The sequence below is a fragment of the Rhinoderma darwinii genome, chromosome 1 (assembly GCF_050947455.1).
Source record: "Rhinoderma darwinii isolate aRhiDar2 chromosome 1, aRhiDar2.hap1, whole genome shotgun sequence".
Taxonomy (NCBI): domain Eukaryota; kingdom Metazoa; phylum Chordata; class Amphibia; order Anura; family Rhinodermatidae; genus Rhinoderma; species Rhinoderma darwinii.
In genome coordinates, this window is record NC_134687.1 from 339,398,258 (window position 1) to 339,470,346 (window position 72,089).

The 72,089-nt window shown below is 43.9% G+C and overlaps 2 protein-coding genes across 2 annotated transcripts; both read right to left on the minus strand.

The window, feature by feature from the left end:
* Nucleotides 1-35,660: 35,660 nt before the first annotated feature.
* On the minus strand, nucleotides 35,661-38,340 carry LOC142750974 (perilipin-2-like). The gene is made up of 3 exons (XM_075859975.1): nucleotides 38,062-38,340; nucleotides 37,462-37,646; nucleotides 35,661-35,840 (listed from the first exon to the last, which is right to left on the minus strand). Exons 1-3 carry the CDS (start codon nucleotides 38,204-38,206, stop codon nucleotides 35,661-35,663), a joined length of 510 nt encoding a protein of 169 aa, XP_075716090.1. The 5' UTR covers nucleotides 38,207-38,340.
* A 26-nt stretch (nucleotides 38,341-38,366) lies between these two features.
* LOC142751062 (perilipin-2-like) lies at nucleotides 38,367-40,747 on the minus strand. Its single transcript, XM_075860070.1, has 4 exons — nucleotides 40,522-40,747; nucleotides 39,616-39,811; nucleotides 38,803-38,885; nucleotides 38,367-38,405 (listed from the first exon to the last, which is right to left on the minus strand). Exons 1-4 carry the CDS (start codon nucleotides 40,549-40,551, stop codon nucleotides 38,367-38,369), a joined length of 348 nt encoding a protein of 115 aa, XP_075716185.1. The 5' UTR covers nucleotides 40,552-40,747.
* Between the last annotated feature and the right edge of the window lie 31,342 nt (nucleotides 40,748-72,089).

A 72,089-nucleotide genomic window follows, 5' to 3' on the forward strand; every position in this document is an offset into this window, starting at 1 on the left:
ACACCCAACTTCAGCGACACAATAATTTTGTTCTGTCATTATTACGTTTTTTACTCACTCATAATTTTTTCACTTTTGATGCCAAATATTATCATCAGATAAAAGGCACAGCTATGGGCACTGTTTGTGCACCTACTTACGCCAACCTATTCCTTGGTTGGTGGGAAGACACTATCGTTTTTTCTGACGACCTTCTTTCTTTCACGTCACATATCTCCTTCTGGGGAAGATATATTGACGACATTCTCATCCTGTGGGATGGGGATGTCAACACCTTTACTGACTTCATGTCTATGCTCAACAACAATTCTATCGGCATGAAATTCACCTACGATATAAATGACCGGGTGATTGATTTTCTCGACCTTAAAGGCAATGTGTTGCCAGAAAAACATGTTGTTTTTTTTTAAATTAAACATTTAGTGTGTGGGTGATTAAACATTGTTCAAATTTTTTTTATTTTTTTCACGAGTCAGGAAATATTATAAATTAATTCTAATTTATAAAATTTCCCATTTCTGGTCACTAGATGGAGCTATTCCCAAAATTGCAGCATTGCAAAATTGGGTAAAAAGCCCTCGCTCTAGTGAGCTCTCAGCATCCCCCCCTCCTTTATCCTGGCTAGTGCCGGGATAAACGAGGGGTTTGAACGGTCTAACCTCCTACACTGTGTGTCGCCATTTTTTGAGCTAACACACAGTGTAGTAGGTTTACATACAGTAGTAAACACACACAAACACGAACATACATTGAAATCTCTTACCTGCTCCTGCCGCCGCGGCTCCCTCCGGCCCGTCCGCTCCGTCTGCTGCCGCTGGTCCAAGTGCACAAGTCCGGAAGCCGCGACCGGAAGTAGTAATATTACTGTCCGGCCGCGACTTCCGGTCCACAGGAAAATGGCGCCGGACGGCGCCAATTTCAAATTGGACTGTGTGGGAGCGGCGCATGCGCAGTTCCCACACAGACGCCGTACACACAAGTGAATGGGACGGGAGCCGTTCGCAGTCCCTATGGGACTGTGGCTGCCGTATTTCATGTCTGTATGTGTCGTTAATCGACACATACAGAAATGGAACAAAAAATGGCAGCCCCCATAGGGAAGAAAAAGTGTAAAAATAAGAAAAAGTAAAACACAAACACACAAATAAATATAAACGTTTTTAATAAAGCACTAACATCTTTAACATATAAAAAAATAATTTGTGATGACACTGTTCCTTTAAGATCTCTTTGGACCCTGGTGGGGGTGTCCAAACTGATATATTCCGTAAAGCCACAGCTACTAATAGCTTCCTGCACTGGGATAGCCATCACCCTCCTGCCCTTAAAAGAGGGATACCTATTGGTCAATACCTGCGTGCCAAGCGTAATTGCTCTGATGAGCTATCCTTTCAGAGAGAGTGCGACGGACTCTATCAAAAATTTCAGGCACGAGGGTATCCAAAAAAATCGTTACATAGGGCTTATGCTAGAGCTAGGGCGTCTCATAGATCTGACTTACTCTCTGACAGAGGTGCCAAATCTGCATTGCCCACATCGTCTACTGCCATCCGTTGCATTGGCACTTTTGATGTGTGTTCCTCCCAGGTGGTTGGGGTTTTGAAAAGACACTGGTCCATCCTTACTGCTGACCCTGATTTAAAAGATGTCATTCCTGCCAACCCTGCTATCACCTACCGTAGAGGGAAGAATCTACGTGACCTTCTGGTACATAGCCATTATTCGTCAACCTCTTCCAATACTTCATCCACCTGGTTGAAATCACCTGTCACGGGTTTTCATCCCTGTGGTAGGTGCTCTTTTTGCCCCTTGATGCCCAGGGTAAAGAGCTTCACTAATCCTGTGGATGGGAGGTCGTATGACATTAAGCAGTTTCTTAACTGTCAAAGTACTGGCGTTGTGTATCTAGCCAGATGTTCTTGCCCGAAGCTATATGTGGGCAAGACTCTGCAGGAATTAAGGAGGAGAGTGTCTAGACACCTGAGTACCATAAATCTTAAGGAGGATACCACCCTCTCTAGACACATGCATAGGTTTCATCCCGATAGCCCCAAGTCGCTCCAATTCTGGGCCATTGTACAGCTAAGGTTGGGACCTAGGGCTGGTAACCTAGATCGGAGGCTCCTACAGGAGGAAGCACGATGGATCCACCGTCTTGGCTCTATGACTCCTCAAGGACTTAACGAGGGATTCACATATAGTGCTTTTTTGTGACTTTGCTGTCCCCTTTCCCTGCATTCCGTATGGACGTCTCTATCTTCTATTTCTATTTCTTACCTCAACAATGTATGATGTGTTGGTTTCTGGCATTTTTTAACTGCTTTATACATACCCATCTGGCCTCTCCTAATGGAGCGGGTGTGTCCTGATATATTGGTTATTTGAATTACTGTCCTAATATTTGACCATGTATACTCCCTTAATATGGCGGCTTTTATTATTTATTTAGTATTATTTTTTATTATTTGTTGTATTGTAATAGATTTCCTTTATAGTGTTGTACTGGTGAAAATGGGGTTTTTTTCTGTGTGCGGCCTTATATCTGGGCCATGTATGCAGGCATTTACTGCCTTACCAGAGTGGGGGGCAGATGTTGTGCTTCATGTGCTGGTTGAAAGAAAGGAGGGACACCAACGATGTTTGCGCATATTTGACATTTTCCCTGCGGTCTGGGTTTAATCCTGTCCTCATGGCTCAGGTGCTTTATTCTCAACAACTACCGTGAGACTAGTTGTGCGTCCGCTGTCACACATTGACGGGTGGATGCACATCAATCCCTGCACTGAGTCCAGGGGGACGCCTACGGCGCTTGCGCCGAGTGCCTGTGATCTCCCTGTACTCGGTGTACTCTCTAAGTTCTTATCTTGCCCTACTGCGCAGATGCAGTCACTTTGCCCTGAATCGATGTTGATGTCAGGTTTGACATCACCTTATGCGCTAAGTCCAGATGGACATCTATTGCGCCTGCGCTGATCTGTCATTTTTTCTCCCGACTCGGCATTGCTCTAAGTTCTTTCCCTGCGCTACTGCGCAGGCGCCTACATTCTCTGCATTCTTTCTCCCTACTTGGCACTGCTCTGAGTTCCTTTCTTGCGTTACTGCGCAGGCGCCCACATTCTGACAGTCTCTGCAGTTTCGGATGTGCGCCTGCGCCGCCTTGACATCTACTATCGGCTCCTTGATACATAGCCGATCATTGGCTGTGGCCTCCTCTCCGGCGCCTGTTGTGTCCTGCTTTCCCCCATTGGTTGTCTGCTCTCACACCCACCTCCCATACACGTCACTTCACACTCCTTTAAGAGGAGTAGTTTCTTGCCGCGCCGCCATTAGCCCCGTGTACCCCTGAGGACGCTACAAGTTAGCGAAACATGTCAGGGGGGCTCTAAGTGTTTTTTAATTCCTGCCTAACCGAATTTATTGCCCTACTTTAAGTGTGGCTCGCTGCCTCCTGACTGACTGTCAGCCGGCATTCATTCTTGGCTGTCTAATACCTTGCTGGCTCCTCCAGCTGGTTGCCTTCACTATAACTTCGGTCCTTGGCAGTGATAATTTTAAACTGTTATATGTGGTCTGTTTTGTGCTATACGTAGCTTAATAAAATTTGATAATAATAAAATTTACTCTCTATTAACTTTTGGGTGGTCAGGAAAATGGTTCTGTCTGCCTGCAGGCATTCCTTCTATTGACTTTATGTAAATGTACCTGCTGACTACCCAGGGTCAAAATCTGTCTTTTTGTCATTTTGAAACCTACACCCGTTAAGGAATTTTTCTAGGGGTATAGTTAGCATTTTGACCCCACAGGTTTTTTGTAGAATTTAGTGGAATTGGGCCATGAAAATTAACCCCTTAATGACCGTCGATAAGCCTTTTCACGGCGGTCATTAATGGCCTTTATTCTAGGCCGCCGCCTTTTCACGGTGGCCTAATCAACGTCCTGCACGGGTCTCCCGTGCAGGCTGGAGCCGGGGCTCGGCTGTCTGTCAGCCGGGCTCCTGCTCCAACGGTAGCGATCGAAGTTTACTTTGATCACGGCCGTTTAACCCTTCAAATGTCGCAGTCATTAGCGACCACTGTATTTGAGTTGTTTACAGAGGAAGTGAGCTCCCTCTGTCACCCATCGGCGGCCCGCAAATGCAATTGCGGGCATCCGATGGGGTGCCATGGCAGCCGGGGGCCTAGCAAAGGCCCCCAGGTCTGCCCTGGCTATATACCTATTAGGACGTGCCCGAGGTATGTCCTAATAGATGCCTGTCCGTTCTTTACTGACAGGCAATAATGCTCTGGTATATGAAGTATACCAAAGCATTATAGCAGTGATTTGAGGATCGCATAGTGAAGTCTCCTAGTGGGACTGAAAAAATAATTAATGTGAAATAAAAATTAATTAGGTACACATTAAAAAAAATCAAACAATTTTTCTTGCCATAAAAACAATGGTTTTTATTTAGTAAAAGTGTAAAAATAAAATAAAAACTACACATATATGGTATCCCCGCAATCGTAATGACCCAAAAAATAAAGTTATCATATTATTTAAACCGCAAGGTGAGCCCCGTAAAAAAAACGCAAAAAACAACGGCAAAATTGCTATTTTATTCCCATTTTCCCCCAAAATAATAATAATAATAATAGAAGATTAATCAATAAGTCCCATGTACCCCAAAATGGTAGCAATGAAGTCCCGCAAAAAACCCTCATATGGCGACATTGACAGAAAAATAAAACCGTTATGGCTCTTGGAAAGCAGCGATGCAAAGTAAAAATATTTTAGTACAGAAGTGTTTTTATTCTGCAAAAGTAGTAAAACATAAAAAAAAAGATCCATCTTTGGTATTGTCGTAATCATAGAATAAAGGTAGCATGTTATTTACGCCGCACAGTAATTGCCGTAAATGGAAAGCGCATAGAACAATGGCTAAATTGCTGTTTTTTTAATATTCCCCCCCCCCCCAAAAAAAGTTAATAAAAGTTAATTTAAAAATTCTACATACCCCAAAACGGTGCCATTAAAAAATACAACTCATCCCGCAAAAAACAAGTTCTCATACAGCCATGTCAACGTGAAAATAAAAAAGTTATAACTCTTCGAATGTGACGATGGAAAAACTATAAAAATTGCTTGGTCATTAGGGCCCAGAATGCAAGCAGGGGGAAGGGGGAAGGGGTTAATATCAACATATAATGTACATAATGTATTGGAAACTGAAAAAAATTCTTGGTGGGCTGAAATTACAAAAAACTGTGATTCCTCCATTGTTTTTTGGGTTTTGTTTTTACGTCTTTCACCGTGCGGTAAAAATGACAACTTAACTTTATTCTGCGTATCAATACAATTACGGTGATACCAAATTTATATCGTTTTTTTTATATTTTACTACTTTTACAATGAAAAGGTTATTTGTTAAAAAGAAAAAAAACATTTTGTATCACCGCATTCTGAGAGCCATAACTTTTTTATTTTTTGGTCGATTGAGCGATGTGAGGGCTTATGTTTGACGGGGCGAGCTGTACATTTTATTGGTACCATTTTATGGTACATACAACTTCTTGATCACTTTTTGTTAAATTTTTTGTAGAGCTAAGGTGACCAAAAAACAGCGATTTTGGCGGTTTAAATTATTAATTTCTTACGGCGTTGTCTGTGCGCAATAAATTACGTTTTACTTCTGCAAGTTGGTACGATTACGGCAATACCATATGTATATAGTTTTTTTTATGTTTTGCAGCGTTTACACAATAAAATATAATTTTTATAAAATTTATTTTTTGTATTGCCATATTCTGAGAGCCATTTTCTTTATTTTTCAGTCAAAAAAGCTGTGTAAGGGCTTGTTTTTTGTGTGACGGGTGCCAGTTTTTATTGGTACTATTTTGGGGTACATGCGAGTTTTTGATCACTTTTTATTCTATATCTTGGGAGGGGTGTTGACGAAAAAATAGCGATGCTGGCATAGTTTTTTGTTTTTGTTTTTTTTGCGGTCTTCACCATGCGGGAAAAATAAAATTATAGATTAGGAAGAAGGAAAAAACGGCTGCCACTGCTGAACCAGAATCGCTTATATAAACGGAGTATATAAAATGGTTTTCTTATCTTTGCTGATTGTAGCAGCCAAGTTGCCCGGAGGTGCTCATCAATCAGTACAGCACAATGTAGCTTGAATGAAACAAGTAGAAATTATCGAGGCACTCACCGGATATTCAACAAACTTCTTTATTTCTGGATCTCGGTCAGGATGTGTAATTCCACATCCTGACCGAGATCCAGAAATAAAGAAGTTTGTTGAATATCCGGTGAGTGCCTCGATAATTTCTACTTGTTTCAAAATAAAATTATAGTTTGGGTCGTTACGGACGTGGTGATACCAAATATGTGTACTTTTTTTAACGTTTTAATTTTTTTCCTATAATAAAAGACTTATTTTATGAAAAAAAAAACTTTTATTTTTACACTTTTATAAAACATTTTTATTAACATATTTTTTTATACTTTTTACAGTTTCTTTTTTTACCTGCAGTACTGATCGCTGCTACAATATATTGCACTACCTAGTAGTGTAATGTATTCCAACTGTCAGTGTGACATTAGTCACTCTGACAGCCAGAGGCTGGTCCTCATAGGCTTCCATACATGGCAGACCCGGAGGCCGTTGTCTGGCGATTGCATGGGGGCTGCCTATGTGCTACAAACCCCCTAAATGCGGTGATTGCAATCAATTTCTGCATTTAAGGGGTTAATTGTCTAAATTAGCAGTGATGAGCTACTGATCGGCAACACTGGAGTGTCAGCTGTCGGGGACAGCTGACCTCTCGGTTCCCAATGCACACTGCATCGGTAACAACACAGTGACTTCCTGTCACTGACAGGAAACCTATCAGGACCAGCCGGAGCTCTACACATACGAGCACATTGTCATACACATCTACCTCAGCTAGTTGTATGTTCTGCAGTCGCTGGAACGGGTAATCTAGCCAGGGTGCACTTTTCACAGGTACCTTTTCTTTTTTACCTATGTCATGCCGTGCACATTCATGCAGGCTACTACAAACCTAGTGTTGGCATTATTGAATCCAGGGTCAAGCCAATTTGCTGATACCTGGCTGCACATACTCTCCTTGCCAGGTGTGCCATCTCTTGCTCTCTCAATTGGCTTACCCGATGATCCAAATGCAAACTCTAGTCTGTGGGGAATCCGTGACAACGGGTCCCGCACGGGTCCACCTCGGACATGGAAAACGGCTGACCGCGCGCATTTAATGTCAGGAGCTGGGCGATGGCTGTATTACACAGAAACCTCTGACCTCCGCCGCTATTCCCCTGAATGCTGCGATCAAAACTGACTGCAGCATTCAGGGGAAAATTAGAAGGGGGAATGCCCCTTGGATCGCATTTCACAGGAATCCCTGTAACGCGATTGAGGGACATACAATATAATACATTTTAATAAAATACACGTACACCTTTTTTACAATACACATTAAAATAAGTCTCAATACATAAAACATACACATATTCGGTATTGGCGCGACCGTAATAACCTGCACAACAATTTTTTTGCATTATTTATGATGTGAACGCTGTAAAAAAATAAAAATAAACTTCTTTCTTTCACTTAATAATGTAAGGCACAAGTGTCTGACATTAATAGTAACTAACCCCATCATGTACCTTACACATTAACCCATTATGACTGAGAAACATGATGGGGTTAATTACTATTAATGTGAGGCACATTCAAAATTCATCACACCTCGTGCCTCACATCAGAAAATGGAAGAATTGTATTTTTTTTATTACTGTTGGCAAGGTATCGTTTTGGTATCGAAATCGCAATACTACACAAAGTATCGGTATCGAAGTCCAAATTCTGGTATCGTGACATCCCTAATTGTAACCCCCCTTTCTTCAGACCCATGCTGTGCTGGACTTTACACAGTTAACTGTAATTATTTAACCCTACACACAAGGCACACCAAAAAAACAGAAGCATTTACACCTTGAACTTAATTTTAATACACAACTTTACACAGTACTGCTGTTAAGAATTAGCGCATACAATATAAATCTAAAATCAATACTACAGTGAAGGAAATAAGTATTTGATCCCTTGCTGATTTTGTAAGTTTGCCCACTGTCAAAGACATGAACAGTCTAGAATTTTTAGGCTAGGTTAATTTTACCAGTGAGAGATAGATTATAAAAAAAAAAAAGAAAATCACATTGTCAAAATTATATGTATTTATTTGCATTGTGCACAGAGAAATAAGTATTTGATCCCTTTGGCAAACAAGACTAAATACTTGGTGGCAAAACCCTTGTTGGCAAGCACAGCAGTCAGACGTTTTTTGTAGTTGATGATGAGGTTTGCACACATATTAGATGGAATTTTGGCCCACTCCTCTTTGCAGATCATCTGTAAATCATTAAGATTTCGAGGCTGTCGCTTGGCAACTCGGATCTTCAGCTCCCTCCATAAGTTTTCGATGGGATTAAGGTCTGGAGACTGGCTAGGCCACTCCATGACCTTAATGTGCTTCTTTTTGAGCCACTCCTTTGTTGCCTTGGCTGTATGTTTCGGGTCATTGTCGTGCTGGAAGACACAGCCACGAGCCATTTTTAATGTCCTGGTGGAGGGAAGGAGGTTGTCACTCAGGATTTGACGGTACATGGCTCCATCCATTCTCCCATTGATGTGGTGAAGTAGTCCTGTGCCCTTAGCAGAGAAACACCCCCAAAAAATAATGTTTCCACCTCCATGCTTTACAGTGGGGACGGTGTTCTTTGGGTCATAGGCAGCATTTCTCTTCCTCCAAACATGGCGAGTTGAGTTAATGCCAAAGAGCTCAATTTTAGTCTCATCTGACCACAGCACCTTCTCCCAATCACTCTCAGAATCATCCAGATGTTCATTTGCAAACTTCAGACGGGCCTGTACATGCGCCTTCTTGAGCAGGGGAACCTTGCGGGCACTGCAGGATTTTAATCCATTACGGCGTAATGTGTTACCAATGGTTTTCTTGGTGACTGTGGTCCCAGCTGCCTTGAGATCATTAACAAGTTCCCCCCGTGTAGTTTTCGGCTGAGCTCTCACCTTCCTCAGGATCAAGGATACCCCACAAGGTGAGATTTAGCATGGAGCCCCAGATCGATGTCGATTGACAGTCATTTTGTATGTCTTCCATTTTCTTACTATTGCACCAACAGTTGTCTCCTTCTCACCCAGCGTCTTACTTATGGTTTTGGAGCCCATTCCAGCCTTGTGCAGGTCTATGATCTTGTCCCTGACATCCTTAGAAAGCTCTTTGGTCTTGCTCATGTTGTAGAGGTTAGAGTCAGACTGATTAATTGAGTCTGTGGACAGGAGTCTTTTATACAGGTGACCATTTAAGACAGCTGTCTTTAATGCAGGCACCAAGTTGATTTGGAGCGTGTAACTGGTCTGGAGGAGGCTGAACTCTTAATGGTTGGTAGGGGATCAAATACTTATTTCTCTGTGCACAATGCAAATAAATATATATAATTTTGACAATGTGATTTTCTTTTTTTATATATAATCTATCGCTCACTGGTAAAATTAACCTAGCCTAAAAATTCTAGACTGTTCATGTCTTTGACAGTGGGCAAACTTACAAAATCAGCAAGGGATCAAATACTTATTTCCTTCACTGTATATTGTAGCCACTGGTCTCATCAAACTTCACACTGCACACATATTACATCAGACCCCTCCCCCTCCTCATCACAATCTACATTAGTCATCATCATCAATTCCTTACACGCAGCATTCCGGATTCATTTACTCTGTCTCTGTCTATTCACAAACAGCCATTGATTAACATCCACACAGCCTATATTTTTGAATATACAAATTATTCTTGATCACATATCTCATCCTCCCCGCACAACCATTCATTCTATGTGTTGTAGTCTAGGGGTTTGCTATGTATTTTGGTGATGATTTTCCTTAGGGGCCCTGGGAGCGAGCCAATACCAATCTCCTTCACTGTAATTTGTGTAGGTAGTTATACTACTACGACACAGGTGGGTCATTCATTGAACACCGGTTGTTATTTTACAACCATATTCAGTTCCGGACGGTCTGATGTTAAACTACTCCTAACTTGGTGGTTATACTACAACAAAGTCTATATGACTGATTATCAAATGCGCGCTAGAAATCAGTCTGTACTGATTCCTACCTTATGCCTGTCTGACAAAGCACATAACTGACGGTTTTAAAGGACCCTTAAAGAGGCTCTGTCACCACATTATAAGTACCCTATCTCCTACATAATGTGATCCGCGCTGTAATGTAGATAACAACAGTGTGTTTTATTTTGAAAAATTATCATTTTTAACCAAGTTATGAGCAATTTTAGATTTATTCTAATTACTTTCTTAATTCCCAACTGGGCATTTTTTAAACTTTTGACCAAGTGGGCGTTGTGAAGAGAAGTGTATGATGCTGACAAATCAGCGTCATACACTTCTCTCCATTCATGTCCATTTGTACTCAGCCCAGCGTGATTTTGCGATATCATGCTGTGCTGTCACATACACCCACATTAACTTTACTGAAGTGTCTCGAGAGTGAATAGACATCACCTCCAGTGTCTATTCACACTCCCGACACTTCGGTAAAATTCGCTGTCATTCACAGCGTGATCTCGCGAGATCACGCTGTACAGAAATTAAGTCCCACACAAACTTTAACGAAGTGTGAATAGACATCGCGTCCTGGCTGGAGGTGATGTCTATTCACTCGCAAGAGACTTCAGTAAAGTTAATGTGGGTGTATGTGACAGCACAGCATGATCTCGCTAGATCACGCAGGGCTGAGTACAAATGGACATGAATGGAGAGAAGTGTATGACGCTGATTGGTCAGCGCCATACACTTCTCTTCAATACGCCCACTTGGTCAAAAGTTAAAAAACGCCCAGTTGGGCATTAAGAAAGTAATTAGCATAAATCTAAAATTGCTCATAACTTGTGTGAAAAATTTTCGTTTTTCAAAATAAGAAACACAGTTTTTATCTACATTACAGCGCCAATCGCATTATGTAGGAGATAGTGGTGACAGAGCCTCTTTAAACACAATTTTACAAGCTGGCAGTGTGCTAGGAACGTATAAATGGTTACTCAATAAAACATTCAACGTTTTCCCTATTGCACTGGGTAATGGTACATACACATTTATCACACTTGTCACATGCACTCCCATATATATCCATATGATAATTACAATCCTGACAAAGGACGTGATTATTACAGGACCCCTTTGTAGTTGTTATAGTATCTTTCTTACCCTGTATGTCACAATTTCTTTTGGCAGTATAACACAGGGTTCTGTTCCCCCGTCGCTCTGCTCTCTGAATTCTCCATTATCAGGACTTAACTGCAGAAGTCCTTGACTTTACTACAAGTACTACAGGATAATACCTACGAATATCCAACCTCTGTCACCTACGGAGTTTTTATCGCTGCTGGATTAGTGGTCTGTAACTCTGGTCAGTGTTCTGTGACTCTCATTACCGGGCCCCAGCGTATTTTTGCGAAGCAATAGTCATAAGTCCTGCCAGGGGAGAAGCTTGTGCTGCCTACGGATCCAGGAAAAAAAAATTTTGGTGAGTACATTTTCGTTTTCCTGATCTTCACCTTGAGGATGAGGGAAGAGAACTGGCAATAATATCTCTTGATTTATATTCCTAAAGGAAGGAACTGTAGGCAAGAACCCAGGCATGGTACGTAGTAGAAGACAATCTCCCAGGTCCCTCAAATATGGTTCTTTGAAGGAAAAGGCCTGCAGCTCACTTATGCGCCTGGCCGACGTGATAGCCACCAGGAAGAAGGTCTTGAAGGAGAGAAATCTGATGGATGACTCTTGCATGGGTTCAAACGGTGGCTTTGTTGGAGCCGACACCACAATTGAAAGGTCCCAGGAAGGAGAGGGTACCTGAGAGACTGTGCTAAGGTTTCTTAAAACCTTGAAGAAGGTCTTCACCAACTGCTGGTTGGAGAAATGATTTTGCAATTGGGCATTAATTGCCGTGAACTGCACCTTAAGGGTGTTTAGCTTCAAACCTTTATTGAAGCCATCCTGAGGAAATTGTAGGATAGTATTAAGAGAGAGTACGTTTGCAGAATTTTTAGAGCACCAGGAGGTAAACAGGGTCCAAACTCTGTTGTATACTTTGACGATTGAAGGTCGTCTAGCTGACAGCAAGGTGTTAATAACTTCTGATGAAAGTCCCATTTCTGTCAGGTTCTCCCGGTCAGTCTCCAGGTCGTCAAATGTAGACTGTGAGGGTTCAGGTGATACATCCCTTTCTGGGACAGGAGATCCGGTCATACTGGTAGTTTCAGGAACCTGCCCTTCGAGAGAGACAATGCTAGGGAGAACCAGGCCCTGCGGGGCCAAAATGGCAGGATTGCAATAGCTTCCGCTTTCTTGTCCCGAACTTTTTTCAATACTCTGGGTATTAAGGGGAGGGGAGGAAAAATGTAAATTAATTTTCCTCCCCAACTGACAGACAGGCCAAGTAATGCTACTGCATGGCGGATGTGGTACAGAGAACAGAAGCTGAGGACTTTGTTGTTCTCTTCTGATGCCATCACATCCACATCTGGCATTTCCCATGTGGCAGCTAAGCTGCTGAAAACCTGAGGGTTGAAGCTCCACTCCCCTGGATGGAGGATATTGCGGCTGAGGAAGTCTGCAGTGTGGTTCAAGGAGCCCTTGATGTGAACTGCTGAAATTCCCAATGAATGTTGTTCTGCCCAACTCATAAGTCGTCTGCACTCGGTTGTCATTGAGGCACTCCTCGTTCCTCCCTGTTTGTTTACATAGAACACAGTTGCAAGTTTGTCTGACTGGATCAGGATTTGGGTATTTCTCAGATGGGATTGAAAGGATATTAGCGACAATCTCACTGCTCTGAGTTCCTTCATGTTGGAGGACAGTGACACATGCCTCTGACTCCATCTGTTCTGAACCCATAGGTGATCTACATGGGCACCCCAGCCCCAGGAGGAGGCATCCTTTGTGAGAACTTTCTGTGGTGGGGAAACCAGATACTTGCCTGATCGGAGAGTGTCCGGGATAACCACCAGCTGAGGTCTTGAAGGGTGAAGTTGGAGACTTTGAAGAGGGCATCCAGATTTCTGACATTTTTGTCCCAGGCTCTGAGGATGTCGAGCTGTAATGATCTCAAGAGGCTTTGGCCCAGGGGACCGCATCTATGGATGAGGTCATTAGACCTAGGATATTCATAGCTCCTCGAACCGATATATTCAGATGGCAAATAAGGTGTTCTATTGAACCCCGGATTGCAGCAATCCTCTCTGGAGACAACTTGACTGTCATCGACTGGGAATTCACCATGAACCCTAAAAATGTCAGATTCTGTGATGGTTAGAGCTGTGACTTTCTGAAGTTCACCAGGAACCCGTAAAAGTCAAGAAACTCCAATGTGGTTTGGAGATGTTCTTGTAGAAGGGACTCTGATGATGCTTTTATTAGCCAGTCGTCCAAGTAGGGGACCACACATATCCCTTTCAGCCTCAGTGCTGCTGTTAGGACCACCACGATTTTTGTGAACACACGGGGGGCCGACGAAATCCCGAAGGGTAGGCAGGTAAATTGGAAGTGTTGTACTTCGCCTTGCGTCTGGACCGCCAATCGGAGGAACCTTTTGTGCGCGGCCAGAATCGGGACATGCAAGTATGCGTCCGTGAGGTCGATTGTTGCCAGCACGTCGTTCCTTTCCAGAAGTTTCATCACTGACCAGATAGTCTCCATCTTGAAGGTTTTCCTCACCGGATATTGATTGAGGAAAGTCAGGTCTATTACCAGCCTGCAACTGCCGTCTGATTTGGGCACAGGGAACACTCTGGAGTAAACTCCTTGCCCTTTTTCTGAGACTGGGACATCTTCCAGGGCTGCTTTCTGGAGAAAGACCTGCAGAAGCTGATGGACTATCAGGTTGTGATGCCTATTGAGGAAAAAGTGGTCTGGGGGGAGAGTTCTGAACTCCAAAGAGTATCCTCTCCTGATGGTTGCCGTCACCCAGTCGTCGGATGATGTCACCGACCACCGAGAGGAGAAACTCTGAAGCCTTGCTCCTACTGGTAGGATTGGCTGGGCGTCATAAACTGTTTGGATTTTGAGCAGAGTTTTTCTTCTGAAAGGAGGAAGGGTTTTCCCGCTTAGTTTTAAACGTGCGCTGACGGTCTGGAAACCTTCTTTTGAACTTCGTGGATTTTCTTCTCTGATCCCGAAAGGAACACCTGATATCCTTCCTTTTAGGTACAGGAAACCTAGCACCTTTGCCTTCCCCTAAGGAATTCAAAAAATCTGTTAATTGGGGACCAAAGAGAGATTCTGGCTGAAAAGGGAGGCTACAAAAATTATTTTTGGAGAGATTATTCCCAGACCATAACTTAAGCCAATGAGCCCTTCTGGCCGCATTCGATAGGGACAAGGCCCTGGATGCATACTTGATGTTATCCAGCTGGGAGTCACAGAGGAACTCCGAAGCTGACTTCATTACTGGGAGGGACTGGAGAATTTCTGCCCTTGGGACTCCATCTTCTAGATCCTTTGACAGGTGGCTTAGCCAGACCCGGAGTTCTCTAGCCACCGGTACTGAAGACAAGGAGGCTTTGCACGAGCCCACTGCTAAAGTATACACCTTCTTCAGAAGGGAATCCGCCTTGCGATCCATGGGGTCTTTCAGCAGGGCTGATTCATCGGGTGGAAAAACGGCTTTCTTTGCCAATTTAACCACTGGCAAGTCCAGTTTTGGAATATTCTCCCAATCTTTGGAGCCAGTTTTATCCAGTCTGTAGAGGTTTTGGAACCGAGAGCCGAGTTCTGATTTCCTCTCAGGCTTATCCCAATCCGGTTTCATCCATTCCATTAGGACAGGATGGCTGGGAAAATGTTTCCCCTTGGTAATGGGAAAATAAAACAGTCTGTCCTTTTTAGACTTATGCTCAACCTCCTTCCCCGTCTCCAATGTATCCTTCACCGCACTGAGGAGATCATGGAGCTTATCCTTACTCAGGATGTAACATTCCTTGGGGTCGTCAGAGTCTGGGGAGTCAGAGACCACCTCTGAATCTGAACCTCCTGCAGAGGAGGAATCCTCCTGGTATTGAGGAGGAGGTGGAGAGGGATAGTGCCCTCTTAGCATGGTGTGATGATTTTACATCCTCAAAAACTACAGACAGCTGTTGTTTAAACCATTGCATAAATCCTCTAGAATATTCCCTGGGAGGGGAGGCGACTGGGATGGAGCATGAGATACACAGATCTGACACAATGTCATCAGGCAGAGGCTGGAGGCATCCCCTGCAAAGCCTGTGCCTGGATTTGTGGGTCCTTTTCCTACCTTCTCTTATGGCAGACATCTAGGGAAGAGTCAGAAAGAAACGCATGGTAGGAAAATGTGCATAGCCATCAGCATCAAGATACATCAGGACCCATCAATGTAAACAGCCTTACTAACCTTAGCAAGCAGAGGGCTGTCCAGAGGCAGAGCGTGCCAGGTCTGCTGCGTCCGCGCGTCACAACCGGGGGCGGGGCCAACCCAGAGGCGGGGCCAATGATGACATCACTTCCGCCCCATCCATGCCTCTGTAACGCCGAGCAGCACTTCCGGGTAATCGGGAGACCGCGGGCGGTCGACCGGAATCCACTACGGACCTAGACGAACGGGGGATGTTCCAACAGGGGGTTCTCCTCCCCTGCTACCATTACCAGGGTCAGGTAAGGTGCCCCGTAGGTTTCATTTACATTTAGCTATAGAAGTCTATGGGCATGTTCAGAGGTTTCATTTACATTTAGCTATAGAAGTCTATGGGCATGTTGGCGCATATGTCGGGAGATTTTCCCAGAGTATATGCCGAACGTGCACCATAGATGTGGTGTGAATTTAGCCGCCTTCTGCCGCTGTGCAATAGTGGTAAAGTTAACATTTAAATGATACTGTTGGTAAAATATCTGCTTGTCCTAAGAACCCTGCCAGCATGACAGCGGCCGCATCCTTTCTTTTATGTGAGATAATGGCAGAATTGCTCAATCAGGTGAGCAAGCCCACCTAAATGAACAGATTATCCTCCCTGTCATGAGATTAAGAGGAAAGAACGTCCCATCTGTTTCAAGCGTAAATGACTGTTTAGACTGATCACATGCATATAATTTCATTATACTACACCGATGTGTGAGACTGTTATATGTTTACTGAAATGAAGAGCTTTACCTCTTTTACTCTATCTCTCTTCTTAAATAGAAAATGTAGACATAAACTTTATGGTTAAAAGTATGTAAACCCCTAACTATCACACCTATATGGGCTTGTTGGACATACCATTGCAAAACTATTGGCGTTAATATGGAGTTGGGCTTCTTTTTGTGGCTATAACCGTCTCCACTCTTCTGAAAAAGTCTTTGGAGTATGTCTGTGGGAATTTGTGCCCAATCAGCCAAAATAGCCTTTGTGAGGTCAGGCACGGAGGTCTGACCTGCAATCGGTATTCTAATTAATCCCAAAGTAGTTCAGGGCTCTGTGCTGACCACTCGAGTTCCTCCAAACCAATCATTAAACCATGTCTTTATGGACCTTACTTTGTACACGGGCACAGTCATTCTGTAATAGAAAAGGGCCAACCCCAAACTGTTACCACAAAGTTGACAGCATACAATTGTCCAAAATGTTGTTGTATGATGTAGCAGTAACATTACCCTTCACTGGGAAAAAAGGGGTTGGCCCAAACCCTGAGAAACAACCCCTGACTATTATCCCTCTTCCACCAAATGTTACAATAGGCACAATGCATTTCGGTAAGTAGTGTTCTGGCATCCACCAAATTAATCCATCAGACTGCCAGGTAGTGAAACATGATTCATCACTCTAGGACACTTGTTTCCGCCAGTGGTGGAGTGCTTTACACCACACCAGCTGACGCTTGGCATTGTGCACAGTGATCTTAGGCTTGTGTGCAACTGTTCGACCATTAAAACCCATTTCATGACACTCCTGACTAATTCTTGTGCCAATGTCACTTTCAGAGGGAGTTTGAAACTGTGTAGTAGTGATGCAACAGAGCACTAGAGATATATGTGCGCTACCTGCTTCAGCAATACTCTATGAGTTTGCAGGGTCTACCGCAGAAATTTGGCAAAAGTGGCATCCTTTCGAGAATGCCATGATTAAAGTCAGTGAGCTCTTCAGTACAACGAACACTACTGGCGATGTTTTATCTATGGAGATTGCACGGCTGTGTGCTTGATTTTATGCACCTGTTTTCAATTGGTGTGGCTGAAATACCTGAACTCAATAATTAGGAGGGATGACCACATACGTTTGGCCATATGGCGTATCAAAAGCAGAGAGGATTATTTTTAATGTCACTTAAGTCTGTTACCCATAGTAACCAGATTCCAGCTGTCTCTTTGTTGTTGTAGCACTATCACTGTTATAAAAAAAAAATGTCCTCTAATATACAGGGTGATGGATATTTTGAGAAGCCATAAAGAAATACTGAAATGTCACAATACATAACAGCTTCTTTAAATTTAGCAGTAATACACTATTATATTTTACAATATAATTATTTTAGCTATAAACAGCCCCCGGAAGAAGCTACGTGTGAAACACGTGTTGGGTTTGATCCCCCCCCCCCCATAGTTCTGGTCTGTATGCCTTCTTAATTGTACCTTTTTGCTGTCTTTTTTTTTATATTACTTTTGTTTTGGATGGTTCCTATCCATATTCATCGTATTACTTCTGTACCAGTCTTTGCATGCACTATTTGCACTTTACTATAGAGGCTGTGGGACCCGACCTATGTGGGGATCCTTTTTCTATGGGTAATGTTACTGCCAATGTACTTATTTTTAATGATTTTGTCTTTCAATAAAATATTGTATTTTTTTTTTCGCTAATAATGGTTCATATGGGATTTCTAATATAGGTGTTCATAAACGTAATCTCCGAGCTCTTCAATAGGATTTGTGGAGCCAAGATTTTCACGAAGCTGGATCTACGCAGGGCCTATAACCTAATCCGTATTCGCAAGGGTGACCAATGGAAGACCGGATTCAACGTCCAAGATGGTACTACGAGTATCTCGTAATGCCCTTTGGAGTGCGCAACTCTCCAGCGGTGTTTCAGGAGTTTGTAAACAACATCTTTGGTGATCTTCTGTATGTCTGTGTGGTCATTTATCTTGATTTTCTCACCTGATATGACGACGCATCGGAAGCATGTTCGCCAAAATCCTGTCACGGATAAGGGGTAACAACTTATAAGCTAAACTTGAGAAGTGCGTATTTGAAAGAAAATCTTTGCCCTTCCTGGGCTATATTATCTCTGATCATGGTCTACAAATTGATCTGGAGAAAGTGAAGTCCGTCATGGTGTGGCCATGGTGTGGCCACGTCCTCAAGGGCTCAGAGCCATACAGAGATTTCTAGGATTCACTAATCGACAGTTCATCCCAAATTTTTCGTCACTAACTGCCCCTATCTCAGCTATTACCAAGAAGGGAGTGATTTCTAAGGACTGGACCCCTGAGGCATTCTCCAACCCCAAGAGCGCCTTTACCTCTGTTTCCGTTCTTCATCATCCTGATGTGGCACCACAGTTTTTATTGGAGGTTCACGCCTCTTCCATAGGTGCTGGAGCACTCCTGTTTCAAAAAAATTCCAAGGGTAAGGCAGAGTCATGTGGATTTTTTTTTGAAACTCTTCTCTCCTGCAGAGCGCAAATATTCTATTGGAGATCGAAAATTACTTGCCGTCAAGTTGGCCTTAGAAGAGTGTAGACTCCTGCGTGAGGGGGCTCCTCATCTCATCATCATCTTCACAGATCACAAAAATCTTACTTATCTACAGTCTGCACAACTACTGAACCCACGTCAAGCCAGATTGTCATTGTTCTTCACCAGATTTCAACTCCTACTTCACTTTCGTCCTGCGGTCAAAAACATCAAGGCCGATGCTCTGTCCCGGTTGTTTGAGACTAATGACTCTGAAGTTAGTACTCAGCATGTTATTGATCCTTCTAGGATTATTGCTGTTAACCCTCTGCAAATCAAGAACATTCCTTGGACTAAGTCTCTTCCTGTACGAACTGTGCCCAAAACAAGGCTACTCATTCTAAACCTGCTGGCCTGCTCCTACCTCTCCCAGTTCCTGATGCTCCCTGGCAACACATAGCCATGGATTTTATTACTGACCTCCCCCCTTCTTCTGGATGTACTACGCTCTGAGTCGTGGTGGACTGCTTCTCCAAGATGGCACATTTCGTTCCTTGAACCGGCCTCCCCTCTGCTCCTGATCTGGCAAGTTTGTTCATCCAGCACATCTTTCGTGGTCACGGTCTTTCCCTCCATATTGTATCAGATCGGGGTGTACAATTCACATCTAAGTTCTTGTGTGCCCTATGTAGACTATTAAATGTGAAATTGGACTTTTCTTCCGCTTATCACCCGCAGTGTAATGGCCAAGTTGAAAGGATCAACTAGATACTTGAGAATTATCTTCATCATTTCGTTTCCGTTCAACAGGACAATTGGGTACAGTTTCTGCCATGGGCCGAATTCTCCTACAACAATAATACTAGTGAATCTACTGCTTCTTCTCCATTCTTCATTGTGTACAGTCAACATCCACATGTTCCTCTTCCTGTGCCTGCAGCTAATTCAACCTTCGGAGGTTTTCTTCACATCTGGCAGCAAACTAAGTCTATGATCCTTCAGGCAGTTGATCGCAGAGATCGAAGAGATATGCAGATAGGAGAAGAAAAATTCCTCTTCAGGTTTCTTTTGGAGTTGAGGTTTGGTTGTCCTCCAGAAACATTCGCCTTAAGACCCCTTCCCACGAATTCACTCCCAGATTCCTCGGACCCTTCAAAGTTTTGCAACAGATAAACTCTGTATCCTATAAACTTCGGCTGCCTCCTACCCTCAAAATCCCCAACTCATTTCATGTCTCCCTCCTAAAGTCTGTGGTCGTGAATCGATTCAGCAAATCCCCTGGTTCTACAGTTGCTACCTGCCGTTCTTCTGACATCTTTGAAGTAAAAGAGATCCTGGATTACAAGAGGGTAGGAGGAAGGACCTTCTACCTAGTGGACAGAAAACGGTTTGGTCCTGAGGAGAGGTCATGGGAACCTGAAGCGATTGTGGATGCCCCAGCTCTGATCAAGAGATTCCTTTCATGCTCTGGACCTAAGAAGAGGGGGCGTAAGGGGGGGTACTGTAATAGCCGTGGCAACGGACCGTCGGTATTATTTACCCGCCAACGGCCGTGACCGCAGGCCTGTGAGCTCTTGCTGGCGTCTCCCTCCTCTGAGATGCCGGCACACAAGACTGTCCTCGGGTGCTGCTGCTGTGCATAGGGTGCGCACACGCTCCAGGCCTGAAAGGGCTAGTGTGCGCACCAGTATTAAGCTCCCTTTCCAATCTCTTCTCACCCCATGTATAAAAAGGATTCTGCCCTCTTCCTCCTTGCCTGAGCGTTGCTGTGTCTGCCCATGTTTGTTATTGCAAACGGTCCCTTAGTTGTATCCTGTGTTCCTGTGCCCTGTATCCAGTAATTGTGTTTGTTCCAGTGCGAAGCCAAGTGTCATCTGTGCCACAGGTTTGCTATGCCACGTGTCTGCTACGTCACGTATTTGCTACACTAGGTATCTGCCACGCCGAATGTCTGCCAAATCATCTATCCAGGTTCTCTTGTCCTAAAGACTGTTATTGACTATTGTTTGGCCAACTGCTACTCTGCTACGGTGGCGCGGCCTCGTGGGTCCACATATCCTATAACTGTGACACATATGTATTGAAAAGAACCCATAAATACACCAAGGGGCCAAGAATGGTATTGCACCTCAGTGAACATGACATAGAATATATGTTAAAGTCCAGTGGACAGATTGTCTGGAAAATTTAGGAAAAATTGTTTGAGGGAAAATACTCTAACTCCAGTGTGTACTCTCTTTTTTTTTGTAGATAGTACCCATGCGTCTGACGTGACCACATGCCAATTGATGATTTTTTTTTGCAGACGAGCACCCACTGGAGGAAGAGACATGACGTCATTGGATATTTCTTCTGTGCTCCTCCTGGCGTCTTTTAACAAAAGAGGAGGCAAATGTTTGGCCTTTTCTCTGGGTGAATCTACAATTACATTTTGGGTTAGAATAAGACCTTTTAAATGCCAGTAACCTTCTGGGTTGACCACGAAAACAATGGAGTCTTCCATAATTAGCCTGCAGAAAGGGGACACCTTTGTTGTCATTCAGGGATTTAAGAATGCTATCTAGATTTGGGCCAAACAAGCTGCTAGGATGAAAAGGAATGGAACAAAAATTATGTTTAGAGGGTACATCACCCTTTCTCCATTTCTTCAACCACAAAGACCTTCTGGCTGCTGTAGATAGTGCCATATTCTTAACATCGCATCGTGTCTGAGGGAAAATCTGTCAAAAATTCAGCAGCTAATTTCATTTTGGGAAGTAAATGTAGTAAATTCATTTCTAGAAGTGACCCTCCTGCAAACCTTTGGACAAATCACTGAGCCAAATCCTTAAAGGGAATGTGTTGCCAGAAAAACATGTTTGTTTTTTTTAATTAAACATTTAGTGTGTGGGTGATTAAACATTGTTCAAATTTTTTTTATTTTTTTCACGAGTCAGGAAATATTATAAATTAATTCTAATTTATAATATTACCCATTTCTGGTCACTAGATGGAGCTATTCCCAAAATTGCAGCATTGCAAAATTGGGTAAAAAGCCCTCGCTCTAGTGAGCTCTCAGCATCCCCCCCCTCCTTTATCCTGGCTAGTGCCGGGATAAACGAGGGGTTTGAACGGTGTAACCTCCTACACTGTGTGTCGCCATTTTTTGAGCTAACACACAGTGTAGTAGGTTTACATACAGTAGTAAACGTACACAAACACGAACATACATATAAATCTCTTACCTGCTCCTGCCGCCGCGGCTCCCTCCGGCCCGTCCGCTCCGTCTGCTGTCGCTGGTCCAAGTGCACAAGTCCGGAAGCCGCGACCGGAAGTAGTAATATTACTGTCCGGCCGCGACTTCCGGTCCACAGGAAAATGGCGCCGAACGGCGCCAATTTCAAATTGGACTGTGTGGGAGCGGCGCATGCGCAGTTCCCACACAGACGCCGTACACACAAGTGAATGGGACGGGAGCCGTTCGCAGTCCCTATGGGACTGTGGCTGCCGTATTCCATGTCTGTATGTGTCGTTAATCGACACATACAGAAATGGAACAAAAAATGGCAGCCCCCATAGGGAAGAAAAAGTGTAAAAATAAGAAAAAGTAAAACACAAACACACAAATAAATATAAACGTTTTTAATAAAGCACTAACATCTTTAACATATAAAAAAATAATTTGTGATGACACTGTTCCTTTAAGGCCCTAGCTACAGGGACTGAGGAAAATGAAGCTTTACATACATCTGCAGACAAGGAGTAAGCTCTTTTGAGTAGTGAGTCTACCTTTCTATCCATAGGTTCCCTAAGAAGGGAGGACTTATCCGAGGCTTTTTTTTTAGAAAGATAGGGTGCTGCCAGATCCACTTTAAGGGGGTCTTCCATTGAGCCGTATAAGACGGATCCAATCTATGCAAAGATCTGAACCTATGGTCCATATCAATTTTTTTCTCTGGCTTCTGCCAGTCTAATTTGAAAAAAATCTATAAGTAAATCATGCTCAGGAAAATATTTTTCTTGTTTTTTTGGAAAGTGGAATAACTGCTGCTAATCAGAAACGCCTAGATCAGAGTCCGATTCAGACCCCACCTCACCTTCAGACCAAGACTGGGAGGACTAATCTACTGAAGACAAATTCTCCCCAGCAGTATATTGCATTCCCTTTGAGCCTCTTAAAAGCTTCTACAAGTTGGCCTTTAAACCAGCCAAATAACGTTTTAGCCTGCTGCTTTACTGGAAAGACATAGTCATAATCCTCATCATCCTTATCATCATTTTTCTGATGTAAACAAGCATTGCATATGTCAGCTTCACCATCCCCAGATAATATTTCAAAGAAGAGAAATTTTTCCTCAGCACAGCCGCAAAATATGGTATAAAAAAAGAGCTTTATTAAGTCATCTTTAAAAAAAATACATAGAGGACACAGGTAGGGCGTGTCACAGCTGAAGTTTTGCGAACAGAAGTTTTCTTACTCATAGCTTGCTATATCCAGAAGAATGTTACATCATGTGCTCAAAATAAAACAGCATGCTATTCTCCTTTAGGTTTGCTACAGCCACTCCCCATTCCATCTAGAAAGTCCGAAAAATGTGGTCTCTGATCAAGGGGTACGGTTCACCTTCAAAATCTGGAAAAGTTGTTGCTCTACTCTTGGGATAAGAGCAAATTTGTCTTCTGCCTCTTTGTTTTTTGCCTTTCATGTTTAATCAAATAGACAAACTGAAGAAACTAATCAAAGTCTTGAACAGTAATATCCCGGTGCTTTATTAGTTAAGGGGGTTTTACACTGGGTGATTATCAGGCAGACATAGTAGTCATAGAATGCCCATAAGTGTACATGAGGACATATCAGATATCCCAATGGAAAAAATGTCACAAAGTACATAATATGTACCATGAAAAAATAGAAATACTTTATTACAATAATCATAAGAACATATTGGCCATCAAGAGTTAAAAAACAATTATACAAACAGATTAAAAATAGTGTGGAGATATGATGAAGACTACACAAATGACATGCTAGTACCATATAAACGTCATGTGATGCGATAATATACAGAAAACTAGGTTCAAAAGAGTGTATATGCACTAAATTTATTTATTCAAAAAGTGCAAAAAATATCATAGGGCAAAGTGCCATAGATGATATAAGTAAAATATAAGAGTATGTAGGTCAAAGAAGAGATCACCCAAACTAAAGGACCAAAGAACTGTACCGACCCGTTTGTTGCATGGTGAGTCAAAAGCAACCTATCTCCACACGCAACGCGCCGACGCGCGTTTCGCAGTCAGCTTTCTCAAGGGGTACTGACTGATGGGATAACAGTCATTATAAATACAAAATGTGATGGGAGGAGATTCAAAGAGATCCACGTGTGCGGGCGCCATGAAGGTGCGCACTACGCATGCGCACCAGCAACATCCAGGAGCGCCGGAAGTAGAGCACAATGCGGCCCGCATATCAGGTGAAGAGAGGAGGGTGGCCATTTTGGAAACTGGCATACATGCCAGAAGTGCAAGTTTAAAAATCGGAGCAAGAGGGACATGCTGGACAATGCCGAGGCAGACCCGCCACCCCAGATCGCCCCAAACGAATAGGGGAGAGAGGGATGGAGGATGTGCCTCAGTGCTCCAGCACAATATAAACACACTAATTCAAGATTATTAATATATACTGGCAGAACACATTCATTAACAACATTTCATAAAGTGTTACACAATTTAATGCATACATATTACATATTGTTTACAAGCATATATGCATATATATGCATATGTGCTAAAACACAGACAATTAATAAAAAAATTATATATATACATACATATAATATGAACATTAATAAAATATAAAAAAATTATTTTATATATAATACTGAAATAAATAAATTAGATAAATCAATACTAAATAATAAAATAAAAGTGAGAGTGAAACATATAAGTGAGTTGAGTGAACACACGTGCACGTGATGGTGATTAAAAATATATATATAAATAAATAAATGTGAAAAAACGTGATTAGGACTGCACCTGAAAAAGAAACATTATTAATCAAAAGACACCAATTAACAATATTATTAAACAGATATAATACTGCAGAATCAATAAGACTATAATTGTGTAATGAAAAATATATAATCATAATATTATATATGAGTGATAAATACAAAAATATATATGAATATAAATATATATATGATAAGTGAATAAAACTATAAATATGTAATAAAAATTAATAAATGTAATAATTAATAATACTGTGTATATACAATAAATACAATAATATATATAAATATAAATATCATACATATTTAATAGTGTGTGAATATAAAAATAATGAAAAAATACATACAATAATTAAGCTGCAATGAGGTAAACAAAAAGTTTACCAATACATACCGCTTGAGAAAGCCGAAGAACGTATAGCAAAACCAATGCAAATAAAAGAGTATAAAGTAACCCTCATAAATATGCAACACCCACACATGACCATCAGAGTATACTACATGATACTGAAGATAGAAGAATCAGTCACAAATAGAAGCACTATTAGGGCATGACCACACATGGCGGAATTCCTCCGCAACTGTCCGCATCAATGCCGCACAGAATCTGCGTTGCAGATTCTGCAGCGGATCTGCACAAAATGTGCAGAAAATTGATGCGGACTGGCCGCTGCGGACTGCAGGAAAAGTGCTTCTCTTCTCCCTATTCAGTGCAGGATAGAGAGAAGGGACAGCACTTTCCCTAGTGAAAGTCAAAGAAATTCATACTTACCGCCCGTTGTCTTGGTGACGCGTCCCTCTTTCGGCATCCGGCCCGACCTCCCTGGATGACGCTCCAGTCCATGTGACCGCTGCAGCCTGTGCTTGGCCTGTGATTGGCTGCAGCCGTCACTTACACTGAAACGTCATCCTGGGAGGCCGGACTGGAGACAGACGCAGGGAGTTCTCGGTAAGTATGAACTTATATTTTTTTTTTACAGATACATGTATATTGAGATCGGTAGTCACTGTCCCGGGTGCAGAAACAGTTACTGCCGATCGCGTAACTCTTTCAGCACCCTGGACAGTGACTATTTACAGACGTCTCCTAGCAACGCTCCCGTCATTACGGGAGCCCCATTGACTTCCTCAGTCTGGCTGTAGACCTAGAAATACATAGGTCCAGCCAGAATGAAGAAATGTCATGGTAGTAAAAACAATACGCTCCGCAGCACACATAAGATCTGCGGACTTCATTGCGGAATTTTGACTCTCCATTGAAGTCAATGGAGAAATTCCGCCATGAGTCCGCAACCAGTCCGCCACTGCTCCGCAACAGACAGAGCATGCTGCGGACACCAAATTCCGCTCCGCAGCCTATGCTCCGCAGCGGAATTGTACGCATCGTGTAAACGAACACTGCTAAATTAAAGTGAAAGTCAATGGAGAAACGGCTCCGCTGCGGATTAACGCTGCGGAGTGTCCGCAGCGGAATTTAAGTGAAATTCCGCTATGTGTGAACCCGCCCTAAACATCGCTTACAGATCAACCAGTCAAAAAGAGCATAGAAAACTATAACACCTGTAGAAAGAATAAAGAGCTGTATCAAAAAAATCTCTGCCATAGTACATATATCATACAAAATGAGAAATGCATAATATGTCCCAAACACAAACATGGTATTAAAAATATACCACAAGTCATCCCATCAGACACATGTAAACATACAAAATTAAAACTAATGATGCTATAGGACCTAAATAATGAAAGAAAGGACGCGATGGACATTTTTTCATTTAAACCGTGTGGAGAGCTGGTATTCAATTTAGTTATCCACTTACATTCGATGAGCTCAAGTTTTCGGAAAGTATCACCACCCCGAGATCCGATAATGATTTTATCAATGCCATGTACTTTCAAATCTTGCCATCTGTTGTTATGATGGTCGCGAAAGTGCCTGGGAATAGATTTAAGTTTGTTAATTGTCTCCCAATCATTACCCTCAATTCTTCCAGCCTTTTTGATGTCTCTCACATGTTCCTGAACTCTGATTTTCAATTCTCTCATGGTCATACCTATATAAGAGAGGCCACACGGACATGTTGCCATATAAACCACCCCAGAGGTACTGCAATTGATAAAATGTACAATTTTGTAACATTTTTTGTTTCCGGAGTCTAAAAATACATCCGTCTTAACTATCAAATTGCAGATAGAACAATGACCACAGGGGAATGATCCCCACTTCCGTCCCTTGGAACCATAAAGATAAGTATTAGAATTTGGAGTACTATAGTGGTTCCGAACTAGATGTTCGCTCAAAGTTTTGCTTCTTTATATTGTTTATATTGTGCTGGAGCACTGAGGCACATCCTCCATCCCTCTCTCCCCTATTCGTTTGGGGCGATCTGGGGTGGCGGGTCTGCCTCAGCATTGTCCAGCATGTCCCTCTTGCTCCGATTTTTAAACTTGCACTTCTGGCATGTATGCCAGTTTCCAAAATGGCCACCACCCTCTATTCACCTGATATGCGGGTCACATTGTACTCTACTTCCGGCGCTCCTGGATGATGCTGGTGCGCATGTGCAGTGCACACCTTCATGGCGCCCGCACACGTGGATCTCTTTGAATCTCCTCCCATCACATTTTGTATTTATAATGACTGTTATCCCATCAGTCAGTACCCCTTGAGAAAGCTGACGGCGAAACGCGCGTCGGGGCGTTGCGTGTGGAGATAGGTTGCTTTTGACTCACCATGCAATAAATGGGTCGGTACAGTTCTTTGGTCCTTTAGTTTGGGTGATCTCTTCTTTGACCTCTATGCTCTTATATTGGACTTATATAATCTATGGCACTTTGCCCTATGATATTTTTTGCACTTTTTGAATAAATAAATTAAGTGCATATACATCTCTTTTGAACCTAGTTTTCTGTATATTATCCTATCACATGACGTTTATATGGTACTGTAGCATGTCATTTGTGTAGTCTTCATCGTATCTCTACACTATTTTTAATCTGTTTGTATAATTGTTTTTTCACTCTTGATGGCCAATATGTTATGATTATTGTAATAAACTATTTCTATTTTTTTGATAGTACATATTGTGTACTGTGTGGCATTTATTCCGTTAGGGATATCTGATATGTCCTCCAGTACACTTATAGGTATTCAAAGTATTATCATTGTCTGCAGCACATCTCCCTGGGTAAATCCTTTTCCATGCTGCAATTTGCCTCCTCCCCCACCAGTGAATGTTCAAGGTGAAGAAGAATATATTGTTGTAAAGACCTTGGACCACAAAATCGGAATAAACTGCAGGACTTGATCAGGTGGAAGGAGTACAGATCGGAGGAGAATTCTTGGAAACCAGAAGAAAATGTTCATGCTCCTAGGCTTACATAAGAATTTCATCAGAGATATCCTAACAAGCCAACAGAACGTCCGGGAAGAAGGGGAGTAATATCATGATTTGAGCCCAGAAACTCCTGCATACACAGCAGTAGCTCTTCTTACTAAGCCATCTAAAATGCTGCTCCACTGCTGAAACTATTGTCTAGGTATTCTTGATTTTTGCCTCTCTGGATTCCTTGCCTTTTCGCTTACTATAGAAGTCTGACCCCTGCATTTCCTAACTGCCACATTATTGAGCATCTTGCCTGTTGTCTAGTTAATTTCCGCTTCTCTACAAAGTGATGCTGCTAATTTGTGTACCGAACTTGGATAGTTTCCTGACTACGTGTTGTTACGAAGCAGGGTGTGGACCCACTGGGCCGTACCGTGTAGCGGGATGGCAGCTGGCCAAACAGGTAAGGTACAGAGTTCAATAGTTCAGTGAGGATACCCGAGGCAATGTAGACAGCAGCAAGGCAGGCACGTTCAGGACCAGGCGGCAGGAAGACGTCAGGTGAGGCATAGCAAAACAAGCGTAGACTGCAGCACGGCAACAGCACAGCACGGCACTACAACTGGGTAACACGGAAACAGGATACGGATACAGGAACAAGGTACACTGGGAAACTGGAAGACACCGGGAGACCATTAGCATGACAAACTATGGGTAACAAACAACGCTCTGGCAAAGAGCAAGAGGGCAGAGCCCTTTTTATAGCCCAGGGCATCCTGGGCTAAATTGCAGACTTCCTGCAAAATGCGCGCACTGGCCTTTTAAGACCGTGCGCGTGCCCTCCGGAGACAGTCTCGATGTCTGGAAGTGAGTGCCGGCGCCTCACAGGACGACGCTGAACATGTCCATGGCCACGGCCGTCAAGGTTCAAGTCAGAACGACGGGCCGTGGCCATAGACGTTACACGTGTCTACCTCATGCTTATCTGTGTACCGAACTTGGATTGTTACCTGACTTTGTCTATGCGTCATGCTACAACCTGTTGCTGCTTAGTTGTGTACTGAACTTGGTTTGCTTCCTGTACACATCTCTGCCTCATGCTAAAACTTGTTGCCGCTTATCTTTGCACCGAACTTGGACTATTTCCTGACCACATCTCTGCCTCATGCTACAACCTGTTGCCGATTAGGTCTGTAACAAACTAGGATTGTTTTCTGATCATGTCTCTGCCTTAGGGTATGTTCACACGGCCTATTTACGGACGTAATTCGGGCGTTTTTGCCCCGAATTACGTCCGAAAATAGCGCCTCAATAGCGCTGACAAACATCTGCCCATTGAAAGCAATGGGCAGACGTTTGTCTGTTCACACGAGGCGTATATTTACGCGCCGCTGTCAAATGACGGCGCGTAAATAGACGCCCGCGTCAAAGAAGTGACCTGTCACTTCTTTGGCCGTAATTGGAGCCGTTATTCATTGACTCCAATGAATAGCAGCGCTAATTACGGCCGTAATGGATGCGGCGTTCAAGCGCCTGCACATGCCGGTACGGCTGAAATTACGGGAATGTTTTCAGGCTGAAACATCCCCGTAATTTCAGCCGTAACGGACGCCCTCGTGTGAACATACCCTTATGCTACAACCGGTTTCCACTTATCTGTGTATCAAACCTGGACTGTTAGGGTATGTGCACACACACTAATTACGTCCGTAAATGACGGACGTATTTCGGCCGCAAGTACCGGACCGAACACAGTGCAGGGAGCCGGGCTCCTAGCATCATACTTATGTACGATGCTAGGAGTCCCTGCCTCGCTGCAGGACAACTGTCCCGTACTGAAAACATGATTACAGTACGTGACAGTTGTCCTGCAGCGAGGCAGGGACTCCTAGCATCGTACATAAGTATGATGCTAGGAGCCCGGCTCCCTGCAGTGTGTTCGGTCCGGTACTTGCGGCCGAAATACGTCCGTCAATTACGGACGTAATTAGTGTGTGTGCACATACCCTTACTTTACTGCTCTTGCTATTATCACACTCCTACAAGATTGTTTCAGCCACCAAACTCAGGATTTGATACAGGCGTTAACACTAGCCTAGTCCCGGTGGGAAGGTTATGGTGTGCTTGGGCAGAGCAAACACTTTTCCCTACCTAGTGTCAGTCTCCTTGTAGCAAAGGACTAAAGCCAAAGAATTCATTTTACGATGATTACAAGTGATCTGTCCCAGGATGAGCGAAATGTCATGCATCTTCTAACAGCATGGTGCTCTTTGCCGCCTGGACACAGTCATCAGCCTCTTGGGTATTAATAAAATACCAAGGCCCTTTCTTCTTCAACCAAATGCAGCTGAGCTAGGTAGGCCATCATATATATATATATATATATATATATATATATATATATATACACATACATACACTATTCAGAACGCTCAGTTGCCTTTTTTACAGTCATGAAAGTAGCCCTTTTCTTCTGTAGGTCCACTGATAAATTAGGAAAGGGACACAGCCACATTGCTGTCGGTTTTACCTTTAACTCTACTAGCCACCTTAAGTATTAGTTCTCGATCATTGCACTAAAGCTAGCAGGCAGGCCTAGGCAATTGTCCAGTAGATGTCGGTCTGAATGGCACTCTATGGGCCCACCCTACACCATAGGCAGGTGAGTACGACGCTTTTGTAGGCAGTTTTCAACAAAAATCTCAGGTTATTGTCCCTCCACCTTTTCTAGTATGCCTACAATCTTTATTTTGGCAGAGCTGGTTTTCTAGCTCATCGACCTTCTACTCCCATAAATCTGTTTGCTCTACGGACGAAATGGCCAACAATACAGGCATTATCCTGTATTCAATGCCAGAAATACAATCTTCTGCATTAGCCATGTGGCTTCTTAAGGCCTGCATATCCTGCCTTATTAGTGAATTATCAATTTTAACCTCCTCTAGTTTACTAGTAAGAGGAGTTTTGCAGGATGAGATCTCAGCCGATAGCTATTTTATGACCTGTTTCAGCTTACGTTCAGGCTCCTCAGTAGTGGTATCAGACATGCTAGGTGGGGAGATCAAGTGCCATCTTTTATGTTACCAAGGGAATATTCTTGCAGTAGTTCAATTGCCGACTGGTCTTTAATTCGACCCTTGTTGCTCCTCGAATGCTGCCCCCTCCTTCTAGAACATGAGGGAGAGTAGTTGGGGAGCAGCACAACTGATCTGGATTAGAAAATCACAGGTTTCAAGTAGGAGCTACAGAGATGTGGGTCTATTTATCCCACGTTGCAAAGCCCCCCTGAGGGAGTATAGGTTTGTCACCACCACTTTGTTCATAAGATCCTGAGGGTATGTGCACACAAACTCAAAAACGTCTAAAAATACAGAGCTGTTTTCAAGTGAAACACAATTTTTAAGCCACTCGCAATTTTCAGAGCTGTTTTTCTATAGAAAATAAAAACCGGCTCCAAAAACGTCCCAAGAGGTGACATGCACTTTTTTGCAGATGTCTTTGGACAACACGTTAAAAAAAAAAAAAAAAAAAAAAAAAAGGCCCGTCCAAACCGACCGCCATTTTTCCCATTGAAGTCAATGCGCAGATGTTTGGAGGCGACCTGCTTCCGATTTTTCAGGACGTTTATGGCCCGAAGAACAGCTGAGAACACTACGCGTGAACATATCCTCTCTTCTATTCCTGGTATCAGTAAGGGTATCAAAGTTATGATTTTATAGTCTAAATGGTAGTTACTATATTTATTACAACACTAGGATTGTATCCCAAGAAAGAACATAAGTGTATTGTTTTTCTGATTCCAGCTACACAATCTGCAAACTAGCGTTTCTCAACCACCTGAGCTTTATGGCTGACTTGTATATAATGAAAAGACTGAACTCTGCTGTGAACAAGATTCTTTAATATACTTCTTCGCAAAGGCAGAAGTGTGTAGTGTTTTTAAAAACATGAACAAACATTTGGTCTTCTATATAGAAAACCGCAAAATAATCTGTAAAAGGCAATACGGTTACTCACTATTGGTGTTAAGACAATATACTGGCTGCATAGCCAGCTAAATCATTCCATAGAATTGTATGAAGCAAATCACTTACGATCTAAATTCTGCCAAGATCCCCGTACACAAGTTTTCTGCAAAGCACGTTGCTTATACTGTACCTAGTCTACAATGCTTTCAAATGGATTTATGTCACCTCAAATTTTATAATGCATTTACAGTATAAGCCATTTGTAAATTTGAGACACTGCTTCCAATGTTAGAAGGTGTGTATAATTGGCAAAGTGGTTTTCAAAAGAGGGTTTCGAATGTTCTGTTATTCTCTGCTTATTTCACAGCCATTAGCTCGGGAGAAATCTTGCAGTTCTTTCTCCAATACATCTGCGTTTCCATCAGTTTCAGCCACAAGGTCATTGATGCTGAAGTCAGGTACCTAATGAAAATGTTAAAATAAAGTTAGGTTTGACACTATATTAAGCAGAAATAAAATAAAAATCACTGAACAGTTGCGTTGCATGTGGAACTTAGTGGCTTGCCTTGCAAAGCGGTTTAATATGTAATATGAGCATTCTGCAGATGGAGTACATTAGATCATAGCTCCCGTTAAACAAAAAGCAAACACTGTTCAGCTGGTTTATAAATGAGTGCTGGATTTTATTTTCTGCTATATCATTTTTCTACATTCCTAATATTCACAATTCATTTGGACAGTATTGACTAACAGGGCAAATTTACTAATCGAGTCTAAGCTTCAGACTATGTTAACTAACAAGCTTACACTAAGTGTCGGTGGTTCAAGCTGTATGATCAACGTGACACATCTAGCTACTTCGTTACAAGGTTCGGATAGCACTAGGTAATGGTGTGGGTGCATGAGTAGGGGCCCATCCCGATCCAGTAGAGAAAAGTACTATGCACACCAATATGGAGTGATTTATCCAAGCAAATTTTATTTGTAGCCAGTGAGTGCGACGTTTGTCAAAACATTGACCTTCCTCAGCACTTAAGTCAATGCTGGTCCTGTGTGGCTGGCGCTATAAGATTGGCAGGTAACCACTGTGTAGCACCACACACAGCGGTTACCCGCCATTCTTAAAGCCCCAGCCACACAGGACCAGATTTGACTTAAGTGCCTGAGGAAGGTCAATGTTTTGACTGAAACGTCACACTCACTGGCTACAAATAAAATTTGCTTGGATAAATAACTCCATATTGGTGTGCATAACACATCTAGCTACTTCCTTACCCAACCTATTAGTTGACACCAATTACTTGTGCCAAAATGTACGCATGGTGCATCTTAAGCCATGCTAACTTTCCACTCCACTGACAAGTCACACCCTTTTGCCAGTGTCTAAAACCATTAATGGAGTGCACGGCCTGTATGCCAGAGTTGGTGCATTTTCAGCAGTAATGCTACCCAAAGATCTTTATCCCCTCAGATTTGGCCAGTTCACTGACACTAGTAGTATCTGCTCCCTCATACTATGAAATTGTGCACAGAGCCCAATAGCTGTTAATTCCAACAGAAACATTTTTACAACAAAACCTACAACACAAGGAAAGTGGACCAGGTTAATGTAAATCCCAGTATTACTGCATAGTTGTAGCACTTTCAGAGCAGGACTATGACCCTATTCTTTACTCCAGACCACATTGGGCTACACAAACATCTTGGCAGCCAGTCAGCTTCTAACAGCCATTTCAGATGGAAATTCAGGGTGTAGGGTGTTTAAAGCCCAAAATAAAAAGTAACCAGTAACATTAAAGTGTAAACCACAGGTTGCTTTGTGCTCACTGTATTAAGTCAATGTACCTAGTGGAGCTGTAATTTGACAGCCAAGATGTCTAAGAGCCCAATACCTCTGCCATATGCATCAGTTTATCCAAAGGGTTTGTTTTGTTTTTTTCTTTAAATTGTATAGGCCCAAACAAAATCTCCAGAAGCAGTACTTCTAGGGTAGAAACTCTGCATACAGGGAGTCAGTCAGAACCCACGTGGCAATGCAGTCCCAAATTCTACTGTCTTACGTTACCAGACGTACCAGTTTTGGCAATAGAAGCCACAAAACCGGAGTTTAAGGGTACGGACAGCGTAAACATTGCTGATTTGCCACAACGCAATCACTGCGGAAACTCTGCCACATATTACAGACGCAGCAGTGTGGGTGGGAATTCAACAAATCTCATCCCACACTGGAAAAATATGCACATCATTTGACCTGCAGTGCAGTTTCTTCAACCGCAGCATGTCAATTGATGTGTGTTTTCAGCTCTTCCGGTGCAGGTTTTCCCCATTGAATTCAATGGGGTGCTTAAACCCGCAAGCAAAGTGGTGTTGTGACATTTGCAGCAGAAGCAGTGAACACAGTTACCCAGAGTTCCCTGCTTAACCAGTCCAGCCTCCCTGGATGATGTTGCAGGCCATGTGACCACTGCAGCCAATCATAGGCTGCAGTGGTCACATTGCTTGTAGTGTCATCCAAGTAGGCCGGAGCAGTAGTCAGAGGAAGTAAGCATGTGCAATAATTTACACCTGGAAAACACATGATAGTGGTGCAGAATTTCAGACAGCTTTCCCTACGGTTTTAAGGGCGAATACGCTGCAAAGCGTGACACGGCATATCCGCCCTGAATATGCTGTGTGCGTTCCTTCCCTTAACCAGACGTTTGCTATCCTGGTCACTGAGACATAGATGGCCTAAGTGGGTGTCCACAGTAGCTAGGTACTGCTACCACTACGTAGCGCTTGCCTCATTAGAGTGAGGATTTGTCTTACTTCAGGAGCACCATTCATTGAAATTCTCAAATAGAACCAGTGTGCACTACCTAATTTAATATCGGTTTTGTTGATCAGTTCTATGAACACAGGACCTTAACACAGACCAATCAATGCAGGTAGTTTATTAATACAAAAGGTGCACAAAAACAGTATAAAGAGTAGCATTTACACAAAATCAGTGATACAAGTGACAAATTGGCATCAATACCCAAGCGCAAGGCAGAGGCCAATGATAGACAAATCCTCATAACTGCAATGTGGCCCGTTGCAACCATTTCTGTCCCTCACAAGTCAGCACAAGGGGTTGGAAGTGTAATAAACGGTGTAGTATTAGTTAGGGTTTGCCCACTTCATTGACCAAGTGTAAAGTCACTTATGCAAATGAAGAATTTCTCATTCCTTGTTGGCAGAGTCACCCCCATCAACTTGTTGCTCCCCATGTTGGCTATCAGCCAGTTGTGGGTAAAAGGGACCTACCAGCCAATTTAGTGGAGTGTTGTTAACCAAGTAGTCCATCACATCATCCATAGAGTCCTTCATTTTTGTGAACTGGTCCTTACTGGTGGTTAAGAGGCCATCAGACATTTCTCTGAAGGAAGAGGCAGAACGGAAGTTTTGATAGACATCTGCAGCCAAGGCACTAACATTTTGAGCTTTGTTCTGAATGTTCTTTGGAAGTCCTTGAACACTTGTGACCAGGGAGAGACATGTGGTTTGCAGTTGCTGAGTGAGGTGTCGGGCAATATTCAGAGTGCGGGATTCAATTTGCAGTGAAGGGAAAGTAACATATTACACAGAAGTTCAGTGTACCAGATCTGATGTAGCATACATTTTATAGAAGGGACTTACCTCAGTGCTTTCAGTTTCTCCACTATCTTGTCCTGTGCCTTTTGTCCACTCCACCCACTTATTGTAGATTTTCTCCTGTGCATCGTGGATTTTATGATTAGCATCATTCATGTTCTTCCTTGCATATTCAATCTTTAAGAGAACAGGGTAATGTTCATATGAAAGATGTTGTGGGAGAGACTAAGATTACCCACCCTCAATATGGATTAAACAGTAAGCCTGGTATGCATTTACAATACGAGTTCTAGCACCAAAACCCACTGTTCTATACAGTACTCCCTTTTCAGGCAGCTTCACCACCACCTGTACATACTCCTTTTATCAAGAAAATCTATGATGGCTCTAGAACAATTTAGAAGGTGGTACTAGACCTAGTACACAAAATATGGTGCCTCTTGGCTGGTCACCTGCTGAGCATCTTATAAAGGGCTCTTTTGTTGACAGATCTCCTTAAAAGGACAACTAATGTTCAGACATGAATGACACATTGGAAGTCTGGACTGGTGGCAGTCTGAGCACTGAGACCAACAATCACTAAAACGAAGCACAAAAGTGCTCAGCCGCTTAGTTGGTTAGGCTTTTTCAGGAAATCAGTTTAGTGGTGTACGGACTCAATAGAAAGTCTGAGCAACCCCAGCTTGATTCATGCGTAGGGCAGATGTGGCTGACGTGTACCACTGGTTATGGACCTTGCGAGGGTCCCAATAGGAAGGGGGGGGGGGTGGAATGCACTTCTTGGTCATCTGCCTCCCGTCCCCATGCTCTACAAGAAACTCATTTTCTGCACTTCTGCTGCCCTAAAAACTATCCTGCAAACCTGGCTGGGCCCAGACATCTCATCCCTCCATTTATTTTAGAAGAGTTAGGCTGGGTTCACACGAGCACATTAACGTCCGTAATGGACGGATGTATTTCGGCCGGAAGTCCCGGACCGAACTCCGTGCAGGGAGCCGGGCTCCTAGCATCGTAGTTATGTACGATGCTAGGAGTCCCTGCCTCTCTGCAGGACAACTGTCCCATACTGTAATCTTGTTTTCAGTACGGGACAGTAGTTCCACAGAGAGGCAGGGACTCCTAGCGTCGTACATAACTATGATGCTAGGAGCCCGGCTCCCTGCACTGAGTTCGGTCCGGGACTTCCGGCCGAAATACGTCCGTCCATTACGGACGTTAATGTGCTCGTGTGAACCCAGCCTCAGGGTATGCTCGCACGCATAGTAAAAAAACAAAGCTGTTCAAGAGAAAACAGCTCCTGATTCAGACATTTTGTGCCCCTCATGCTTGTCACTGCTTTTTATACGGCCTTTTTGGGAGCTTTTTTTCAATAGTCTTTGGAAAACGGCTCCAAAAACATCCCAAGTAGTGTCCAGCACTTTTTTCGCAGCCGGTTTTTTTTTTACGCGCAAGATGCAGCAAATACGCTCTGTCGGAACAGACCACCATTTTCAAAATCAATGGGCAGATGTTTGGAGGCATTCTGCTTCCGATTTTTCGGGCGTTTACTGCCCGAAAAAAGGCCGTGTGAACATACCCTTAGTCTTATCCCATTATGCATGGATTGGGTAAACGCCTACCTCCAAAAATAGAGTATGTGGTTTCTTTGAGACCTGGCAGCCCACATAATAGGACCTTTACATTGCAAGTTAGATTTGTTATATACACACACAACTACAATTTGTGGAAACTTATACAAAACAGCATTTTTCATGCAGATGCTTTAAGATTAGTAAAGAACAGAAGCAGATTTACTAACCAGGTCCACGGTGTTCTGGAGCTGACCAATGGATTCCTGACTTCTGCACTTCACATCCTTGATTCGGGTCAAAGCTTGTTGATAAGCACGTTTGCGGGCCTTCGCCGAGAGGGATCCCAGACGAACATAATAGCTTGGCTGATCAACGGACAATTCAAAGCCTTCTGTTTTTGTGGCTTCCTTAGCTAAAATTGAGAAATTAGTTATGCCCACATAACAGAACAAGCCACGTTTCACATGAATTTCAGCCTTAGGGTGAACTCACATACTAACTAAAAAGAATATATCTTCATAGCAGACTGCTTGGTTGTCCAGATAAAGACACCTTACTTTTAGAGATGCAGCTTCTAGGTAAAGTAGATTTATAGAAGCTACGCCTCAAAAAAAGAAAGTTTGATATGAGAACTGCCCCAGTGGGTAGGTCTTGATCTAGGAGGCCTCAATAACCTCCAGAGAGGCTCACGTGATGTTACTTACGGATAATTTAACATTTCCCTCCTATGCAAAGGAGTTGTACCTCTGATGAGGTAACTACCAAGTGCGCTGCAGGGACCAAAATTCACATAACCCAAGCTTGGTTTAAAGCAGGTTTCAGCTTACCCAACTCTTCATCTGTTGGCGGCAGGTATTGTTCCAGAAGAGTTTCAGACTTGGTTAGTGCAGCGTCCACACGATTGCTCATAATCTTTACTACACTGCTACCCAGAACAGTGTTAATGCTGCCGTTCACAACAGACTTGGTCATCGCCACACTATCCTGCACAGCCACCTTAGTTTTATCAACTACTCCTGTGAAACCCTGAATCACAGCATCTTTGGCACCAACAACTGCTTCTGAGGCGTTCGCTACAACCTAGGAAAGGGAACAAATACAATTTATACATTTTAGATTCATGCACACCAAATCAACTCCCACCCATCAATTGATACTGCAGTTTTGCAATCTAGGTTAGTTGTAATTACATTTATAAGGGACCATAGAATTATTCTAAGGGTATGTGCACACACAAAATAAGGAACGTCTGAAGATACGGAGCGGTTTAGAGAGAAACCAGCCTCTGATTCTCAGGCGTTACGCAGCTGAAAATGAAGCTTCTTTTAAGGAGTTTTTCATAATGTTCAATGGAAAATCAGTGGCAAAACAAGCACTTTTGTACAGAGTGTCTATTTATGCTCTGTCTTTTAACAGCAGCATAATGTCAACCCGTATGAACTAAATGCTGTTTTTCCCATGGATTTCAGTGGGCAGATGTTAGTAGACGTTCAGCTTCCCTTTTTTCAAAGGCGTAAACGCCCAGAAATACACCTGAACACTGCGTGTGAACATACCCCAATAGTTACCTTGTCAGTTAGCTGATAGAGAATAGGCAGCTTCTCTTCAATCTTATCCAGTCCAACGCAGGCAATGGTATTAGCCATAGCAACTGAGGGAGGAGAAAGCATGTAAATATTCTCAGCGTCATTCGTACGTCTTTACCAGGAACTTGGCTAGCTTGTTAATACAGGGACAGTTAGCCAACATGACATCTAACCCACTTCCAATGCTAGGATGGAATGAACTGCAGATCTCCTGGCAGAAGCTTCTCATGCCGTCTCTGCTTCACACTATGGTTGGATTCACACAAGCAGGTTACGTCCGTATAGGACGGAACGTATTTCGGCCGCAAGTCCCATACTGAACACACTGCAGGGAGCCGGGCTCCTAGCATCATAGTTATGTACTACGCTAGGAGTCCCTGCCTTGCTGCAGGACAACGGTCCCGTACTGTAATCATGTTTTCAGTACGGGACAGTAGTTCCACAGAGAGGCAGGGACTCCTAGCGTCGTACAAAACTATGATGCTAGGAGCCTGGCTCCCTGCAGTGTGTTCGGTCCGGGACTTGCGGCCGAAACACGTTCCGTCCTATACGGACCGAACAAGCTTGTGTGAATCCAGCCATAGTGTGAAGCACACATTGCCTTGCTCACCCCCTTCTATTTCTAGACCACCTTAAAAGAACATTCACAAGAAGATTATGGCATACCCATAGAATTGAACAGAACCACACATGCAAACCATCATTTCAATACAGAGTAATGCCTAACCCCGAACAGCTAAACGATAAGTTACTCCCTTTCATTGGTAAAGAATTGCACTTTATACGTAAACATACTTTGAGGCTCAAGTTTCTGGAGGATTGGCATGGCACTGGTCACAGCCACAGACGTGATAGTCCTCACGCTTTTCTCTGCGACATCACATACAGACTTCAAGTACGGATGGTTGTCTCTGGTGTTCACGTAGACAGAAGACACCATATCATAGGTAGAGCTCACCAATGGGAGGTTTATCAGCCTTACCACCACATTCTAAGGTACAAAGAGCAGAACACGCTGAAATACAATGGAAGGCCAGGACTCGAAACATGATGCCTGTGAATAGTCCCTAATAAAGCACAGAAACCTCGTAGTCATATTCCAAGATTAGAGGAGTCGTTTTATAAAGCAGAACCCACAGAGGGTTAACAGGAACACATTGATAGCCGGTCCTTTGGATAGGGCACCAGTATGGGGGGGGGGCTCTTACAGCAAACACTGGCAACCAATATAATGAGAGGGGACGCCACAAGCATTAAAGGGACAGCAGTGCTCGCTGGAGCAATCTGATCAGCTGGGTCCCGGGGGTATTCCAGATACATCTTGGGAGGCTCTCAGAACCAGACAACAGTAAAGCCCAACCTGAAACCACCACCACCAGTAGATTACTAATAGTAACTATGGAAGTTGTGTGTTTCCACTGCTACATATGTACTCCACTCAGCTGAGAATACTTACTGGTACATATTACTATCTGATTGAATAAACGTAAAGAAGTTTAGACCATAAACAATAAGCGGTTATAGACAAATCAATATAAAGATCGCATGCGTTTCCTATGACGGATCTGTAGCACAATTCACACTATAAATATGTGCACTGCATTGACAAGACTCCCAGCCATAGTATACATCTATTAGTAACAGGGTGGAGATGCCAATAGCAGTTTCTTCCTTCCACCATACATAACACTTAATAGTTACCTGTTGCTGCTGCTCCACCATTTCAGCCATATTGCTAGGTAAAACCCTATAGAAAGCAAGAAGCACAGTCAAACACAAGAACTGACAACAACCTCAAGACGCCGACCAAACAAGCACACAAGTAATGACATCCACCTTGCGCCTCCACAGCCGTACCGCACAGCAAACTACGAGCAGGAAAGAACGAATGAGGGAGCTCAGGGAGTCTGCGTATTTATAGGCGGATGGCCACGCCCACCTGCCTAGGCGCCGTTACCTAGAATCTTCCCGTCAGTCAGCTGACTGGTGAGACGGCGCGGTGACGTCATGCAGTCTGCTCTCCTGAGTGCTGGAAGTGTGGCGGCGCGCGACAGGCAGGGGTCCAGGGTATGAGGGAGTGCGTGTGTGGAAAGAGCATAAGTCAGCGGCACATTGTGATTTCTACACTGTATGTCCATGGCAATAGAGCAGTTCATGTATTGTTCCAGTACAGGCTAGATAATAAGAGATGAAGCTGTTGAGGAGGGATTAGCTTTTATATTAGTTGCTCTATAGCAGAGGTCTCCTGTGCTGGAGAGCCGCAGGTTCAAAGCAGCTCAGCAGCTGCAGCTCAAATTTCATCCACTTTTCAGTCAATAGAAACTCTAGAAAAGAAAAACCGGCATTGTGGATCCAGTGTTAAAAAGTGCCCTTCAAATGAACTAAAAAGCGTATTCTCGGGGCGAATTGAGGAACATTTGGCGTGACGCTGAGGAGCTGCGATGGATATTATCTCTACTCGTATGAGTATAAATCCCCTTAGTAAAGATTAGCCTCTTATTACATTTCTCTGTAAAATGAAGCTTTGAATTTGTGTTTAGCTTGTAAATATAAAATGTTATAGAACTCGGCTTCTCTTTCTACTTCACTAAGCAGTACACGGTGGCGCCGGGGCCTCACCACCCGTAGTCGAAGCCCATGCCACAATACAAAATACTGCTCAATGTAACGCTGTCTTCTGCAGAACATTAACCCCTTAACGCCCTGTGACCTACTAGTACGTCACGGGCGATGGCCTGTTAACGTGAACTGACATAATCGTACGTCATAGCGTTAACAGTTTTAAAGCAATGATAGCTTAACGCTATCACTGCTTCTAGCCCAGGACCGGAGCTAGCCTGATCCAGCCAATTAACCTCTTAGATGCATTGCTGCATCTATGGTGTTTACAAGCAGATCGGAACCCCGCAATGCAATCGCGGGGTTTCCGATGACTGCTCTGGCAGACCGGAGGCCTAACAATGGCCTCCAGTCTGCCAAGTACGAAAGCCTGTTAGGTCCCGCCCAGAAGGCTTCCCGCCGCATGAGGAAGATAGCGCAGGCTCAGGAGGTGAGCCGTCAACATCAGCCGCTGGTGTCAGCTGTATATTACAGCTGACACTGTGCTGTAACGGCAGGGAATGGAGATAGCTGCGATTCCTGCCAATAACTCCTTAGACCTTAGTGGTTTGTAGCGATTGGCATCGACACGATGTGATCGTGAGGTTGCCGATCGTTGCTATGGCAACCGGAGGCCTAACAATGGTCTGGTCTGGTGGCTGGTCTGCCACGTAAGATAGACTATTAGGCCCCGCCCAGAGAAGGGACCTAATAGGCTTACTGTCAGTGAATGACTGATAGCTCTAATGCATTGCACTACGTGGGTAGAGCAATGTTTTAGAGTAAAGATCAGAGATGCAGGGCTTCTTTGGACGCCGCAAAAGCTTTTGACTCCATCGAATGGGTATATCTGTTGGAAACTTGGAGAGGTTTGGGTTTGGACCACAGTTCCTTAGATGGATTTCGATCCTATATAAAGCACCGAGGGCACAAATTCTGGTGAATGGTATACTGTCCCCATATTTCCGGTTACAGAGGGGTACTCGGCAGGGGTGCCCCCTCTCCCCATTGCTGTTCGCTCTTGCTATAGAACCCTTAGCTTTACATATACACCAACATACTGGATATAAGGGGATTAGTCTTGGGGGTAGGGAGAATAGGATTGGCCTGTATGCAGATGACATGGTTCTTTTTATGTCCCAACCGAGGGTAACGCTGCCCCTGGCAATCACTACTTTGGAAATCTTTGGGGAGTTTTCTGGCCTTTACGTCAACTGGACCAAGTCTTTTTTTATGCCATTGCAGGGGGCGGGATGGCCGGACGTGTTGCACGGCTTAAGGGTGGTCTCATTTAAATACCTAGGAATTGTTATAAATCGAGAGCATGGGAATGATCATGCCAGCAATGTCTTGCCATTGTTACAATATATAAAGGCTAAATTTCGGATATGGAGCACTCTTCCCCTAGCAGTGACGGGCAGAATAAATCTAATTAAAATGGTAATTCTTCCTAAATGTCTCTATATCCTCGAACATGCAGCGACGCCAGTATTCAAAACGTTTTTCAAACAGATACATGCCATATTTCCAGGGTTTATATGGGGTTCCAACAGATCGAAGCTCAGTCTCGCTACCCTGCAGCGTCCCAAAACATTAGGTGGGGCAGCTTTGCCAGATCTTTACCTTTATTATCTAGCGGGGCAACTAAGATATCTGAAAATCTGGGTCGCCAATATGGCCTTGCCAGATAGGGAACACTACCTGGCGTTCCATATGCATATGTCCACTCTGTGGCCGGTTTTGGAAGGGTCCCTGATCGAAATTAAAAATGTATTGCCAATTCATAGGGTGGCATCTCAGGTGTGGAGGGCTGCGAGGAGCATATACAGTCACTCGGGAGTGCAAATTGACATGCCATTATGGTCTAACCCCCTCCTCCCCCAGATATCAGAGGAACTGGCTCCACAATTTTGGATTCAACACGGGATATGTACTATAGGGGACATGTATACGGATAATATCCTCAAATCGTTTTCACAGGTGCAGTCGGAGTTTGCAATACCCAGGACTGCTTTTTACAGATATCTACAACTGCGCCATGCTCTTAATGCCCAATTCCTCCCCACTGACACGGCATTCACTCGGCTTCCTCTGATAGAAGTTTTTAGGTCCCAAGGCCCCAGAGGTCTGATATCAGCTATATATACATCTCTCATCACAGCCAAAGTAGCTAGTACACCCCTGATGATCAAGGATAAATGGACTGCGAGGATACCTGACCTTGCGGAAGAGGACTGGGATGAGATCCTATTCTCTCCATTATACGTGTCGCCAGCTGCCAACAACAGGATGATACAGCTGTTCATAGTCTATCAAAGCTACTTGACACCTGTTAGAATGCATAAAATGGGTAGATACCCGAGCACAGAATGTCACAGATGCCGGCACCCTAGATCAGACTTTTGGCATATGATCTGGGACTGCCCGGTCATCTCCTCTTTTTGGAAGGAGGTGGTAGGAGTTGCTGCGGACATCCTGCATATCCCGGTCCCAGTAAGCCCACAAGTGTGTATATTTGGTCTCCTACAGTACGAACAGTGGCCCCGTTATTTGAAAATATTCCTACGGGAAATACTGTTTATGGCGCGAAAGGCTATTGCTTTAAGGTGGATGGACCCTCGTCCTCCCACGGTGGCAGGGTGGAAAGCACTGGTGAATTCTGTTATCCCGTATGAGAGAATAATGTATAGACAGAGGGGTTGCATTGATAAATTTCATGGGATATGGGAAGCTTGGTGTGATTCTGCGATGACACAGTATACTCCGCATAGGTATAGCGACCTTCGTAGATCACTGACACATGTCTGAACATCTGGGGTGGCGGACCTAAATCAGTTATGCAAATTGTTCTCATTTGTCTTGGCTACTGTTTTCCAATATAGCTGCTTTGTAATTCTGATGGATTCTAGACTCATGTTAACTGTCTGATTGCATGTATGCACTTCTCCTTATCTGTAAAGTTGGATTGTTAAAGATTCTCATCCATGTCTGCATTGTATACTGTATTATGTGTATGGATTGATTGCATTTGTACTACGTTTCTTCAATAAAACGAGTTTAAAAAAAGATCAGAGATGCAGGACATCAAATCCCCTAGTGTGACAAAAAAAAGAAGTTAATAAAAAGTTGCAAAAAAGTGTGTAAAAGTTTCAAGTTAATAAAAACACTTGCACCATCCACTGGGCATTATTTACTAATGAAAAAACACGTGTGGCGGCAAAATGCTCACTACACCCCTTAACCCCTTAATGACCGCCCACCGTCTTTTGACGTCAGGCGGTGCATGTACTCAGTCTACAGCGACGCCTTTTGGCGTCGCTGTAGTAGAGGGGGTTTATCGGCACCCTGGTGACATCTGCACTAAAAACCGGCTGTAAGTAACAGGTCCGGTTCTTAGTGCAGCCATTAGGACCTGCCGATTTCGTCGTAACAGCACGTGACCGCTGTGACAGCCAATCACAGCGGTCACATGCTGTTACTGCGTACAGAGCCGCCGGGAGTGTCTAAATGACAGCTCCTGCTCTAAGAACGAGCTGTTGCTAGCAGCTCTGTTCTTAGAGCAGTGATCAGGAGCCAATAGTATTGGTTCCTGATCTTTTGTGATCACTATGAGATCCAATCATAGTGATCACTACTGTAAAATAAAAGTAAAAACATGTATCTGTTTCTCCTCACTGTTCTAGCTGTGGAGAGAAACAGATACAAGTGTGTCAGTGTCCCCACACAAAATCACTTGTCCCTTACACAGTTTATTAAAAAAAAAAAACATTTTTTTCAGTATTTTATAGTATATACATATATATATATATATATAAATATATTTACTGTATATACTAAGAATCGTACTATAAACTACTTTCTTTTTAGGGTACGCTGTTAGACGGCGTGTACGCTGTTAGGCCTCATGCACACGACCGTAGCCGTGTGCACGGCCGTGATTTTCGGGTTGGCCGGCTGCGGACTGTCCGCCGCAGGCCGCCCGCAAATCGCGGGACATGCACATGGCCGCCACCATTGTTTTCAATGAGCCCGGACCGCAGAACAGGGCCGTAATAAGACATGCCCGTTCTTTCTGCGGTCCGGGCTCCCGGGCCGTGCAAGGACCGCAAAAACTACGGTCATGTGCATGGCCCCATAGAAAAGAATGGGGCCGCAATTCTCCCGTGGATTTTCGGGGGAATTGCGGCCGAAAAAACACGTTCGTGTGCATGGGGCCTTAGACGGCGTAGGGTGCTGTTCTGGGCTTGGGTTTACGGTTTGTGTTAGGCGTAGGGTTTAGGTTTGAAAAAAAAAAAACTAAAAAAAAAAAGAAAAAAGTTTCATTCTTTTAGTGTTCTTAGTTGATTAGGCTTCATGCACACGACCGTAATTACGAGCACGGCCGGCCGCGGGCAGCCGGCCGCTTTTGCGAGCCGTGCTGTCATTATAAAGTATAGCAGCACGGCCCGTAAAATAGAAAAATAGAACATGTTCTATTTTTTTAACGGCACGGGCACCTTCCCGTGAGAAAACGGGAAGGTACCCGTGGGTAACAGAAGTCTATGAGCCCGTTATTGCAGGTCGTAATTACGACCCGCAATAACGGGTGTTTTTACGGTCGTGTGCATGAGGCCTTAGTTGATAAAAAAAATAAATTAAACTGCTAGTTCCATTTATTATTTGCGGTTTAGACTGTATTATCATTATGGCTGCCAGAAGATACAGCGTTGAGGAAGCCTATCAGATGCTATGCTCAGATACGGATTCTGCATCTGAAGTTGAGCTTTTAGGGTATGTGCACACGTAGTGACCAAAAACGTCTGAAAATCAGGGTCTGTTTTCCCTTGAAAACAGCTCCGTATTTTCAGACATTTTTTGAGCAACTCACGGTTTTCGCTGCGTTTTCGCTGCGTTTTTTACGTCCGTTTTTGGAGCTGTTTTCATTGGAGTCTATGAGAAAACGGCTCCAAAAACGTCCAAAGAAGTGTCCTGCACTTCTTTTGACGAGGCTGTATTTTTACGCGTCGTCGTTTGACAGCTGTCAAACGACGACGCGTAAATGACAGGTTGTCTGCACAGTACGTCGGCAAAAAGATTCAAATGAATGGGCAGATGTTTGCCGACGTATTGTAGCCCTATTTTCAGACGTAAAACGAGGCATAATACGCCTCGTTTACGTCTGAAAATAGGTCGTGTGAACCCAGCCTTACTTGAAAGCGACAGCGAAAGTGTCGCTTCAAGGGATTCAAGTTGCGATGCAGAACGCATTTGTCCTGTACAAAAAATCAGGGTGACATTCTTTGAATTTCAGGAGAAAGTGATTGAAGATCTCCTATTTCAATCTGCAGACCGGAGAGTAGTCCATGAGTCAGAGGATGTACACCGACTTGTTGAAAAACATTTTTTACACCCCATCCCTTCAACATCTAACCAAAAATACCCCAAAAAACGGTGTCGGGTCTGCAGCAAACGAGGACAGCGAAGTGAGTCACGATATTATTGTTCCTCTTGTCCTTCCAACCCTGGTCTATGCATAAGTCCCTGTTTTGTCCTTATCAATACACTATGGGCTTTATTACAGTTTTGTTCCGGTTTTTGGTGGACCTCTTACACCCGACAATACTTCTAGAAATAGCGACATTAATTTGGGGAGTAGTGGTCCTTTACTGTATCTATACATACGGTGTGGGACACTGCCCCTTTATATATTCTACAGGTGATTGGTTGTTTTGTGCACATGGCGGTTCCTACCTTGCCGGGCAGGGGCTTGTTATGGTGTACCGCGTCACTTGGCACATTCGTCCCTTATATAGGGATTGATGGAGCTAAAGAGACGTTGTATGACCAGTCACTTTGAATAATAAAGTCATTACAGCCCTACAAATTTTCTTTCATCCTGTGAACATGCTCTAGTTTTCCACATAGCTGGATACATTCTTCCTCCTTTTTTTTGGATATATTGCCTTTTTCCGCCAACAGTTTAATACATTTTCCCACTCTAACTTACTATATATCAGAGCGGGTTGATATACATAATGTCTATGGACTGACATGATTTCAGGACAGCTGCTTTCTTAGCACGACATAGTCATAGGGTGTAGAAACTGTTAGGGACATCTATTTCTCAATCTAGAAAAGTAGAATCCTCCCATTTTCAAAGCAAAATGTGTGTCCTGAAAGCCTCCGGGTGCTCCCTTCCTTTTGGGTCCTGCCGTGTGTCCAGGAAACACATTAGGGCCACAATGGGGATATTTTTGAACACAGGAGAAACAGGGTGATACATTTTCTGGTGCATTTCCTTATTCTCATGTCCTCTGCACAAGAAATCTGACCTTAAAATGACACATTTGTGAAAAAAAGTGAAATAAAATTTTCTTTCCACCTGCTTTGCATTAATTCCTGCGAAAACTGTGGGGTCAAAATACTTAGTACACACCTAGATGAATACCTTAAGCGGTCTAGTTTTCAAAATGGGGTCATTTATGGGGAGTTTCTATCTTTTTGGCAGCTCTGTGCCTCTATAAATGTGTAATGGGACCTGAAACATTTTCAAGCAAAATGTGTGTCCTGAAAGTCTTCGGGCGCTACCTCCCTTTCGGGCCCTGCCGTGTGTCCAGGCAACACATTAGGGTCACAATGGGGGCATTTTTGAAAACGGGAGAAACAGGGTGATAGATTTTGAGGGGTGTTTCTTCATTCTCATGGTCGCTTTACAAAGAAATCGGTCTTCAAATTGATACTTTTATATAAAAAGTGTTTTGTTTTTTTATTTCACCTGCTATACATTAAATTTAGCAAAAAACTGTGGGGTCAAAATACTCACTACAGCCCTAGATAAATACCTTAAGGTGTCTAGTTTTCTAAATGGGGTCGTTTATGGGGAGTTTCTATCGTTCTGGTAGTTCAAAACCTCTCCAAATGTACAGTGGGGCCTAAAACATTTTCAAGCAAAAATGAGACCTGAATGCCTCCGGTTGCTCCCTTCCTTTCGGGCCCTGCCGTGTGTCCAGGCAACGCATTAGGGTCACAATGTGGGCATTTTTGAAAACAGGAGAAACAGGGTGATAGATTTTGGGGTGCATTTCTTCATTCTCATGGTCGCTTTACAAAGAAATCGGTCTTCAAAATGATAATTTTATGAAAAAAGTGAAATTATATGTTTTTACGCCTGCTTTGCATGAATTCTTACAAAAAAACTGTGGGGTCAAAATACTTACAACACCCCTTAATAAATACCTTAAGGGGTGTAGTTTTCAAAATGGTGTCACTTGTGGGGGTTTCCACCATTCTGACACCTATGAGCCTCTGAAAACCTGGCTTGGTGCAGGAAAACAAAATGTACTTCAAAATGTATAAAATCATTACTAAACTTTTAAGTCTTCTAAATTGCTCAAAAAATTTTTATTTTTTTCAAAAGTGCTGCCAAAATAGAGTAAAGTGATGGAAATATATATTTAATAAAAAAAATTGTACAGTATGTATGTACATATGTGACATATTGAAGTTAAAAATAGGGAAAAATGATAATTTTTACAAAATTTCTTCAATTTTTCTATTTTTTCATTCATTTCTGCAAATCGTATCAGTCTACTTTTACCACTAAAATAAAGTACAACATGTGACGAAAAAACAATGTCAGAATTACTTGGATATTCAAAACTTTCGCACAGTTATTCTCTGATAAAGTCAAACATACCAGATTTAACAAATCTGGCTTGGTCATTAAGGTCTTTTCAGGCCCGGTCATTAAGGGGTTAAAATGCCTTAACCAGTTCAGGACCGGGCTATTTTGAGCCTTCAGGACCAGAACCGTTTAGCCGTTTTTAGCACGTGTTAGTTAAATGGCTATAACTTTTTTATTTGATGGGCTAGCGACGTGATTTTTGCGATGTTTTTTTCTGTAGACCATGCAGGTTTCTTTTTTTATCGTTTTTATACACATCCTTTTTGCTATTTTAGAATTTTTATTCATAAAGTTTGAAAATAATAGTAAAAAAATAAACTTTTTTACGTTTCAACTATTTTTTTTGGTTAATAACATAGTTTTACCTTAAAATAGACCTTTTATTTGTGATCGTCATTATCTACCGAAAATTTTAATATATTACATGTCTATATTAGGGTCATTGGGTCAGCGCTAGCGTTACAACAATGATTGGCGGCAGGGAACTTTTTTTTGGGGGGTGGATATTTTATGTGTATTTATTATAAAAAAAAATTTTTGCACTTTACTTTACTATTTTTTTATTACTATGGTCTGTCCCTCAAAGGTCAAAAAAGACCTTTGGGGAACTTTATATATTTTTTTCTTTCTTTTACGCCATTCTTTTCTACTGTAACTGGAGCTGCACTGCAGCCCCAGTTACAGGGGAAATCAGCCCTCTCATAGTGACGATTGTCGATTGTCGCTAATAGGGCTGTGCTGGGTCTAGTAAGACCCAGCAGCAGTCTGCCACTAACGGCACCCGGCGATCATGTGACCAGTCACATGAACACCGGGAGCAATAGAGACAGCGGTGTGGCCGCTGCCTCTATTCCTATACACAGCGTTCATTGAGCGCTGTGTAAAAGAGATCGGAGAAGACAGAAGCAGCGACAGCTGCTTCTATCCTCTCCTCAGGGTCCCCGGCAGTCACTGACAGCCGGAGACCCGACATTCAGCTGCCCGATCGCGTGGGCAGCAAGTTAAAACCCAAGCCGTAAAAAGTCTATGGCTCGGGTTTTAAGGACCCTGACCGCTGGCCGTAAATACACAGCCAGCGGTCGGGAACCAGTTAAGGGGTCTAGTTTCCAAAATAAGGGTCACTATTTCGGGATTTGTTTTACTATTAGACCTCAGAGCCCTGCAATTGTGGGCCAATGCTGCGAAAATCACCAAAATACACCTTAAATGCGCATGGTGCTCTTCACTTCTGAGCTCGGTCATATATCCAGGCAAATGATAAATGACTTGAGGGGTGTAATTTTCAAAATGGGGTCACTTCTTGGGTGCTTCCACTGTACTCTGGTACCTCAGGGTTTTGCAAATTTGAAACATAAGAAAAAAAGGAGTCATATACTATATTGGTTTTAAATGCCACAGGCATAGAAAAAGTTAAAACTTTTTTTTTTTAAACTCGTTTTATTGAACTCCAAGCTTTCAATAAACAATATACGATGTTACAGCAAATCAAACAGTAGTACATGAAAATTGAACACATATTATTCCATACAGTACATATTACAGATCATACAGTACATCCTAACCGTACATGTTCAAAATTATCCAAGTTTAATCATAGTTTTTTCCATTATACCTATATTTAGTAGGAATCGGTCTAAACATATTTACCCAATTTAACATAATACCCTTCATTTCTTTCTCTCTACCTACCACTCCCTGAATTCTACTGCAATAAGGAGTGCATTCTCCCTCTCGTACCCAAGGTTTCTGATGTTGCGAGCCAGCCATCCCAAATCTTCCCAAACTTCTGTTCACATTTCCTATTTCTGTATACAACTTTCTCAAACGGTATGACAGTATTAACTAGTGATTTCCATTGCTCGACCGTGGGGGATTTATCCGCCATCCATCTCGGGGCTATAGCCTTCCGGGACAGAAATAGAGTTTCCCTGAGAAACACCCGTATATGAAATGTCCATCTTTCCTCCTGCAGCAAGCCCAGCAAGCATACTTCCGGAGTTTTGGGTATGGGCACCATAACAATGCTATTTAATACCTCCAATATCCCATCCCAGAATATGCTAATACAGGGACAGCCCCATATGAGATGCATGAAGTCAGCCCCAGAGGAATGACATCTATGGCATTCAGAATTTGGCATCCTGCCCATGCGATGTAAAGTGGTCGGTGTAAGGTAGCACTGGTGTAAAATGTACAGTTGAGTCATTCTATTATTAGCAGACGGAGATACCAGCAGTATCACATCAATTTTGCTGCCTTCCACACCTGATGTGCTAGTCTGTGAAGCAGAAGCAGGTTACCTCTAAACAAAGCTGGATTCTCCAACACCGGCCACATGACTGAAACGCCCAGCACCTGTCCCAAAGCATAGTCGGAAAAGGATTCCTCCCCCTTGCTGATCCACTCCTTCAAGTATCGCAGTTGACCACTCAAAAAATAGATGTAGAAATCAGGTAGTGCCATGCCTCCCCTATCCCATGACGCTGTAGCTTAGTCAGTGCTATCTTCCTTCGAGATGTCCCCCAAACAAAGCTAGCCGTAAGAGAGTGTAACCTATCAAAGAAGTATCTCGGAATGGGTCCATTTGCATGTTCCAGTAAATACAATCCCTTTGGTAAAAGGATCATCTTTACTAAGTTCACCCGTCCCGCCACGGACAACGGCAGCGTTTTCCACGCACTAAATTTTTCCATAAAAAGGGTCTCCATTGGGTATATATTTTTGTCATGAGACTTCGCTGGAAGCTTAGTGATGTGAATGCCTAGGTATTTAAAACGCTCAACTACCGGCAGGTTATAATATATATCTGGCCAATCCACTTCCCACAGCGGCATCAGTGCCGATTTAGCCCAATTTATCAGCAGGCCCGAATACTGACCAAAACAATTCACAATGTCAATAGCCCTTGGTAGGGTTTCGTGTACCTCGGACATATATAAGACCATATCATCTGCATATAATCCTATCCTACTCTCTCTATTGCCAATATTCACACCCCTAAATATATGGTCTTGGCGTATGCGGAGGGCCAATGGCTCTATGGCTAGTGCAAAGAGAAGAGATAGTGGGCATCCCTGCCTAGTGCCCCTGCTCAAATCAAATAAAGCCGTACCCACCCCGTTAACTAATAAATTCGCCCTAGGATGTTTGTATAAGATAGATATCCATTTGGAGAATTCAGGCCTGCACCCAAATTTTGTTAGAACCGCGTGTAAGTATTTCCATTCTACCGAGTCAAAGGCCTTTGCCGCGTAGAGAGATGCCAACGCCCATTGCCTATTCAGCTGCCTCCCTACTTATGAAACCGCCTGAACCCTTCGAATATTCCCAGATGTGGACCTCCCCGGGATGAAGCCAGATTGGTCCTCATGTATGATTGATGTTATAATATGGTTAAGTCTGTTCGCTAACATTTTTGTTAATATCTTGTAGTCTAGATTGAACAGGGAGATAGGTCTGTAAGATCCACACTCCAAAGTATCCTTTTCCGGCTTCAGCAAAATAATAATGGTAGCTTCATATAAAGAAGTAGGCAATTCCCCCATTTCAAAGGCTGCCGTATACATCTGGAGCAACTCAGGACCCATGATATCCAGATATCGGGAATACACTTCCAGCGGGATCCCGTCAGGCCCTGGCGCCTTCCCACTATTTAGATCCTTCACTGCCGTCTGTAATTCCTCCAGATCTATAGCCCCATCCAGATAATCCCTATGTTCCCTTGATATCTGCGGAAATGCTATCCCCTCCAGATATTCCTTCAATGACTCCTCCAAGTAATCACATTGGGATGTATATAAATCCGTATAGAATCTACGGAACCGATCTCCAATCTGCTCAGCGTCATGAATAGGTTGATGCCCTTCATCTAAAATTTCCAGAATAGCTGGAGAGGATTTATTAGAATGTACTATGTGTGACAATAACCTACCAGACTTATTACCTAATTCAAAGGCATTTTGTTTAAGGAAGAACAACTTCCTGTCCCCCTTCTCCTTTAGATGTATCTGATACAGCCTGCCTCCTGCTGCCATTGCAATCTGTTCTCCTCAGTAGGCTCCTCTATAAATGTCTGTTCCCTGTCCTTCCAGTTCCCTGCCAAACTATCTTCCTCCACCCTGGATGTTTTTTTAATAAAGGAGATAGTGGACCGCATACAGCCCCTCAAGTATGCCTTAAATGTATCCCACTTCAATAAGGCAGCTGTCTCCTCGCCATGAATTTAAAAAAATTGGGTTAACTGATCAGGAATTCGGTCATTCGTCCCTATCAGCGACAACCAGAATGGATGGACCCTCCAATTGAGTTTGTGTAAAGGATCTTCCAGGCTCAGCTTCTGTGTCAACGCCCATAGGTAATCAGTCTGCACCTGCTTCTATGTCTGTGAGACTGACTCCATCTTCCACCTCGGATGCGTCAACCTCCACGATAAATAGCTCCATTTGGTTGGGCTGAACCGGGGCCGAGATAAAGCACTTCTTAAGGACCTCAAAAGCCAGGACAGTCTTAGGAGGCCAGTGGAGGAGATCAGCACCTTTGCGAGTGAGATCCGTAAGAGGCTTAGCGATGACCGAGAAGTTAGCAATAAATCTCCTGTAATAATTAGCGAACCCCAGGAAGCACTGTAACGCCTTCAGGGAGGCAGGTTGGACCCATTCTGCCACAGCCTGGACCTTGGCAGGGTCCATGTGGAATTCATGAGGAGTAAGGATTTGACCCAAAAATGGTATCTCCTGTACCCCAAACACACATTTTTCGGTCTTCGCAAACAGTTTGTTTTCCCGAAGGACCTGGAGCACCTTCCTGACATGCTCAATGTGGGAGGACCAGTCCTTGGAAAACACAAGTATGTCATCAAGGTACACTACAAGAAATACCCCCAGGTAGTCTCTTAAAATCTAATTTATGACATTCTGGAAGACCGCGGGAGCATTACACAACCCAAAGGGCATGACGAGGTATTCGAAATGACCTTCGGGCGTGTTAAACGCAGTCTTCCACTCATCCCCCTCTTTGATGCGGATAAGGTTATAAGCCCCCCGTAGATCAAACTTAGAGAACCATTGGGCCCACTGAACCTGATTAAAGAAATCAGGAATCAAAGGAAGGGGATACTGGTTCCTTACCGTGACCTTATTCAAGTTTCGGTAGTCAATGCATGGCCTAAGACCACCATCCTTCTTCCCTACGAAGAAGAAGCCAGCACCTACCGGAGAAGTAGAGGGGCGAATGTAACCCTTGGCCAGGCATTCCTGGATATACTCTCTCATGGCTTCACGTTCGGGACAAGAGAGATTAAATATCCTACCCTTAGGGAGCTTGGCTCCTGGTACCAAATTGATAGCGCAATCGTATTCTCTATGAGGAGGTAACTCTTCGGAGGCCTCCTTAGAGAAAACATCAGCGAAGTCCTGAACAAACTCAGGTAGCGTGTTCATCTCCTCAGGGGGAGAAATAGAATTAACAGAAAAACATGACGTCAAGCATTATTACCCCATTTGGTAAGATCCCCAGTATTCCAGTCAAACGTGGGATTATGCAACTGCAACCAGGGAAGGCCTAAAACCAAATCGGACGATAATCCCTGCATTAACAGTACAGAGCACTGCTCCAAATGCATGGAGCCAACAAGGAGTTCAAAAACAGGGGTATGCTGTGTAAAATAACCATTAGCAAGAGGAGTGGAGTCGATACCCACTACCGGGACAGGTTTAGGCAAATCAATCAAAGGCATGGCTAGAGACATAGCAAATTCCACAGACATGATATTAGCAGAAGACCCTGAATCCACGAAGGCACTGCCGGTAGCAGACCTACCACCAAAAGAGACCTGAAAGGGAAGCAAGACTTTATTACGTTTCAAATTTACGGGAAATACCTGTGCGCCCAAGTGACCTCCCCGATGATCACTTAGGCGCGGAAGTTTTCCGGCTGCTTGTTGTTACGCTTAGGACAGTTGTTCACTTGGTGCTTGTCATCCCCACAGTAGAAGCAGAGACCATTCTTCCTGCGGAACTCTCTACGTTGTTGGGGGGACACGGAGGCCCCGAGTTGCATAGGTACCTCCGAGTCTTCCGAGGAAGAACGAAGCAACGGAACCTCGGGAGGCATCATGGGGGAGTCAGAGGAGAAAACACCAAGACGTTCAAGTCGTCGTTCCCTGAGACGTCGGTCAAGTCATACCGCTAAAGCCATAACCTGGTCTAGGGAGTCAGAAGAGGGATAACTAATTAGCAGGTCTTTCAGGGCGTTCGACAGACCCAACCTAAACTGGCACCTTAAGGCAGGGTCATTCCACCGAGAAGCTACGCACCACTTCCTAAAGTCAGAACAATACTCCTCAACAGGTCTCTTACCCTGACGTAAGGTCACCAGCTGACTCTCAGCAAAGGCAGTCCTGTCAGTCTCGTCATAAATGAGTCCGAGAGCAGAAAAGAAAAGATCAACGGAGGAAAGTTCATGGGCGTCAGGAGCCAAGGAGAAGGCCCATTCTTGGGGCCCTTCCTGGAGCCGGGACATAATTATACCCACCCGCTGGCTCTCAGAACCTGAGGAGTGGGGCTTTAAGCGAAAATAGAGCCTACAACTCTCCCGAAAGGAGAAAAAAGTCTTCCGGTCCCCTGAGAACCGGTCAGGCAACTTGAGGTGGGGTTCAAGAGGTGAGGTTAGGGGCACTACCATGGTAGCATCAGGCTGGTTGACCCTCTGAGCCAGGGCCTGGACCTGTAGGGAGAGACCCTGCATTTGCTGAGCCAGGGTCTCAAGGGGGTCCATAGTAGTGTCAGGGACCAGGGTAGACTAGGTATATGGGCTTGTGATTATGTAATGGCGGGGGTAGGGAAACAGACAACTACTTGCAACGACCCGCCCTAGGCGACGGGGTACAACTGGGCGACGGTCCCTACGCTCAATAAGTGCACGACAGACAAACAGACAAGGGTACACAGAAACTAAGGGGAAAAGGGGCAGTTGCCCATGGCAACACCGTGAGCAACAAGAGTAGTAAACGAGCCGAGTCAAACCAGGAGTGTACGAGGTACCAAACGCAGAGCAGGAGAGTAGTGAACAAGCCGAGTCAAACCAGGAGTGTACGAGGTACCAAACGCAGAGCAGGAGAGTAGTCAGCAAGCCGGGGTCAATATGAAGCAGGGACAAATAGTTCAAGAAGCTGCAGCAGGGCCAGGAAACCAACAGAGAAGAATCACAAGCAAGGAGGAACAGGAAAGGCAGGTATAAATAGACAGAGGGCGGGAGCTAGCTCCGTCTGGCCAGGCTGTGATAGGCTCTCCCACTCCTAAGCCTGCCACCCTGAGTGGTGGAAGATGGAGTCAGTCTCACAGACATAGAAGCAGGTGCAGACTGATTACCTATGAGCGTTGACACAGAAGCCTGGCAGATCCTTTACAGTTTGCTAGCCTGTCTATCATATAAACGAAACGTCACTTGTAATGGCGCATGATCCGATACACTAGGAGGGGTATATTCAACCTCAGTCACCCTAGGTCCCAGTGAAACTGATCCGAACACATAGTCTATTCTAGACAGTGCCCCCCTGGCAGGAATAAAACATGAAAATTCAATAGATTGAGGATGTCTCAGTCTCCACATCTCCACCCACCCCATCTCGTCTGTCATGCGTTGCAGGTTGGAGGTTGAGGTCAATTCCCCAGCCCCACCCCGAGGTACAAATTTATCAAGTGACGGATTCAACAGGAGATTAAAATCTCCCATGCATATTACCTTAGCGTCAGGGTAGCTGGAAACAAAGTGAACTGCTAACTGTATTATGGACAAATTTGCTGGGGGTGGATTATATATCCCTATTAGCACAAATGGGACACAATTAATATATGCATGGGTAAATACGTATCTCCCCATTGCATCTCACACCGTCTGCGTGGCATTCCACCTTACCGATCTATGAACTAGAATTGAGACCCCACGAGAATACGTTGTGTGCCACGAGTGTTCCGCCCATTGAACCCATGTTTTTTTAGACGATGTGCTGTATCAGCCACTATATGCGTCTCCTGGAGGCATAGAATATGCGGCCCAAATTCCCTCACATGTTGCAACACCGCTATTCTCTTACGGGGAGTGCCCATGCCTCTAATATTCCAGGGCATAACTTTCAAATCAGCCATGTACGCCTACCTGCACATGTTTGATCAGGATTCCCACCCTTATCCCCTGTGTATAATGGAACCTATATATCTTTAGCATATATCTCGTATATTGCCAAATACATCTAGCAAGCATTGTAACTTTCATCCAACAAAACATAACTTCCCCCTGTGGGGACTTCCATAAGATGGTTCCCCTCCCATGGGTAAACTTATCAGCAACCTGTAAAGGCTTAACTGTAACTGTTATTTCATGGCTGACTGTTTCGGGGTATCTGTGCATACAATAAAGATGTTACTTTTAAACTGCACAGAAATAAAGCAACTATATTAGCCCAAGTTACCCCCGCCATTCCCCATCAGACCTCTTCATACTTCAGCTAGAAACACCGGACAGTCCATAGTATAAAAAGGATGAGTCGGCCGTCCCATCTCATGGCTTCAGGATTCAAATCAGAATGTCTTGGCTCAGTCACCAATCTGCCAAACCGTTCACCAAGAAGAAAAGCCGTACTGCATACCTGGACCTCCGGTATCTCGGCCAACCTGACGAGTTGCATGTGGCTATTTTCAATCCCTACGGTCGCCTGGTCTCATAGATAGCCATTCCTCCGCTTCTCTCGGATCTCCAAAGAAAACCGCCTTTCCTCCATCAGTAATGCATAGGCGAGCTGGATAAGCCATGGAATATGATATATTTAGATCCCGCATCTTCTGCTTCACCGCAATAATTGTGGCGCGCTTTTTTTGTAACTCCGCCGAAAAATCTGGAAACAACATCACTTTGGAATTCTCGTACTGAATATTAGGATGTAAACGAGCCACCTGCAGAATCTGATCACGATCCTTCCAGTTGAGTAAACGAGCTAATAAGGGTCTTGGTGGCATGCCTGGCTGCGGCGGTCGTGCGGGTACTCTGTGTGCGCGTTCCACCGCGAATGCTGCTGAGAAATACGTCTCAGGGAAGGTAGTACGGAACCATCTCTCAATAAAGGTGCCAGGTGTTGCTCCCTCTACTCGTTCTGGTAAGCCGATAATGCGGACATTATTCCTGCGGGAGCGGTTTTCCAGATCATCACATTTCTGCTGCCACATCTCTACTTTAGCCTCCACCGCCGACAATCTTGCCGGAATGCGTATATTAGTATCTTCAATGGCAGAAATCCTTTGCTCTGTGTCTTTCACCCGCTCCCTTAACTTCTGCACATCATGGCGTACCAGTCCCAGATCAACCCTCACTTCCTCTATCTTCCCTGTCAGCGATGTCGTGGATACAGTAATGGCCTGCAGCAGTTGTTCATATACCTGCTGCAGGGTCATCTCCGCCGCAGGCTCTGTCTCCTCATGTTGCGCCGTGCTAGTGCTCTGGCCTCGTGGTAGCCGGGATCTCTGTGCCTGGGACGCTGCGGCGCCATTTTGAGAACTGTCCCGGGCAAAGTCCTTCAGTTTCTCCGCCGCCGATGTACCTTTCGCGGGACCCATCGGTGCCATGACTCAGTGCCACTTCGTGAGTCTGTCAAGAGGTCTGTCGGTCTCAGGATTCTGTCAGGATCACAGGTATAACGGGTTACCGGCCGGAGCTCTCACTCAGTGCGACCGCTCATGTTGCTTGCTGGCCACGCCCCCCAGAAAAAGTTCAAACTTTATTGGGCAATTACAGATAAAATTACATATAATAATAAAATCGAGAATTCAAATTGGCTCTAAGGGCTCTAAGGGCTTATTTAGACAAACGTGACATACAACCGTGCAACGCGCGTGATTTTCACGCGCCTCGCACGGACCTATGTTAGTCTATAGGGCCGTGCAGACCGTCCGTGAGTTTCACGCAATGTGGGTCCGCTGCGTAAAACTCACGACATGTCCGATATTTGTGCGTTGTTCGCGCATCACACACCCATTGATGTCAATCACGCGCAGCACACGGAAGCACTTACGTGTGACGCGCATGATTCGCGCAACAGCAGTAAAAAGTATGAATGAAAACAGAAAAGCACCACGTGCTTTTCTGTTTCCAAGCATTCAAACAGAGTGTCATAATGATGGCGGCTGCGGGAAAATCACGCAGCCACGCATCATACGCTGCTGACACACAGAGCTGTTAAGTACATTTTGCGCGCACTAAACTAAGCGTTTTTTCCACGCGCAAAACGCACACGCTCGTGTAAATCCGGCCTAATACAGAGGGCTAAATAGCCATATCTGAAAATAGCTAAAGTGGCAATGTGCTATATCGACAAGAAAAAGGGTATGCAGAAGTAATCCACACAGCAATATCGTAACACAGACAGAGTATATACTATGATGATATCTGTGGAGGTAATGGTAGTTTGTAACAATGCTGTGTAGCACTCAAGCGGTCAAATCAGTAAGGCGCCAGTAATCATACTTGACGCTTCTAAACCTCAAGGGGGGAAGAAATCCCCAAGCTACAGTGGTAATATAGGTTTATAAGAATATGAATGACTAACCCATGTCGCTCCAAGTGTCCAGTGGCTCCAAGGTGAAGAAACCCCAAGGCGCGTTTCGCGTGGATGGCTTTATTAAGGGGTGTTTTAATAAATATTCATTGCACCGTTTAAATATAATCAGGGCCGGCCTTAGGGTAGTTGGCGCCCCGTGCGAAATTATCTTTCGGCACCCCACGCCATTATAAAAAATGCCCCATAAAAAAGCATAATTCCTCCCCACAGTATAATGCCCTATATAGTGCCCCACACAATGTAATGCCCCTTTAGTGCCCCACACACAGTATAATAATAATATTTAATAATGTCATATATTATAATGCCTTCAAGGACACAGTATTTTGTCCTCTAATTGTGCCCACACAGTGTTATGCCCCCTAAGTGCCACACACATTATGTTGCCCCCTGTAGTGCCCCTACACAGTATGATGTCCTCCACAGAGTATAATGCCCCCACAGCCCCCCTAGTAGAAAGTGCCCCCTGTAGATTGTGCCGTACAGCCTCCCTGTAGACAGTGCCATAATCCCCCACCTCCTCCTTGTAGACAGTGCCATACAGCCCCCATCTGCCCCTTGTAGTGTCATACAGCCCCCATCTGCCCCTTGTAGTGTCATACAGCCCCCCATCTGCCCCTTGTAGTGTCATACAGCCCCCCATCTGCCCCTTGTAGTGTCATACAGCCCCCATCTGCCCCTTGTAGTGTCATACAGCCCCCATCTGCCCCTTGTAGTGCCATACAGCCCCCATCTGCCCCTTGTAGTGTCATACAGCCCCATCTCCCTCTTGTACACAGTGCCCCCCCACCGCCCCCTTGTAGACAGTGTCATACAGCACCCACCTCCCCACTGTAGAAAGTGACATACAGCCCCCACCTCCCCCTTGTAGACAGTGCCATACTGCCCCCCACCTCCACCTGACAGGATCCTTGCGTAGGCCGGCTTGATCCAGAGATGTCATCACGCCGACTGCGCAGGGATCCTGTCCCTGCGCCTCATAGGCTGCAGGCGCCTCTGTAGCCTGCTACAGAGTTTCCCAACCTTTTCGGACTTGAGCCACCCCTGGAAAAAAAAAAATCCTCAGTGCCCCCCTACCAAAAATTGTTTAGAGAAAGACAGAAAATAGCTAAAAATAAGCACTACATTCTTAGGGTATGTTCACACAGCGTTTTTTGTAAGGCAGAAAAAATCTGCTTTTGAATTGGCAGCGTTATTTGATGGGGTTTTTTTAGCGGTTATTTTTAAGCCGTTAAAGCGAATGCAAAAGACGCAGCAAAAAAAGCTCCAAACGAGTGCCACAGCTATTTTCTTCCTACTATTAATTTCAATTGGAGGTCAGAGGTGGAAACCACTTGAAGACCATCAGCCCCCCCCCCCCCCCACTCACAGTAAAATGACCATCAGCCCCCCACTCACAGTAAGGCTGGGTTCACACACACTATTTACGGACGCAATTCGGGCGTTTTAGCCCAGAATTACGTCCGAAAATGCGGCTCAAAAGCGTCGGCAAAGATCTGCCCATTCATTTGAATTGGTCTTACGATGTTCTGTGCCGACGGTCATTTTTTTTACGCGCCGCTGTCAAAAGACGGCGCGTAAAAGAGACACCCGCGTCAAAGAAAAGCCTGTCACTTCTTGAGACGTAATTGGAGCCGTTTTCCCTTGACTCCATAGAAAAACAGCTCCAATTACGTCCATAATGGACGCAGCGAAAAGCGCCTGCACATGCCATTACGTCTGAAATTCTGGAGCCGTTTTCTCCTGAAAACAGCTCCGTAATTTCAGCCGTAATGGACGCTGCCGTGTGAACATACCCTAAAATGACCATCAGCCCGTCCACTCACAGTAAAACTACCATCAGCCCCCCACTCACAGTAAAACTACCATCAGCCCCCCACTCACAGTAAAACTACCATCAGCCCCCCACTCACAGTAAAATTACCATCAGCCCCCCACTCACAGTAAAACTACCATCAGCCCCCCACTCACAGTAAAATGACCATCAGCCCGCCACTCACAGATGCCCCCTGTAGATAGTACCACACAGCCCCTTGTAGTTCGTGCCACACAGCCCCCTGTAGGTCGTGCAACATAGCCCCCTGTAGGTCGTGCAACACAGCCCCCTGTAGGTCGTGCAACACAGCCCCCTGTAGGTCGTGCAACACAGCCCCCTGTAGGTCGTGCAACACAGCCCCCTGTAGGTCGTGCAACACAGCGCCTTTACCGATACTTCGTGTAGTATTGCGATTTCGATACCAAAACGATACTTTGCCAACAGTAATAAAAAAAAAGTTGATGTGTGTGATGCTGAATTTAACCTCCATGTGCCTCACATTAATAGTAATTAACCCCATCATGTTTCTCAGTTATAATGGGTTAATTACTATTAATGTGAGGCAAATGGAGGTTAAATTCATCAAACCTCGTGCCTCACATTAATAAGTGAAAGAAGTTTTATTTTATTTTTTTTACAGCGTACACATCATAAATGACGCAAAAAAATAGTTGTGCAGGTTATTACGGCCGCGCCAATACTGAATGTGTGTATTTTATATATTGAGACTTATTTTAAGGTTTATTGTAAAAAAAAGGCGTATGTGTATTTTTTTAAATTTAACATTACTTTATGTTTTTACTTTATTTTTAAACTTTAATATACTGCATATATCAGATATATGCCAGTACATTAGCCTGTGGACGGATAGTACACAGGCAGTTGTTAGGACATACCTAAGTATGCCCTAACAACAGGAAATATGGTAAGACAGCCCTGGGGTCCTTCAATAGACCCTGGGCTGTCTGCCCATATATGGTATGGCCCTCAATCGCGTCACAGGAATTCCCTGTGACGCGATCCAAGGGGCATTCCCCTCCTCACTTTCCCCTGAATGCTGCAGTCAGTTTTGATCGCAGCATTCAGGAGAATAGCGGCGGAGACGAGAGGTTTCTCTGATCTCCGCCGTTATAGAGCGGGGCTGCGGCTGTGTAATACAGTCATTGCCCCGCTCCTGACAGAAGTGCGTGCGCGGTCAGCATGAGGTAATGCGGCCGGCGCTGCACTAATGAGCGGCGGCGCAGACACCGAAGACAGAACATGGGGGTGTTTTGCAGTGCGGCCGCCATGTTCTCTTTTCAGTGCCGCCGCTCATTAGTGCAGCGCTGGCCGCATCGCATCATCCTCGCAGCGCGCTCTTGTCAGGACTCAGGAGCGGGGCAATGGCTGTATTACACAGCCGCAGCCCCGCTCTCATTCATCATGTATTACTATACTTACCGGTGTGGCTCGAACCATTTGGGGATGCACAGTATCGAAGTTTCGATGCATTGTGCATCCCTAGTAAGTAGTGCCACAAATCCCCCCCTTGCCGCACAGCCCCCTTGTAGGTAGTGCCACACACACCCTTGTAGGTAGCACTCCCTTCCTGTAGATAGCGCCACTGTAGCTCCCTGTGGCTGGGGATTCCGCTCCTTGACGGAGTGCTTGATGTCTCTGTCCATATATGAACAGTGACATCGGGCAACTAACTCCTGAAGCGGAATCCCTGTCCACAGCATTGCCGACGCTGTGACTGGGGATTCCACTCCAGGAGAAGCCCCTGACGTCTCTGTCCATTTAGTCGGGGGGTGCCATCTACAGGGGTTCTGCAAAAAATCTCCTCCTCCTCCTCACATCCACTTTGCGCTATGAGGAGGAGGAGGGAAAGCACGTCCGTGGCAGTTGTCCAGAGGAGTGTCGCGGCACCCCTGGAGGGTTCTCATGGGAACCTCATGTTGGGAACCACCAGCCTAGTAGATCACAGAGCAGGGAGATACCTCCCTGCTCTGCTATAGTGTTCAATAGTATCTGCGTCTTTAGCAGGGCCGTATTTACAGCTCACGCTGCCCTAGGCACTAAGCCTGAATATACCCCCATTAAAGGCCTATTTAGTTTAGCCAATTATCATCATGATTCGCCAGTTTGTGACCAATTATAATGATATTTGGTCAGTGTTAACAAAGGGGAAGATCAATGATAAAAACTTTGCTTATCGTTAATCTCTAATGAGAAAAAAAAAAGGTAATACACCCGGCCGTAGTCATAGCGATGCGTATTCTGTTCTGAGCGTAGCCCGGCCTCCAGGGATGACGATGCATCCCATGTGAACGCTGCAGCCAATCAAAGGCTGCAGCGGTCACATGGACTACAGCGTCATCGCAGGAGGCGGGGCTACGGTCAGAGAGAGAGAGAGAGGGACTATGGGCTGGGAGTATTAGCTTTTTTTTAAATCTATTTCTGCAGTCTTTCCGCCAAAAAAACTGCACCAAAATTTGGTGCTGTTTTTCAGGTGAAATTCCCTACGGTTCTCAGGACGTATACACTGCGTAGTTTTACGTATCCACCCTGTGTGTTCCTACCCTTATAATCAAGTTGCTCTCCCCACAAATATTATCTCTAATGGCTTATTCAGACGAACGGGATATACGTCCGTGCAACGCGCATGATTTTCATGCGCGTTGAACGGACCTATATTAGTCTATGGGGCTGTGCAGACATGTGTGTGATTTTTTATGCTGCGTAAAAGTCATGACATGTCCGTTCTTTGAGCGTTTTTTGCGCATCACGCACCCATTGAAGTCAATGGGTGCGTGAAAACCACGCATGCCCCACGGAAGCACTTCCGTGCGACCAGCGTGATTCGCGCAACAACTGTCAAAAGGATGAATGAAAACAGAAAAGTACCACGTGCTTTTCTGTTTACAAACATCCAAATGGAGTGTCATAATGATGGCAGCTGCACAAAAAGCACGCAGCCGCGCATCATATGATGCTGCCTCACGGAGCTGACAAATGCATTTTGCGCAGGCAAAACGCCGTGTTTTTTGCGTGCGCAAAAGGCACACGCTCGTGTGAATCCAGCCTAAGGGTAAGGCCACACAGAGCGGCCCTGACACGGTCGCAACGCAGCCAACAACCACGCCAGCACCATGTTCAGTGCGGCTGTCAAACAGCCTGTTAGTGGCCGCACGTATTCCAGTTACATTCGCACGCGCACTGCCGCTCCATTCATTCTCTATGGGAGTGCCGGAGATAGCCGAGTGCAGTGTTCTGCTTTTTCCGGCGCTCCCATAGAGAATGGATAGGAGGTAAGTTGTTGTAATTTGCAAAATCGTGCGCCCATAAAGGGTGTATTAATTCATGGCCACACAATTTTGCAGATAAAGGGACGGTTTACCCGCGTTAACGTGCGGCCATGAATTAATACACCCTTTATGGCCGCACGATTTTGCAAATTACAACAACTTACCTCCTATTCATTCTCTATGGGAGCGCCGGAAAAAGCAGAACACTGCACTCGGCTATCTCCGGCGCTCCCATAGAGAATGAATGGAGCGGCAGTGCGCATGAGCGTGTAACCGGAATACCCCTTAACGAGGTATTTGACAGCCGCTCCTACATAGTGCCAGCGCGGTTGTTGGCCGCGTTGCGACAGTGTGAGGGCCGCTCCGTGTGGCCGTACCCTAAAGAATCCTTTCTCCCCATACATAACGCTAAGTTCCCCTCCCCATGATTCATAATAAGCTCCTACACCACAAAATAAACTATACAGAAGTCCCTCCCCACAAAATACATGTATAAAGAATCCCCCCACTCCTATAGCATTTAGGGCAATGTCCCCTCACCCTCAAAATCGATCTGTAAAAAATACACACTCAAAGTACCTCTAACCTAGTCTCCCCTCCCCACAAAATCGATCTTTTAAAAAAAAAAACATCCTGTTACACATCACTAAGCCCCCTCTTTCCCCCTCCCTCACACAGCACATAAATAGACATAGATTAAGCTAAAGCTGCTGCTCTTCTTACCTGACTCTGGAGCTCCGTGGAGGAGTCTTCACTGGGGCAGCAGCACAGCAGGAAGGAGCTGCGTGAGGTGCTGAGTGTGTGTGACACTTCAGTACAGGCTGTGCCGATTGGTGGAGCAGACAGAAGCACCTGCTGCTCCTCCAATCAGCGCTCACTTCACGCAGCAGTGCAGAGGGAGGAACATTTCTCCTCTCTTCTGCTCGTACCCACTGGCGCCCCCCTTGTAGCATGGCGGCCGGCGCCCTGTGCAACCGCGCGTGTCGCACATAGCTAAGGCCGGCCATGAATATAATACTTGATTAATCAGCTGGTACGCACAGCACCAATGAGATCCTGACTTGGTTGGTTATGCATGTAAGACGAAGACATCGCGAGAACGACGTAACAGATCGCCGAGACCCTACTGCGCATGCTCGGCTCCGGAAACCGCGCACGCGCAGAAGGGTGCAATCAGCAGCCCGAACGAAGATCCCGGATGGAACGTCCAGCACGCAGGACACAAACCAGGTAATAATAACGAGGGAAATATAGAAAAAATAGTATACATCAGCTAGAAAAGAGTTTATCTATTAGAAAAAGCATTTAAAGTATTTTATATAAAAAGAACCATCATCCTCCACAGACATCCGATCATATAAAAAAATGCCTTTATTTATGTACTACAAAGAATATTAAATCTTATTCCAAAAGAGAAATAAAAAATCAGTACTATATTAACACAGTACAGAAAATATATATTAGATTAAAATAGATATACATTTCATGTTTTTTCAAAAATGTGAGTAAAAAAATTAAACGTTCTGTATATATAAAAAAAATAAAAGAATAAATTGATTAATAGTGTTATATAATAAATATAAAGCAAGAGTTATGAAATATATAGTGTCAATATAAATATTGAACAAATAGTGCATTAATAAGATGCGGACCAGAAAAGAAACAGTCAGCAACAGAATAATGTATAAAGGAAAAAATATATATAAATAAAAATTAAAATATTTATTGACGGTGATAAAGATTATGAAAAAATATATAAAAAAAAATATATAAATGAAGTGTTAATCAGAGAATACATATTGTATGAAAGTGAAGGAAATATATATATAATATACTAAGAAAAAGGTTTGAATTGAAATTCATCCATTTATTTTGTACATATAGAAGTACATTAGATGACATGTCTGCATGTTGAAGTACTTGTTAATCCATTTTGGTCCGAGCTTAAAAAATGAAGATCCCTCATTAACCCCTTAAGGACGCAGCCACTTTTGGACCTTATGACACAGCCTATTTTTTTAAATCTGATGTGTCACTTTATGTGGTAATAACTCCGGAATGCTTTTACCTATCCAAGCGATTCTGAGATTGTTTTCTCGTGACATATTGTACTTTAAGTTAGTGAAAAAATTTGGTCGATATATTCAATATTTTTGTGTGAAAAACACCAAAATTTAGAGAAAATTTGCAAAAAATTAGCATTTTCTAAATTCAAATGTATCTGCTTGTAAGACAGATAGTTATACCACACAAAATAGTTACTAGCTAACATTTCCCATATGTCTACTTTAGATTGGCATTGTTTTTTGAACATCCTTTTATTTTTTTAGGACGTTACAAGGCTTATAAGTTTAGCAGCAATTTCTCACATTTAAGAAAATTTCAAAAGCCAATTTTTTTAGGGACCAGTTCAGTTCTGAAGTGACTTTGAGGGCCTTATATATTAGGAACCCCCACAAATCACCCCATTTTAAAAACTGCACCCCTTAAAGTACTCAAAACAGCATTTAGAAAGTTTCTTAACCCTTTATGCGTTTCACAGGAATTAAAGCAAAGTGGAAGGGTAATTTGCAAATTTCATTTTTTTTTGCAGAAATTCCATTTTAATCAATTTTTCCTGTAATACTGAAGATTTTTACCAGAGAAACACAACTGAATATTTATTGCCCTGATTCTGAAGTTTTTAGAAATATCCCACATGTGGCCCTAGTGCGCTACGGGTCTGAAACAAAAGCCCCAGAAGCAAAGGAGCACCTAGTGGATTTTTGGGCCTTCCTTTTCTTAAATTATATTTCAGGCACCATGTCAGGTTAGAAGAGGTCATGTGGTGCCGAAACAAAGGAAACTCCCCAAAAGTGACTCCATTTGGTAAACTATACCCTTTGAGGAATTCATCTAGGGGTGTAGTGAGCATTTTGACCCCACAGGTGTTTCATAGATTTCATTAGAATTGGGCAGTGAAAATGAAAAATTACATTATTTTCCAATAAGATGTAGCTTTACCTCAAAATTTTTATTTTTTTCAACAAATAAATGATGAAAAGCACCCCAACATTTGGTTTCAACTGTGTTTTTATTGAAAATTTTTCAAAAATATACATATAGCTTAAAGCAGCATGGAGGGCCATGCAATTCACATGGTAAGACAGTAACTTTCAATAGACAGACAAGACATCTGGGAAAAGACACAGGGGGTTAAGGGGGTGAGGGGGGGGGGGGGTAGTCGGAGCTCCACCTACAACCTAATCTAGAGATCCCTGTATCCAATACTTGTCCCACGGGTCCCACACCACTTTGAACCTGTCGAGTTCATTGTCCACCCCAACATTTGTAAAGCAACTTCTCCAGAGTATGGAAATACCCAACATGTGGTCATAAACGGCTGTTTGGGGAAGCAGCAGGACTCAGAAGGGAAGGCACGCCATTTAGCTTTTGAAGTACAGATTTTGCTGGTTTGATTTCTCGGCACCATGTCGCATTTGTAAAGCTCCTAAAGGTACCAGTATAGTGGAAACCCCCCAAAAGTGACTCCATTTGGGAAACTACACCCCTAGAGGAATTCAACTAGGGGTGTACTGAGCATTTTGACCCCCCAGGTGTTTCATAGATTTCATTAGAATTGGGCAGTAAACATGAAAAATGTCATTTTTTTCCACTAAGACATAGCTTTAGGTAAAAATGTTTCATTTTCTCATCAAATAAAGGAGAAAAATCACCATAACATTTGTAAAGCAACTTCTCCAGAGTACGGAAATACCCCATATGTGGTAATAAAGTACTGTATGAATACACATCAGGGCTCAGAAGGGAAGGCGTGCCATTTGGCTTTTGGAGAGCAGATTTTGCTGGATTGGTTTTTCTTCACCATGTCGCTTTTGCAAAGCCCCTTAGGTAGCAGTACAGTGGAAACTACCCAAAAGTGACTCCATTTGGCAAACTACACCCATTGAGGAATTCATCTAGGGGTGTAGTGAGCATTTTGACCCCACATGTGTCTCATATATTTTATTAGAAATGGGCAGTGAAAATGAAAAATTACATTATTTTCCAATAAGACGCAGCATTAGTTAAAATTTTTTCATTTTCTCAACAAATAAAGGAGAAAAAGCACCGTAACATTTGTAAAGCAACTTCTTCAGAGTAGGGAAATACCCCACATGTGGTCATAAACTGCTATTTGGACACACAGCAAGGCTCTAAAGGGAAGGAGCGCCATTTAGTATTTGGAGTGGAGATTTTATAAGATTTGTTTTTTGACACCATGTTGCATTGAGCTATAGTACCAGTACAGTGGTACCCCCCGAAAAATTACCCCATTTTGGAGACTAGATCCCTCAAAGAATTGATCTAGGGGTGTAGTGAGCATTTTGACCGCCCAAGTGTTTTGCAAAAATGAGTAAACAATAGATGTTGCAGATTGAAAATTGCTGTTTTCCACAGATATGCCATTTCAGTGGCCAATGAGTTGTGCCCAGCTTGTACCACCGTAGACACACATCCCATAAATTGTTAAGCGGGTTCTCCAGAATACCCCATATGTGGTATCAGGGCATATGTAAGCTGTGAGGAGTAAATCAGGATATATGTAATATGTGCGGGTACATCAGGGTATATGTAATCTGTGAGGAGTACATCAGGGTATATGTAATATGTGCGGGTACATCAGGATATATGTAAGCTGTGCGGAGGACATCAGGATATATGTAAGCTGTGAGGAGTAAATCAGGCTATATGTAATATGTGAGGGGTACATCAGGGTATATGTAATCTGTGAGGAGTACATCAGGGTATATGTAATCTGTGCAGAGTACATCAGGGTATATGTAATCTGTGAGGAGTACATCAGGGTATATGTAATCTGTGCAGAGTACATCAGGGTATATGTAATCTGTGAGGAGTACATCAGGGTATATGTAATCTGTGAGGAGTACATCAGGGTATATGTAATATGTGCGGGTACATCAGGATATATGTAAGCTGGGCGGAGTACATCAGGATATATGTAAGCTGTGGAGTACATCAGGATATATGTAAGCTGTGCGGAGTACATCAGGGTATATGTAATCTGTGCGGAGTACATCAGGGTATATGTAAGCTGTGAGGAGTACATCAGGGTATATGTAAGCTGTGCGGAGTACATCAGGGTATATGTAAGCAGTGCGGAGTACATCAGGGTATATGTAATCTGTGCGGAGAACATCAGGGTATATGTAACATGTGAGGAGTACATCAGGGTATATGTAAGCTGTGCGAAGTACATCAGGGTATATGTAATATGTGCGGAGAACATCAGGGTATATGTTAGCTGTGCGGAGTACATCAGGGTATATGTAAGCTGTGCGGAGAACATCAGGGTATATGTAAGCTGTGAGGAGTACATCAGGGTATATGTAATATGTGCGGAGAACATCAGGGTATATGTAATCTGTGCGGAGAACATCAGGGTATATGTAACATGTGAGGAGTACATCAGGGTATATGTAAGCTGTGCGAAGTACATCAGGGTATATGTAATATGTGCGGAGAACATCAGGGTATATGTAAGCTGTGCGGACTACATCAGGGTATATGTAAGCTGTGCGGAGTACATCAGGGTATATGTAAGCTGTGCGGAGTACATCAGGGTATATGTAAGCTGGGCGGAGTACATCAGGGTATATGTAAGCTGGGCGGAGTACATCAGGGTATATGTAATATGTGCGGGTACATGTAAGCTGGGCGGAGTACATCAAGGCATATGTAAGCTGTGCGAAGTACATCAGGGTATATGTAATCTGTGCAGAGTACATCAGGGTATATGTAATCTGTGAGGAGTACATCAGGGTATATGTAATCTGTGAGGAGTACATCAGGGTATATGTAATATGTGCGGGTACATCAGGATATATGTAAGCTGGGCGGAGTACATCAGGATATATGTAAACTGTGGAGTACATCGGGATATATGTAAGCTGTGCGGAGTACATCAGGGTATATGTAATCTGTGCAGAGTACATCAGGGTATATGTAAGCTGTGAGGAGTACATCAGGGTATATGTAAGCTGTGCGGAGTACATCAGGGTATATGTAAGCTGTGAGGAGTACATCAGGGTATATGTAATATGTGCGGACAACATCAGGGTATATGTAAGCAGTGCGGAGTACATCAGGGTATATGTAATCTGTGCGGAGAACATCAGGGTATATGTAACATGTGAGGAGTACATCAGGGTATATGTAAGCTGTGCGAAGTACATCAGGGTATATGTAATATGTGCGGAGAACATCAGGGTATATGTTAGCTGTGCGGAGTACATCAGGGTATATGTAAGCTGTGCGGAGAACATCAGGGTATATGTAAGCTGTGAGGAGTACATCAGGGTATATGTAATATGTGCGGAGAACATCAGGGTATATGTAATCTGTGCGGAGAACATCAGGGTATATGTAACATGTGAGGAGTACATCAGGGTATATGTAAGCTGTGCGAAGTACATCAGGGTATATGTAATATGTGCGGAGAACATCAGGGTATATGTAAGCTGTGCGGACTACATCAGGGTATATGTAAGCTGTGCGGAGTACATCAGGGTATATGTAAGCTGTGCGGAGTACATCAGGGTATATGTAAGCTGGGCGGAGTACATCAGGGTATATGTAAGCTGGGCGGAGTACATCAGGGTATATGTAATATGTGCGGGTACATGTAAGCTGGGCGGAGTACATCAAGGCATATGTAAGCTGTGCGAAGTACATCAGGGTATATGTAATCTGTGCAGAGTACATCAGGGTATATGTAATCTGTGAGGAGTACATCAGGGTATATGTAATCTGTGAGGAGTACATCAGGGTATATGTAATATGTGCTGGTACATCAGGATATATGTAAGCTGGGCGGAGTACATCAGGATATATGTAAACTGTGGAGTACATCAGGATATATGTAAGCTGTGCGGAGTACATCAGGGTATATGTAATCTGTGCAGAGTACATCAGGGTATATGTAAGCTGTGAGGAGTACATCAGGGTATATGTAAGCTGTGCGGAGTACATCAGGGTATATGTAAGCTGTGAGGAGTACATCAGGGTATATGTAATATGTGCGGACAACATCAGGGTATATGTAAGCAGTGCGGAGTACATCAGGGTATATGTAATCTGTGCGGAGAACATCAGGGTATATGTAACATGTGAGGAGTACATCAGGGTATATGTAAGCTGTGCGAAGTACATCAGGGTATATGTAATATGTGCGGAGAACATCAGGGTATATGTTAGCTGTGCGGAGTACATCAGGGTATATGTAAGCTGTGCGGAGAA

Coding starts and splice junctions, on each gene's coding strand:
- LOC142750974 (XM_075859975.1), bottom strand. CDS start 38,206: ATGACCAAGTCTGTTGTGAACGGCAGCATTAACACTGTTCTGGGTAGC. Junction 37,647..38,061: donor GCCAACAGATGAAGAGTTGG/GTAAGCTGAAAC, acceptor TCTCAATTTTAG/CTAAGGAAGCCACAAAAACA. Junction 35,841..37,461: donor TCCAGAACACCGTGGACCTG/GTTAGTAAATCT, acceptor GTTCTCTTAAAG/ATTGAATATGCAAGGAAGAA.
- LOC142751062 (XM_075860070.1), bottom strand. CDS start 40,551: ATGGCTGAAATGGTGGAGCAGCAGCAACAG. Junction 39,812..40,521: donor TGGTGGAGCAGCAGCAACAG/GTAACTATTAAG, acceptor TTTGTACCTTAG/AATGTGGTGGTAAGGCTGAT. Junction 38,886..39,615: donor CCAGAAACTTGAGCCTCAAA/GTATGTTTACGT, acceptor CTCCTCCCTCAG/TTGCTATGGCTAATACCATT.